This window comes from Cupressus sempervirens, chromosome 10 (assembly GCF_028749045.1).
Source record: "Cupressus sempervirens isolate cs-2001-9-10 chromosome 10, ASM2874904v1, whole genome shotgun sequence".
Taxonomy (NCBI): domain Eukaryota; kingdom Viridiplantae; phylum Streptophyta; class Pinopsida; order Cupressales; family Cupressaceae; genus Cupressus; species Cupressus sempervirens.
In genome coordinates this window covers 125,722,403-125,794,491 of record NC_143127.1, presented here as the reverse complement: position 1 = coordinate 125,794,491, position 72,089 = coordinate 125,722,403, and the positions used below count along the sequence as shown (strand labels likewise).

Here is a 72,089-nt window from a genome sequence, read left to right as displayed (position 1 = left end):
CAAATATAATGATGTCTAAGAAAGGGAGTAGGTTCTATGTTGTTCACATGAGAACTGCCTAGAAAATCTCCATATGCCTCTAACCCAATGCATGGTACTAACTTGGTACACTACCTAAGCTCCTCACACCTCCAATATTCATACATGGACATCCTTAGAGACACGGGTGTCTATTAAGTTTTATTTGATTCCACAATCACATCCAATTTGAAAGACAAAATTGCTAAGCCACTTGATAGAATGTGAAACAGAAAGGAGTGGGTTACTAGTGGAGAAAACACATGCTTATAGGGCACTCAAGGAATGATGTTCCTCATTGAGACACAACTAGCATCATTGATGCTTATGTATTTATTTTTGCTTGGTTCTCATGTATAGGTGCATTGACCATTTTAATGGTGCAAACTAAGAGAGGGAGCTATAACACTGACTTCTCTTGCTTATTGTTGGTTTGAACCATCTTCTCCATTTGTTGATATGTTATTGCTAATGCATTTCCTTATTTATTTTTTGCATGCAACTCATGGATGGTTTTGGAGAACAATTATCATATGTTGCTAGAACTTCTTATGCTCCCATGGACCCTTCCCTTAGAATTATTCTATTGCAATGTTATCTTATGTGTGCTGAATTTTATAAACATTTATTTTTTAATACATTTATATCCATCTCTCTTTTTTTCCTTTTAAAAATTTTTCTTGCACTTTATCCCACTAATTGTTTAAAATCTTCTTGTACTTGATCTCTCCACTTTATCATCATTCCTTCAAGCAATAGGTAAAAAGTAGTAGGGAAGGAACTTTGGAGATCTTCTATGCTTGATTGGGGATTTGGTTGATATTCACGATTTAGGATCTATTTATTTTCTCTTATCATCGTGTTATTATTATAAAAATATGTGTAAGTGCATAAGAATTCTATCGCCAATTGAAGCAGTGCCAATAACTAATTATAACAAATTATAAAATAAAATGTGAACTAACTACAACTATTGACTTCTATGGACCCAACTAATTCAATATATACAAATATGGAGACGTAGGTAGAGGGAGAAAGGAAGAAAGAGAGATAAAACTAAATAGAGAAGTGTAAATGAAGAGAAAGGGAGAGAGATGTAGAGATATAAAAGAAGAGATGTGTAGAGAAAGGGGGAGGTCTCTCTAGGTGGGTGTATATATATATATATATATATATATATATATATATATATATATATATATATATATATATATATATATGTATGTATGTATATATCCTAATATGTTTTATTTATTTCTCCTCTTCTCATTCCTTTCTTTTTTCTCCTCTCCTTTTTCTTTTATATATCTTCTCTCTATCCACCTACCCCTTCTCTCTTCCTCTCTCTATTCACTTTTTCTTCTTTACATATTTATATATTATAAACAATAACATTAAGTAAAAGGTACACTCAACTTTTTAAAAATTAATTCTCTTTTAAAATCAAACATAAATATAATCTAATTAATTAATTAATTTAACTCTATAAATTTCATTATGTTTCAAACAATTATATTAAAACTAAGAATGAACTGTATTAGAATTTTTAAAGTTAAATTTCCAACCTATTCATTAAAAGTCACAAGTAGAACACATTTTAGAAAGTTAAGAATAAAAATGAAACTAGTAGTGTAGACACCTAAAAATCCTTTAAAAAATAAAGTATTTTTATTTTTTGAAAAAATACCTGATGACATCATCATTAATTAATTAATTAATTAATTTTTATGCCATTAAATCCCTTTATCTTAATTAAAAATATTTAATTAAGGAATCCCTCCCAAAAATGTTTAAATCTTATTTAAACATTATTTCTTTATTTATTAATTATTTAATTAATAAATTGACCAAAAATCCTAAAATAAATAAAAAATTTATTTTTTGCCCAAAACTTGGCCAATTTCCTTATGACCAATAACCTCTTCCAAAATATTCTAATCCTTCTTTAATTTCGATTAAAAGCTAATCCCATCATTTCTTACCCCTAATCCCAACTCAAAATATTTAATTAAGATTAAATATTAATCCTCATGTTTATTAAAAAAGTTTTAATAAATATCTCCTCAACCCAAACCCTTGAAATAAATAAAACTTTATTTATTTCCTACAAATCTAATTTATCCTCATCCTAAGAAGTTCTAGATTCTTCTAGAAAGTCTTCATCCTCATTCTAGGAAATTCTAGACTATTCTAGAAAGTCTTTATCCTCATCCAAAGTCTAGACTCTTCTAGAAGATGTCTTTAAACCTAATCCTAATCCCCTCCTAACCTTGTCACATTCCCTAAACATGGGTTAAAACTTACTAACCCAAGCCAAAGTTAACAAATATCTCCTCCTTCACCCACCCTCATTAAATGCCATCCACTTGCCTATCCCTAAGCTAATCCTAAACCATCCTAATCCATCCTCTAATCATTTGCACAAGCCTAAGCAAGCTTAAAACCCTCCTAATCAAGTCCAAGTCGAAATTGCTCTCATCACCCTCAAAATATCTCAACCATAAAACTTTATGAAGTCCACTAGGTCATAAATGTTCTTACAAAACACTTATGAAGGGTCTTTATGAAGATTTTATCCCTTGAGCCTCCTTTGTTGACTCATCCTTCCCCTTTCCTCCATCCTCTCACCATGTGACATGTGTCACTCCTTGATTGGTTGTAAGGAAGCACAATCCATGTGCTCTCCTTTCATGCAATCTAAGCCCTCCATGAGCTTTTTCCCATCCTTGCATCTTAGCCCTCAATCCCTCAAGCCTCTTGCCTATAAATTGGATCCTTCCCCTTTGCAAAATAACACAATCCATGAAGTAAAGTCATAATGCCATTTTGAGAAGCCATTTTACATCAAAACCATACACTCACACCCAAATTCCAACTCCATTTGAAGCCCTTTTTGAAGCATAAGCTTGAGCATACATCCTATCTATTTAGACAAAGCTACTCAACAAGAGAGCTTCTCATTGAGAGAGCCCATTAATGGCTCATATTCTCAATTGAAAGCTCATCTTAGTCTATCTTGAAGTTTATGAATTTTTTTTAGTTTGTAGAAGCTTTATTTAAATTTGGTTTCTATTAGCATACTAACATTGCTCATATACATTTTGGCACGCCTGGTGGGACCCCACATGGGTCATCTTCATTAGCTTTTTTAATCAATTTTTGTATGTCATTTGCTGATTTTGGCTAATTTTTCTTGTTTTCGTGATTGGTAGGATTGTATAAATTGGTTTTGTAGGTCCACATGAGCATGAAGAAGACAAAGGAACGCATAGCATATATCATAGTGTTTGCAGATTTTTCAAGCTTATAGGTGGACAAAGAACTTGGAATTCTTCTTCCTCTTCTTGTCTATATTCTTCTTATTCCATCTACTTCTTCTTCTTCTTCTTGTGGGAGATCTTGGCCATTTTTTTTTAAGGAAGCAAAATCATATACACTTCTTTTTAATGCTTAAAATGAACCCCCAAATCATACTTAAATCCATTAAAAAATTAAAAATTTGCAAAAAAGGTAAAATCTTTTAACAAGTGAAACTAAACCAATCTAATCATTTGCATCCTTGCAACATCAAGGTTTTAGATGCATTCATGCAAAGTTAGGAACACTTCATTTTTGGAAATTTAAAAAGAACTTCAAGTTTCCATTTCAAAAGGTTCAAAATCAACACTAGGTGCACACTAAAATCTAAATCAAACTCAAAGCATCAATCAAGGATAAAATGAACCTCATTTGCAAATATGTTAAAGTTCTTTTAAAAGTCTCATGAAAACTAAGAGTTTTAAATGGTTGCCAAAATTTTCCTAAAAAGCTTTGTTATTTGTTTCAAACAAATGCCTTGTTGCAAAATCTTGAATGTTTCTTAGGTTTTTCATGCATCAAAACAATCTAGGAATATCATTTTTGGGCTTAAAACATGCACACTAGAACACACAATCTTGAATGAAAAGCAAAGTCCAAAGATTTATTTTCACTTTTGAGTCCAAAAACAATCTTGAATGATCTAAGGTTAAAACAAAGCACTTCAAAGTTCTTAAAAAAACACACAAAATCTCAATCTTGAATGCTCAAAGGAAAAAACTTGAATGTTTAATCACTTTTCTTTGAATGCATGTTGCTAAAATCACTCTTGAGTGCCATGGATTAAAATCAAAGTTTGTTTTTTATGAATGCATGATTAAAACAAAAAAATCCAATCTTGAATGCCATAGATCAAATAATCATCTTTTGGGGCATAAAAAGAATCCACATTTTTGAAATCTTCTAAGTTATAAAAACTAATAAAGATGCTTTGAGTAAGTTTGTAGTTGGACTCACCCTCTTTAATCACCCATCAATTTAACCATTGGTTGCAATCTCAGCGCCATCTATGGGGATGGGTCTACCTAAGAGGGTGTTAAGTGCTCCACAAAGATCAAACTCCACTCACTTGGGTCTTTAGTGGTTTTTCTAAGTTAGAAAATTCCTTGAATGCGCATTAATCTCGCTCACACTTCATTTGGGCATAAAAAATGGACAAATCTTGACGTGGAGGGCCTCTGGGCACGCACTTGGCAATCGAGTTTCACACATGTTTGTTTTGGGCTTAAAAGAAACTCACACTCAATCTTGAATGCCTAACAATCGATGAACATTGCATGGTTTGGATGCATTCTCAATGACGCTTGCATTTCTTATGTTGACGATCTCTCGACTTTCATTATGCTGACGATGCTGTCAAATTGGAATGAACATTGTATGCCATAATCACAAGTGTCTTCAATCATAGCTTACAAAATCTAAATCATCGATTGGAATAAACGTGTGTCTTTTAAAGCCCAAGATCATGTATGTGGTCTTGTTTTACACTTTTTAGGAGGCCTGCTTGGGGATTTCATCACCCCTTGGGACGACCTTAACTCCAGCATTCCGACGGAGTATAAAAATTGGGAGGTGAATCCAAAGACACCTCTCTTGGAATCAAGATTTTGTCACTCGGGCTAAGCCTCAAGGAACTTTATACCCTTGAGAAGTGAAAGAGGAGAAGTGGGTTACCGCTCCTCTCGGCTGTGTGACATCCTTTTGGTTTCATCTACGGATTTGGGCCTCACGTACCTTGCGTATATCGAGGACTCCCTAGCTATAAAAAATTTCATCCTTGTAGAAAGCTTCCTAGGATGTTGGTGTCTTTGACATGCTTGCTCCAAAATTTTGTCTGCTTGTTTGTTCATAGCTTTTGAATGAATGTTTGCCAACTTTGGTCAAAATCCCAAAAAAGCAGAAATCTCCCAGCTCAAGGCATACTTAGCATAGTCACTGCCTCATCAAAAAATCATCCAAGCTCCCCCACTGCAACCGAATCTATCTACTTCCTTGCTTTAGAACAATCTCAAATCCAAAGTCTCATCCAAATCATCCCCCTAGCCAGCTAGCAACCCAATCCAAAATCACCCAAGCCTTTAAAGAGTTGTTGTCACTTTGCTAGATTTTGCTATCCAATCAATCCTACCAATCAACCAATCTCACCAAGGTTATCCCTTTGACAGAGCATTGTCTAGGGTAATCCAGCTTTGTCACTTGTATCCCTCATCACCTTGAGCTAAAGGTTGGGATCCACAAGTGGTCAATCTTGTGTCATGCCATAGGATCACTAGTCTATCCTTAAGTTGACACAATCACCATGAATCTTGCACATAGGAAAGCAAAACTCTCACTTTTTGATAGCATACCCTTGAAGTCTTCCACCCACAAGAAAGCCAAAAATCTCCAGCCAATCCTCCTAGGTTTGTCATACAGCTTTCACTCTCCCTAGGAAATCTTTCATCAGCCAATCCAAAATCTGTGCTTAATCCAAATCCAACCATGAGCTTCCATGTTCATCCATATGGAAGACCCCATCCCCATCAAACTCATCATCAAAGCATGAAGTACCAATCCTATCATGATATGTTTGGTCGCATTGTCCTTGCTCCCGCCACCTCCTATTCCAATAATGATGAAAATCTTGTTGACTATGACGGGTATATTGAAAGCCTTAGAAACATTCCCCCAAGCATCCCCCAAAATCCAAGAGTTATTCCAAACTATCTAGTCATGCCATCTGATATTCCAGCTTCCCCTCCATCACCCCATCAACCAAGCTTCCAATCTTCCACCCCCATCACACTAGCTATTCCTGTCAATCCACCTCCACCTTCGACACACAAGTCTCCAAGGAATCTCCTAGAAGAAATACAAGAAAATTCGCCTCCAACAGTCGATAAGCCATGTCATCTAATCCAACCATGTGAAGTAGTCAGTGATGAAGCTTCCCCATCTATAATATCACCTCCATCTCCCATAGCTATCATCTCCATACCATCCATCAAATTGCTTAAAATCCTTCCACTTCTCGCAAGCATCAAAATCCCACCACCTATCAAATCCCTCCAAATCCTATCCACATCGCCTCCAAGCATTTCCCAAATCTCTCGTAATGACCCTTATGCATCCATCTTCTACTCACCCATCTCCACTACTGAATCTCCCATCTATCCATCCACTGCCTTTGAAGAATCCATCCCTTCACCTCCTATCGCACCATCCACTCCAAACCAATCCTATCAAGATCCTGCCCAAAAGCATGTTGACATCCCCCAAAGCATAAATGAAGATATCATCGTACCATGTCTTCCATCCATAGTGCAGTCACCATCCCCTCCATCTCCAAAACCTCAAGCCATATCTCCTCCACTACAAGATATCTTGTCATCCCACCAGCTACATCAAGATCCTATCCTTCCATCTGCCCCGCTCCATGCTTCCATCTTACCACCTATCAAAGCTATTCCACCATCTATAATCTACCCTCTTGGTTCACTTACATTCATCCACGGTGGCCCTCTCTCAACAGAAGAATTAAGAACAATATCTCCCCATTGCAATACACCTAATAAATCACTTCTACCATTTTCTGCAAGCAAAAAGTTTCCTCATCTTGTTCAAATGCTCAATCGATGGCATTATCAAGGTCAAGGTTTAGGACCACAAGAGCAAGGAATCAGAGAGCCTATTATTGCACAAAAAAATCTAGGATTTCATGGTCTTGGATATGTATCCAAAGGCTCACCATCTAAAGCTGTTGGTACACCACACCCCCAAACCAAGCCTATCTCCAAGCCTACCATGCCAGCCTCCCATCACTCCTTCAAGAAATCTTATGTCATCCCCCCTCCACCATCTTTGCAACCCAAAACAACCTACCATATCCCCCCTTCATCCGCTAAATCCATTTTGGGTCCCTATGTCCCAAAATCTACCATCCTCCATCCTCTTATCAGCCATCATAAAAATCCTATTCCATCCATTTCTATGCAATATCAACAAAGGCACATATCAGGGCACATCATCCATCATCATCCCCCTACATGCTCTTTCATATCCTCTCCATCAAACAAAGCTTCTCCTAACCATCTCCCCAAAGCTTACCACAACAATGTAAATGCCAACTTCAAAATGCATAAAGCTAAAAATCCACATCCTAGGCAATCATATGTCTATTCTAAAAGACATACTCCAAAAAGGCAAAATCCAATCAAAGAATGCAAAACAATGCAAAAGCCTATGAAAAGAAAATCCAAAACCATGTGGATCCCCAAGAAAAAAGTTGAAACCCAATGCATAATGGCATCCACCATTGCTAATCCCCCATCTAGTGACTCATGTCCCCCATCTCCTAACTCCATCTTGGGTGCCTATATCCCCAAGCACGCTTCCACAAATCCTCCATCACGCTCACATCTACCATCTATCCCCCATATGCTCTTTTCACACCCGTCCCAACATGTGCCAATGTTTCTCTTGCAAGCATCCCCATCTCATGCTCCTTTCCAGCATTTTCATCCCTCCATCTCCTACCATCAATCCCATCTAATCCGATCTATTGCATAAATCACACATTCGGTGTACCAACAGCTAGCAACAAAATTGAACATTCCAACAGCTAGTGAAAAATCCCAAAAAAGCCAAAATAGCTGAAGAAAGCCAAAATCATTCCAGCTAAGTCCAAAGTCAAAAAGTCAAAAAAAGAAAAGAAAAATAAAGCGTCCACTGGTGAAAACTTGGCAATTCAAGCACCTTGGACAAGTACCATGATGAAAACTTGGCAAACAAGCGTCATGCATAATCCTGCCATCCCCAGCTTAACCTATCACCCTCATGCTTTTGGTCATCTCTTGACATCCACCTCCATCTTCCAATCTATCCACCTATCCTCCATCCTCCAGCTTCCATCTCACACCATCCACTAATCTTATGCAGCTTCAGCCAATCATCTCAGCTATCATCCATCTCCCTAGCCCCTTCAGCTTTTTCCATCCTAGCTTCAATCCTATCACATCCATCATAAGACCTCCTTCTGCATGTTATCTTCTGATTGGGGGCACTATATTCCTTGGAGATCTTGTCTTGTCCATCCTCCCTTGTCATTGATATCTAGCTCTAGGCTATCCTCATGCAAACCCAATGTCATCTCCTTATATCCATCATAATCCTAGCTATCTACCATCCTATCCAGCCATCTCATCCTGCTCTTCTAGCTATCCTTGGTCACAAAATCGCTCATCATCATTGGATGCATCTTGTCAAATCCATATCTTTCATTATCACCTCATCCTTAGCTTCTGCCTCTTGCACCAAATTGAGCCATCCTGCTATCCTCTCATCCTGAGCTTTTTATCCATCTGTATCATCCCTATCATTGGTCCATTAGCTTGTACCATATCTTGATTAGCTCGCTTGTAAATATCTTGGTCAGTCAGCTTGTACATCCTCTTTAGCTTAGTACCATTGTATCTATCTAGCTTCTATGTTAGTTCCTCCTTGATCAGCATCTTGCACACATCGCACATCTTGGTTAGCTATTCCAATGCATCCTTTAGCTAGATTTCCTATCACCAAAGTGTTATCTTTCTTAGTTCAGCTTGCCAGACACATCACTCATCCAAATCCACCAGCTTAGGTGCTCTCTGATAGGTCCTTGCAGGATATAGCTTTCCTCATGTCTTATCTTGGTCCGTTAGTACCTCGTCCTACCCATCTCGTTGGCAAATGGTTCTCTTTTGGATTTTTGCTTTCTTTTGATTTGGACTCTTCCCTGTTGGCTCTTGAAATATCTTTTCCAAACAATCTCCTTGTTCCCTCCTCAGGGTTGCCACGATCTTCCATATCATGGTATACTGTGAATGGGGCAATCAGAGCGTAAGGTCTTGATCATGTCTTTTGCTTGTTTTCTTTTTTGCTTGTGGGTTACCCAGTGTCGTTTCCACACTGCTTCCTCTGGGATTCATGTGTGATACTGGGGCAATCCTTGCGTGTTTGTTTTGAGTCAGTCCGTCAGTCTTCTGGACAGTTGATGAAAAGGCCTTGATGTTCTTGGTAACCTTGACAATTAACCAACAGTCCTATAGCAAATCTAGTGCTCAACTACATGGTGGTACTTCTCTTTGAAATATCCCCCCGCTCAAAAAGCTTCAATGGTTTTCCTTCATCTCCATTATCCCCCATCCATATCTAGCATCCGTCTCTCCTACCCTAGCTTATGCATCAGTATCTCTTTGAATCACTCATCACTCTTAGATTTAGGGATCCACAATCCTAGTCTTAGGGATCCACCAATCCAAATCAATCCACCAAGCCTCATCTTTCGAGATCCACAATCCTAGTCCTAGGGATCTCCGAAACCCATCTTCCACCAATCTGACTCTTTGAAATCCTGTTGCATCAGCTTTATAATCCCCTCATCCATCTCCCTATCCTAGATTCCTTTTTATAGCGCTCTGCTCCTTCATCCTCCACCTTCCCTAAAGTCTTAAGCTTGCTTCCTCTTCTGCATATGATTCTCCTTTATCATTCTCCCATAGTGAGAGTTTGAGCTAATTCAGCCCCTTCTCTTTGCCAATCTGAGTTTCCTTGCTCATCCGAGATTCTTGTACTTTTCAAGAAGCCATCAAGCCTCACTTTCTCTCCCCGCTACCTTCTTGAGGGGGCGTCTCACAGTCCATTCTCTCCTCTTCTGCTCTAGCCTTGGGCATCTTATTTTCTTATCTTTGATGCCATGCCACTTGTGGCATCACATCAAAGAGGGGCAAAATGTAGACACCTAAAAATCCTTTAAAAAATAAAGTATTTTTATTTTTTGAAAAAATACTTGATGACATCATCATTAATTAATTAATTAATTAATTTTTATGCCATTAAATCCCTTTATCTTAATTAAAAATATTTAATTAAGGAATCCCTCCCAAAAATGTTTAAATCTTATTTAAACATTATTTCCTTATTTATTAATTATTTAATTAATAAATTGACCAAAAATCCTAAAATAAATAAAAAATTTATTTTTTGCCCAAAACTTGGCCAATTTCCTTATGACCAATAACCTCTTCCAAAATATTCTAATCCTTCTTTAATTTCGATTAAAAGCTAATCCCATCATTTCTTACCCCTAATCCCAACTCAAAATATTTATTTAAGATTAAATATTAATCCTCATGTTTATTAAAAAAGTTTTAATAAATATCTCCTCAACCCAAACCCTTGAAATAAATAAAACTTTATTTATTTCCTAAAAATTTAATTTATCCTCATCCTAAGAAGTTCTAGACTCTTTTAGAAAGTCTTCATCCTCATCCTAGGAAATTCTAGACTATTCTAGAAAGTCTTTATCCTCATCCAAAGTCTAGACTCTTCTAGAAGATGTCTTTAAACCTAATCCTAATCCCCTCCTAACCTTGTCACATTCCCTAAACATGGGTTAAAACTTACTAACCCAAGCCAAAGTTAACAAATATCTCCTCCTTCACCCACCCTCATTAAATGCCATCCACTTGCCTATCCCTAAGCTAATCCTAAACCATCCTAATCCATCCTCTAATCATTTGCACAAGCCTAAGCAAGCTTAAAACCCTCCTAATCAAGTCCAAGTCGAAATTGCTCTCATCACCCTCAAAATATCTCAACCATAAAACTTTATGAAGTGCACTAGGTCATAAATGTTCTTACAAAGCACTTATGAAGGGTCTTTATGAAGATTTTATCCCTTGAGCCTCCTTTGTTGACTCATCCTTCCCCTTTCCTCCATCCTCTCACCATGTGACATGTGTCACTCCTTGATTGGTTGTAAGGAAGCACAATCCATGTGCTCTCCTTTCATGCAATCTAAGCCCTCCATGAGCTTTTTCCCATCCTTGCATCTTAGCCCTCAATCCCTCAAGCCTCTTGCCTATAAATTGGATCCTTCCCCTTTGCAAAATAACACAATCCATGAAGTAAAGTCATAATGCCATTTTGAGAAGCCATTTTACATCAAAACCATACACTCACACCCAAATTCCAACTCCATTTGAAGCCCTTTTTGAAGCATAAGCTTGAGCATACATCCTATCTATTTAGACAAAGCTACTCAAGAAGAGAGCTTCTCATTGAGAGAGCCCATTAATGGCTCATATTCTCAATTAAGAGCTCATCTTAGTCTATCTTGAAGTTTATGAATTTTTTTTAGTTTATAGAAGCTTTATTTAAATTTGGTTTCTATTAGCATACTAACATTGCTCATATACAAGTAGATTATTATTTTTTATTTTGAATATGTTATATTTTTTAATGATTATCTAAATCTACACACACATATGGGCAATTGCCTCTTATGGGAACTTGTCATTATATATTACCATAAACTTAATTGTTATCGAGTTGTAGTAAAATGTAAAAATATGTAAAACAACTTGCAACACAAACAAAATTTGTAATTTTGACACCATGATTTTAATTTGGACCTATAAAGGAAAAAACCACCTCAGACGAACAACCCATAAATTTCACTCTTTTGAAGTGAGCTCTACTAGGAGCCAACTTTGTTAGAGGTTACATACACATTATTAATGTGACCTTGTTAGAGGATTTCACCAAAAGATCATCTAGACCATATCACTTCTTTTTCCAAAATAAAGAGTGTTATGATTTCAAGGATTTACAAACACCAAGTAATCGATGTCACCATATAGGATTTCATAGACTTGTTAGGTCCACTTGGTACTTTCAAGATATTCTACTATAATGGTTAAAATAGTAACAGTAGAAACAATCTATTAAGAATATCAACTACCTTTGCTTGTTTAGATTTTTGTTTCTTGCTCTTTTCTCTGTTTGATCTCTCTCTTGGATCTCCTTTCACTATATCCTCTAGATTGGCTAAATATGTCCTTCTCTTTCTCCTTCCACTGCTCAGTTGTCTTGGCTCAACTATCTTCTTTCGCTTTCTTCAACAGTTCACACTTTGATCTTCTCTCTTCCATTCAATCAATAATATGATCAACAACCAAATAAAAACCAACTTAACAACCTAAGACCATCTTGACTTGCTCCTTAAATAGTCATATCTAAGCTTCCTAATTCTTCCATCTTTTATTGTTTAATTACACTCATTGATCTTAGGTTAAAACTAAATTTCCAAATTTGAAACTTCATACAATGAATCTAGAAACTCAGAAAATATAACTTTCATAGAACTTTGTGCACATCCTTGTCCTTATTTAATTCCCATCATTAGATCCTTCTTAAATTTTCTCAGTCATTGATCTTGTAACACACTTTGACTCATTCCTTAGACAATCTCAAACTTTCTAAATTTTCATCAAAAGTCAACCTTAGATTCCAATTTTCCAAACTTGTCCTTCTAGTTGTTACTCAATAAACATAAAATTTACTTGGGTAATATAGAACTTGGTTAATACTAACTCACGTGGGCAATAATACAATCACTCAGTGAATACAATCTCCCTTAATTAACCTTGTCACTTGGTTAAGCTTGTGTACTCCAATACATTGCAATAATACATGATTGTAAAACAATCAAACCAATATTACATTATCATTATCCATCTCATTCAAGTATACATTGAATACCATACATATCAATTTTGTCTTCATCATACTTTCTTCAAATCCTCTTCATTAATTAAAAGATATGGTACTCTACTAAGTTAGCATAATGTCTAGCCAACTAAGAGTTTGACATCAATGACAATATATCAATTGATATATTTCTCTTACAGACATTCATAGCATTATTAGCTAACAATATCCCATTATCAATTATGTTATCAGTTGAGGATAAATGATCTCCCCCTTTGGAATTGATGACAATACATAACATATGATTTTACATTACAAAACATTACATAAGATAATCAAATGTACGCATTAACAACAATACAACTTTTCAGTTCTTTGAATTCAATTGTAGAAACTCTGTAACTTGGTGTTTATCATCAGTAGTAACAATCTTCAATATCTTCAACATATCTCCCCATTAAGATATGATCTCCATCTTCATCTTTGTAACAACTTCATCTTGTTTTTTCATTCTCTTCATTATCAGTTGATCAAACAATCATCTCCCCTTTTGGGTATATTCTCCCCCATATCAACAATCTTTCCCCCCTTTGACAACAATATAAAAGGTCATTATAAATTTCAACATGATACTTATAAAACCTTTTAGTTATCCTTGTACCTTGAATGTACTGATTACATTAGTTTCATCACAGTTATTTTCACAACTTTAAAAATGTTCCCAAAGTGTGAACACATACGCATCAACTCCTTAAAGATATTACAACTCATCCATGAATTGATGCAACATCCCTCTTCACTTAGTGAGTTTTGGATAGTGGCATGACTCCCAGTTTACCTCTTAGATACTCAAAAGTCTCCTTAGGTAATGGCTTAGTGAATATATCAACAATTTATTCCTTAGACTTAATATATTCAAGCCTCACTTGTTTCTCTTGAACTTGCTCCCTCAAGTAATATACTTTAATGATATGTGCTTTGCTTTTGCATGCATCACCATATTTTTTGAAATGTTTATGACACTAGCGTTATCATAATAAATTGTAATAGGCTCGATTACCTTTCCTTGCATTCCTTCCAATAGTTGCTTAATTCATACAATATTTGAACAATTGATTGCAGTGACAACATATTCAACTTCAATAGAAGATTGTGAAATACAACTGTGTTTCTTTATTATCCATGTTATTAATCTTTCTCCTAAAAAGAAATCTCCATCACTTGTGCTTTTTCTGTCATCAACATTACCAACCCAATCAACATCTGTGTAGACTTTAAGATTAAAGTCATCCTTTTGTTTATACCATATAGGACATAAAATTCAGTTCATTTGAGATGTTTGAATATCCTTTTCATAGGAGTCATATGTGTCTCATTTTGGATTAGATGAAAACCTTGCAACAATTCCAATATCAAGTGCAATATCTGGTTTTTCTATGTACAACATACTCTAACTTTCCAATCATAGATCTATATTATGTTTCATTTACCTCACCAATATTATCTTGCTTAGATAATTTCAGTCCAGTCACCATAGGTGTACTGAGTGGCTTAATATTCATCCATCCTAAATGGCTTCAAGATTTGTTTCTCATTCTTAATCTAAGTGACATAGATACCTTTATTTATTTGATAGACTTGCAAGCCAATGAAATTTTTTTATCTCTCCAAATATTGACACCTCAAATTTAGTATTCATCTATTCAACAAATGTCTTACTCAACATGTCATTTCCACCAAATATTATGTCATCAAAAAATATTTCAGCAATAAAAACCATTTTCTTCAGATTCAATCTTTAAGTAATAAATTATTATTTTCACTTGTTCTTGCAAATCCAACCTTAATCAAATAAGAGTGTAATCTTTCATTCCATGTTGTAGGGGCATGTTTCAATCGATACAATTCTTTGTTCAACTTATAGACCATATTATTCTTTTCAGGTTCAATGAATCCAATATAGACTTCTTCAAGTATCCCATTCAAAAATGTAGATTTTACATCCATTTGATATACTTTAAACTTCTTGTATGTAGCATAAGCCAATAGTGTTCTTACTCTTTCCAATCTTGCCATAGGTGCAAAAGTTTCACCATAAACAATTTCTTTTTCTTTTGGATAACCTTTGCAAACCAATCTTTCCTTATCTCTTACAACTTCACCATTCCCATTCTACTTGCTTCTAAATATACATTTGGTTCCAATCATATTTTTGTCAGTAGTGTCTCGGTATTGTTCTTCTCAATCTAATCAATTTCTTCATTCATAGAAAACTCAACATTCATTATCCAATACAACTTTTACTAGTCTTGGTTCAAAGTCAACTATTAAATATGTACATTCTTCTTGTTTATACTCCAACACTTCTATCTCCAATGATTTGTTGACATGAATGATTCTTCCTCACATATTTGGCCAATACAGGTTTAGTTCTTTGAACTCAACATTTCCTTCACTTGGTAGAGGTTTAGGTTCATAGACATATATAAACTTATTGTAATATTTAGGTTCTTTCTTATTTTCCACATCATTCCTCTCTACAAACTCATCAAATCTTATAATTTTACTTTCAATCATCTTGTTAGTAGCTTTGTTCAAGCACTTATAAGATTTACTCTTAGATGAATAACCAAGAAATATACCTTCACCTCCTTTAGCATCAAGTTTTCCATTCCTCATTGAAAATAATGAAGATGAAGAATTACCCAAAGAAAGTAGGAAAAATGATCATATCTAAAAAATAGGCCTCCCCCAAATCACTATGTGAATCAACATCAAATGATGGAGGGTAGCACTCTCCGGGTTAAAAATCAATTTGAAGTACTCACCACGATCTAGGATGAACAATGAATTTGCATATCATCAAAAAAGTTGAAAGGCTTCGAAACCCTAATCTGGCTTCACACAAAATGAAACACAGTCATTCATAAGAATTATAACAAAAAAATGAAAATGGATTGAAGATCATTCAAAATAGAAAGAAGCATAGAAAAGAAGGCAAAAAACAAATCACAAAACCATATAATAGGAATGAAGGTATGGACCAATGACTGAAGAATCAAGAGATCTTCTTTACTAAAACCAAATGCACCAGTGAAGAAGATCAAAATTCTTTGTCGAGGCAAAGCAAACATAAAAAGAAAATAAATCAGCCCATCCTGATCTCCAAGTCCAACAACATACCCTTAGGCCCTTCTCCATCTTGAACATGGGCTCCAGCAGAAAGAAATGAAACATATGTCTCTATGCTAAAAAACCATCCAAAAAAGCTAATTTAGAAGGGAGCTAAGACATCATCACCATCGGCATACATCCCTCTACATCAAAAGAAGCAATATTTATTAAACAAACCAAGCAAAGAAATATACCCTAATATAAGCATTTTAGCTGAAATAGACAACACTGACACTATAATCATGAGCAAAATATACAGTGAAGCAAAATGGAAAGAATGTGCTAAGAAAGGAATTTATGCATATTGAAATGGTCCAACAAAATTCAAAAACAATCTAGAACAGAATCCAGCTAAAATCTGTGGAGCAAAGGTAAGTAACATAACTCCTCATGCAAATCAATATTGGTATCTGCAATGTCAGGATATAGAATCTAGAAATGAACTATTAGAATTATAAAATTGCTTTTACAAAGGGCATCATATAAATTTCATAGCATGGTAGCTCAACTTCAATGAAAACTATAATAAATAAGAACAAGCAATCAAATGGATGGAATGTGCAAACATACCATCTGAATTAAATGATATCCACATTATCAAAAGAATAGGTCAATCTCTAGGAATTCTAATAGGCTTTGAAGTTAGTAAATCTAAAACAACCAAGATAAGATTCTTAATAAAAATAGAACAAAGCAAATGCATAGATAGGAAAATTACAACAACTAGATCAATATACAAATTAATTTTTATTGAATATACAAGAGAAATAAATAAAATTATAGGAATATACTTTAACAACATTAACATCAAGAGAAACCTAAAGAAAATACAAAGGGCAAATAGGAAAAGGATAAAAAAGTAGATGAAAATAGGAAAAAACGAACATAAGAGAAGAAAAGAAATCTAAACATAGAGAAAACAGAGATAGTCTAAGAGACTCAAAAGGATAATCTGAAAAGGGAAGAAGAGGCAGAATATGGATGGATGACAAATATAAATTATCAACATTCTTTAGAAAAATACAGAAACTATAAAGATTGCAGAATAGAGAAGGACAGAATAGAAGAGATGGAGACTAATGTTAAAAAATTAAAGATGCTTTCCCATGAGATATTGTTACTACATAATGATCTAGAAGACCAATGTATCATAGAAGAAGTCAATTATATAGAACATAAAGGCAAGAAGATCTTGAAGCTAGACTCAGAGGAGGAATAAGAAAACAAAGGGAATACACAATTCAAACCAATAGAAGAAGAGATAACAACATAACAGGAAGGGAAGAATTGTAATAATAAGATAGAAATAGGGATTTATAGAGAAATAGAATCAGAGCAAGAAGTGAATCAAGAACAAGATCAAATTTCAAAGAAGAATGAACAGAGTCCTAACATCTCACCAATGGAATCGACCCAATGGAGTAATGTCACTATCAGGAAAAAAGCAAAAAAGAAGAATTATAAATTCTAGCAGACACTGAGTAATGGAAAGGATATGTTTGATCAAGATAGAGAAGAAATAAGAAGTGAGACAAATATAGGAAAAATATCCTTAGAAATAGAACAAATTAGTAAGTAAATAAACACGCAAGAAGAAGAACAGGAAAATTAGAGAGAACATTTACTATGGGAAGATTATGGAACTATGGTGGAAACCTTCAATTGGAGGATGGAACAGAGAAAAAAAGACTAGAGGAAGAAGGGCAAGACCTAGAAGTAGAAGATTACCAAATGAATAAACAATAATTAAAGAATTTTTAGTAGAGGACAATTAGGTAATAGAAGAATAAAAAATTGTAGAAAGACTAATCAATTGAATAAATTTGGAAAATTTGGGTATATCCATGAATTAGGAAGGGTTAAAGACACCCATCTATGGAAAACTTAAAAAAAAATGAGGATGAAAATCATTAAAAGAATTAAGGGAGGCAGTAGGACATGCAAAGGAACAAACTAAGATCATATAAATTCTACAAGGAAGGAAGGGGAAGAACCTTCCCAAGGAACAATGAAAATCACTACGTGGAATGCTAGGGGCCTAAATGCCCCTAGCAAGAAACACTTATTAAAGTGTAATCTAACACTATTTGACACAAATATTCTATTAATTGAAGAAAAAAAATTAAGCAAAGAAGAAGGCTTAAAGTTAGGACAAAAATTAGGAATTTGGAAATCAGAATTTAAACCATCACAGGGAGCCTCAGGAGGATTGGGAATTATTTAGAATACTTGAAAAGTCAATATAGAAGGCATAAACTCCTATTCTAATTGGATGGAAAGCAAAGTTTCTAGCACAAAAACTAATCTCCAAATGATAGTAATAAATATCTATGGGCCTACACAAACAACAAACAAATTAGCAATTTGGAGTGAGATCAACACTTCCCTCAACACATTACAAAATGAGAACATTATTATTAGGGGAGACTTTAATGCAATATTAAATAGAGAGGAAAAATATGGTGGGATAAGGACAACATCTAGAGCTACAGAAGATTTCAGAGAATGGACAGAAAGGAATTCTCTCATAGATATTCCTACAAAAAGTGTTGTGTATACATGGAATAATAGAAGAAAATATTTTAGCTACATAGCAGAAAGATTGCATAGATTTTTCTTTAAAAGAGAGTTAAGTAACCTAGATAGAGAAATCAATGCAGAAATTCTACCAATGGTAGGATTAGATCACTATCTGGTTAAAATTGAAATCAAGGAGCAGGCTAAGCCTAGTAGGAACCCATTCAAATGTGAAAAGATGTGGTTTATGGACAAAAGCTTTATGAATAATATAATAAATTGGTGGCAACAAGAACAATTTCAGGGATCTAAAATGTTCTATTTTGTATTCAAACTAAAAAGCATAAAAGAAAAGATACTAAAATGGAATAAAGTACAATTCAAAAACATATTTAAAGAAAAGTTAGACATAGAAGAGAAACTAGAAAAATTAAACAAAGAAGTTATCAAAAAAGGAATGAATAAAGAAACCTACTAACTAGAAAAAGAATATCTACTAAAATAAGAAGAAATTTTAGCTAAAGAAGAGGTATGCTGGAAGCAAAAATCTAGAGAGAAATGATTGGCAGAAGGAGATTGCAACATGAAATTCTTTCACAACAACACCCTACATCATATAGTTCATAATAATATATCAAAAATAAAAATTACGCAAGGTGACACAACAAAAAATCTAGATAAAATAGAAAACAATTCGTGGAGTACTTTAAAGATATCCTTAATAATTATGATACTTTTAATAGAGTAGAATAAGAAGAAATGTTGAAAACAATACCTAAGGTGATTTCATTTGATGATAATAAAGTCCTCAATAAATCTTGCACATTGCAGGAAATCAAAATGACTCTCTTTAATATTAAACCAGAAAAATCACCAGGACCTAATGGATTTCAAGCATTTTTGTTCCAAAAATGTTGGGAAATAATAGGTGTAGACTTATGGAAAGCATTGGAAACATCTAGGAATGGATTAATGCTTTTAACAGAAATCAATCACACCTTCTTAACTCTTATACCCAAGAAAAACAATTGTGAAGAACTAGGAGACTTCAGACCTATTGCACTATGCAACACTATCTACAAAGTTCTTTCAAAATCCTTAGCTAACCATCTCAAAAAGCTCCTCCCTAAATTAATATCAAAAGAACAAATAGGATTTGTACCTAGGAGATCTATCCTAGATGGTATTTCTATCATTCAAGAAATGATTCATTCAACAAACAAAAATAATGAAGCACACATGTTATTAAAATTAAATATACAAAAAGCTTATGATAAAGTAGATTGGAGATTTCTATGTAAAACACTTGAAGCTTTCAATTTTATGAAACAATGGATGAACATCATTTTTCAATGCATTTCCATGCCAAAAATCTCTCCTCATCAATGGAACCCCAGAAGGATTATTTAGTATATCTAGGGGGCTCTGACAAGGTGACCCAATTTCCCCTTTTCTTTTATCATCATGGCAGAATCCTTTGGAAGAGCAATTAAGACAAAGCAACTTCAAAATAAAATTAAAGGAGTAAAGGTCACCAAAAATGTGGAAAACACCACACACCAACAATTTTTTGATGATACAATATTAGTTGGAGCAAGGAATAAGAAAGAGATAGACCACTTTAGAAGAATTTTGAACAATTATACAAAAGCCTCTGGTCAAAAAATCAATGTAGAAAAATCTAAAATCCTTTTCTTAAACACCACAGCAGATAGAGAAGACTATATATGCAACAAACTAGGATTTAAAAAGGGCACCTTTCCATTTAAATATCTAGGAATATATTTGGAAAAAGGAAATAAAAATAGCCAAGGATGGGAACAAACTTTGGGAAAAATAGACAAGCAGACATAAGCTTGGAAAGGGAAATGACTGACTAAGGCCAAGAGAGTAACAAAAATCAAAGTCGTGCTATCGGCTATACCTACTTATCAACTCTCATATTTTCAACTACATAAGAACATAAATCAAAAAATTGTAAAGAAATTAAGAGATTTCTTTTGGAATGGCCTAGAAGATAAAAAGAAGGCAACATTGATTAGATGGGAAAAAATATGTAGGCCTAAAGAAGCAGGAGGACTAGGAATTAAAAACCTAGATTGGCAGAATGAAGCATTAGAAGAAAAACAAGTATGGAGAGTGTATCAAGAAAGAGACAACAAATGGGCCATAATTCTATATAATAAATACCTTAATGCATATGACAACACTTCACTATTTAGAACTAGGAATCCTCCCATAGGTTCAGTAGAATGTTGGATGTGTCTCAAATCAAAACTAAATTGGACAACCCCTCTACTAGAAAAATGGCAAGATCACTTGATAGGATGGCCAAAAGAAGTAGACAAGAAAGTTTATTGAAAACTCTTGAGTATTACTCCAACATTTCTAGTTTGGGAGATATGGAAAGAGAGAAACAAATGAATCTTTCAAAACAAAGAACTAAATACACTATCTCTCCACAACAAAATTCAAGCTAAAATTGTGGAGGTAATAAATAATGACCTAAGGAAAAAGTCAAAAGAAGAAGGATCATTCATAGAGTGGGATACTAAAATTAAAAAATATTGGAAACATCTAATCAATCCACCCCTCACATATAAGAGGAATAACAATGCAGCCAGAAAATAATGCAAATGGGAACCACCACCAAAAGGCTGGAAGAAATTGAATTTTGATGGGGCCTTTAGAGGCAATCCTCGAAAGGTAGGAATAGGGTGCATATTCAGGGAAGAAACGGGGAATTGGCTAGCAAATAGAGCAAAGCCTTTGGGAGTAACTTTAAATAACATGGAAAAACTAGAAGTAGTAGAAGGACTAAAAATTTGCATCAATCTAAGAATTAATAAATTATAATCAAACGAGACTCACAAATAGTCCTAAGCACACTCAAGAAAGGGAAAACTCCAAATTGGATATTAAACTCCTAACTTGAAGTAACATTACAACTATCGGAAGGATTTAAAGAAGTTAGATTTTCTCATATATTTAGAGAAGGCAATATTGAAGTAGATAGTTTAGCAAACAAAGGTACAAATGGACAAAACATATAAACATTTAATTATAGCTAGTTCAAGATTATTATACTTAGTTTATATCCACTATTGTCATCCCCTTTGACACTTGGATTCATGATTCTCCATATTGGCGCAAATCTTAGCTCATGTATCTGCGAATACTTAAAATCTACTTCACAAGGATATCATGAATTAAAGTATCAGTTTAATTATGATCTTGAGAGGAGGATAATCATTCAAAAGCATGAAGATGCTGTCACCACCTATTGTTCTAGACCCTTCCCTTCTACTATTATATTAGCATGGGTCAATTTTTTATTTTCTCATATTCATCCCTTTTTCATTGAATTGGCTCTATGTTTCCCCCCACTATGGATACCAACATCTGCTTGTATAATGCCCATGAAAATAGAACCATAGCCTTCTATGGTTCTATTAAACCTAAAAGATGGAATTGAATATTTCAACCTATAGATGACATGAGTAGAGTTGTGGTTGTAGACACCTAAATTTGATTACATTGCTTTGGTAATCCTACTTAGTTATCTCTAAAGGCATCATTAATTAAATTCTTATTTAATTAATCCTTTGCCATCGCCTAGCTGATTAATTTAATTAATCATCTATAGTCCTAATTGATAAATCAAATAACCTATTATTTATCAATTAAATCCTATTCTTCTATCTAATTCCAAAATCCCCATTTATTAAATAAACCTATTTGATAAATAAAACCCTCAAATCTAATAACCCCTAACCTATCCTAAATCCCCCTTTTAGCCTAATCCACCCCATCCATCCATACTAACCAAGCTTAGCCACTAACTCACCCACCCTCATGAATGCCATCCACTTGAAAATCTCTAACATCCCTAATCTAATCCTAAACCCAAGCCTAATCCACCCCCTAATGTTGTCACATTCCCTAAACAAGCTTAAGACTTTCCTAAGCCAAGGAAAGTCAACAATCTCAACTCCCCTCAAAATATCCCAACCACTTAGCAATGAATGCTCTTACAAAAGCCATAAAGACTCTTACAAGCTCTTACAAGCCATAATGAAGGGTCTTTATGAAGATATTATCCTTTGAGCCTCCTTTGTTGACTCATCCTTCCCCTTTCCTCCATCCACTCACCTTGTGACATGTGTCACTCCCTGATTGGTGCTAAACAAGCACAAGATTGTCAACCATACCCTTATGATGCCAAATTGAGAGCTCACAAAGCTACCAATTTTCCATTTTTCATCTCCATTGAAGCTAGTTTTTGGGAACCTTGAGCATACATCCCAATCCTTAGACCCATCTACCAAGCAAGGAGCTAAATCCTATTGGGAGAGTCCATTCATTTGGCTCACATTTCCAATTGGGGTTTCCTCTTTAGTCTCTCATTTATGTTATGTCTTTTATGCTAGTTAATGCTTTTGTTTTTGAATAGATTAGTATTACTTGCTAACATATTTATCATATACAGTGCTTAGTAGGGTTTTGGGGGAAGGGGTTTTGTAAGAATTTGCCTTAGGAAAAAATCACCCAAGACCAAGGAACTCAAGCACAAGCACAACAATAGACCAAAAAGAGTATGATCAGAATGAAGATATGATATACATTTAATGTGTGAAATTACACTAGGAATGCCTATATATAAAGGCCTCTGGTATGCTTCTAGAATGCTTAGGAATCAATAACATGATAAGTCATACAACCAGGCACATGTCCATGAGGTGTGGGTTATCCTCCATTAAGCACAGGAGTAAGTGCGATGATGAGAGGATAAGCCTACAAAGGTGTAGCACACAAAATTTTGTTATAGACACCATGTGCTAAACTAGGAGTGTGAATAACTATGTTGTCTACATGAAAACTCAGTTAATTATACAAACTCCAGTGTTGTAGACAACATGTGCTGAATTAGAGTTGGTTACTCCAGTGTTGTCAACATGATAACTCTTAAGAGGACACAAAATCCTAAGTGTCTCACCTAATAAATAATAAAATAATGCATTGACCTAAGTAAACTTAAGTAAAGTTTAATAAGTAAATACTTATTTACACCAACACCCCCACTTAAATGCAACTTAGGGGAATGCACTTAAGCTTTTGAAAGCTAGGATGAAATGCAAGATGGGTCTCGACTACTAGGCCATGTTACGTACCCATGTACATAACAAAATTCAATCTCTCATAAAGCGAAGAAAGAGGGAAAACCTCATGGGAAAAACCCTCCCCCAAAAAGAGAGATGAAAAATCAAGATGCATGGATGGATGGAATAATCAAGACCCCCCCATTACAACATACATCAAGTGTATACAATAGAGAAGAATCAAAAGAACAAAATCCCAATAGAGGAAAAGGTCCCCCCCCACAAGAGAGCAGAAGAAGAGAGACAAGGTAGTCCCCCCCACCTAATGAAGAGTGTCGATCAATGATAGCCACTCCAATGTAGAAGCTGATCCATGACTACTAAATAGTGTTCCTCCCCTTTGGAAGAAATAATATCATAGGCACATATGAGAGGCTTCTCCTATGTGAAGAAAGAATCCTGATGATCAATGATGCCTCTAAAACTTGCTCAACTATCCCTGTGTCAATACTGATTGTCGTTCCTTCCAATGCTACTGAAAAGAACAATGTCAGATCTAGAAAGGATGGATGTAGAACCTGTCCCAAAGAATCTACTATCTCCTCAACTAATAAAGAGACCTCCTACAACTGTTGTACATAAGGATCCACAATCATATCAACTTGTGAAGATCAATCATGTAGAGAATGGACATAAGGGTCAGAGTGAGCCCTCACAACAATTGAAGAAGGATTTTCTCCATCAAAGAGAAGATGTATATCATCAATGATGTGTTCCAAATCTACAATTTATGACTCCACAAATAAACCTGAAATATCTGCTATGTAGTCATCCTTTGATGCTGGATCTGGAAGACTAGGTGTACCTTGTTGTGTTGGACCTATCACTATGGCAATATATGCATGTGGAATGTGCTGGTGTTGTGACCTCTCCCTCCATCTGTCAATAGGATCCCACACATCTAAATCTATTGAACCACTATCATTGGTATCACTATTAGTTTCCATAATGTATGAAGTGCTAAGAGGAATAGAGGATAAGTTGGGTGAACTTAAGTGTACATTCCTCTCCATGAAAATCTCATGTGTCTCAAGATCCATAAATCTATATGCCTTAACACCATCTTCATATCTAATAAAAGTACAAGGGCTAGATGGTGGTGCTTTGCATCCCTTGGAAGATATGTTTGCCCATGCTGGACAAGACTCTGAAGTGTTTCACAACTAGTTTTCTATCGTACCATGCCTCAAAAGGAGTCTTTCCATCTAAGACATTATGAGGAGACCTATTAAATATGTGAGTGACACTACTTATAGCTTTGAATTCAAGTGTAGGATCTAGAGACTTGGCTTGTACCATGCAACTTGCCATAGACTTAAGAGTTTGTAATCTTAGTGCTATAACATCTATTTTGTGCGAATTGAATGCCAGTGGATTCTAAAGTTTAATACCCTCAAGTTTTAAAAAGTCTTTAAGTCTTGTGTTCACATATCTACTTTCATTGTCCATCCTAAGAACTTTGATGGCTTTCCTTGATTACTAGTCAAAATTCTTCTTGAAGGTTAGAAATTTGTCCAACACTTCATTCTTGTGATGAAGAAAGTAGACCCATGTGTAGCGTGAAAAGTCATCAATGAAAGTGAGTATGCAGCGACCCTAGCTGACTAATGTCACTACAAAAGGACCTGCTAGTTGTAGGGCCCATTTGCCATTGCACCAAAAGCCATGACTATTAGTGAACATGGAACACCACATAATTAACCACCTATGGGTAGGGGAGCACGTCACATCACCCAACAATCTCCCCCTCGATGTGCATACCAGGTGCTTACACGGGTCAGGAAGGCACTGGGGAGATTTGAACCCATGACCAGGCCAAAACCAGGCTCTAATACCAATTGTAGGGCCCATTTGCCGTTGCACCAAAATCCATGACTATTAGTGAACATGGAACACCACATAATTAACCACCTGTGGGCAGGGGAGCATGTTGCATCACCCAACACTAGTACCATGTGAACCAACTAAAGAACAACTAGTTCTCTTGAAGACTTCCCTTCAGTAAACTTCTCCTCTAGATGCATATCCATTGAACATGCTGAACACTCACCTTTGGAAAAGTTGATTGTAGGTAGACCTTTGACCATATTATTTTAGCAAAGTTGTTGAAGATAGTAGAAGGCAAGATGACCATACTGCTCATGCCATAATTTGATTTGTGAATTGGATTGAGTCACCAAAGCATGTGAAGGATGTAGACACCTAAATTTGATTACACTGCTTTGGTAATCCTATTTAGCTATCTCTAAAGGCATCATTAATTAAATTCCTATCTAATTAATGCTTTTCCATCCCCTAGTTGATTGATTTAATTAATCATCTATACTCCTAATTGATAAATCAAATAACCTATTATTTATCAATTAATCCTATTCTCTTATCTAATTCCAAATCCCAAATTTATTAAAATCACTTTAATAAATAAAACCCTCAAATCTAAAAGCCCCTAACCTATCCCTAATCCTCCATTTAGCCTAATCCACCCCATCCACCCATACTAACCTAGCTTAGCCACTAACTCACCTACCCTCATGAATGCCATCCACTTGCACATCTCTAACATCCTTAATCTAATCCTAACCCAAGCCTAATCCCCCCCCTAACCTTGTCACATTTCCTAAGTGAGCTTAAGACTTTCCTAAGCCAAACCAAAGTCTCCTCCCTCAAAATATCCCAACCATAAAACTTTATCCCAACCACAAATCCTTCAATGCTCTTACATGCTCTTAAAAGCTCTTAGAAGCCATTATGAGGTCCATTTAAGGCCTTGAGCCTCCTTTGTTGACTCATCCTTGCCCTTTCCTCCACCTAATGACCCTGTGACTTGTGTCACTCCCTGATTGGTGCTAAACAAGCACAATCCATGTGCTCCCCTTTGAATACATCCTAGCCCTCCCTAAAGCTTTCATCTCTCCTTGCATCTTAAACCTCCATCCCTCAAGCCCTTGGCCTATTTAAGGAATCCTCTCCCAAGCCATTTTATCACAATCCTTGAGCTAAAGTTATAATGCTAGTTTGAGAAGCCAAATCCATATCAAAGCCATCATCCACACCAAAAATCCCAAATCCATTGAAGCTATTTTGAAACTTGAGCATATATCCCAAATCTACATAATAGACTCATCCCTAAATCAAATGACCATCCTCACTGGGAGAGCCATTCCATGGCTCATATTCTCATTTGAGGGTTTCACTTTGTCTATCTTATATGTTATGATTTTTATGCTAGTTAATGCTTTTGTTTTTTAATAGATTAGTATTACCTGCTATCATATTTTCTCATATACATTTTGGCATGCCCGGTGGGACCCCGCAAAGGTCATTTTAATCTCCATTTTGTTAGTTTCACATATTTTTTCATATTTTTACTAACCATGGGAAACTAACATTTTGTGATTTAAATTTTGTGTCTTTGTCTTGTGGTTTTTGCTTGCAAGGTACTAGTGACTGCCACAGGAACACACATACAACCCTATAAGCGGTTTTGACCCAGTCAACCTTAAGAAATAAATTTTTTTTTGCATCCTTGCGACCCCAGGAATGTGATCTCGTGATGCAGGAACACTGCTACTCTCCGACGGGAATGTGAACCCACGACCGTGAGTTCTCACTTCATCACAAATCAACCTCCGCCACGTATCTTGCACTTGGCTCTACATCCCCGCCGACTAATCCTCCAGTGAGATCGTCATTCCCGCTTGCAGGAATGTGCTTGAGAATAACAAGATTGTCATTCCCGCTTGTGGGAATGCGAATTGTATTATTTTCATCTGTAATCATTAATTTTCCTACGAAACTGTCATTCCCGCGTTGCAGGAACATTGTAAAAAACACAAACTAGTGGGATTGCTCTGTTCAAAATGAGCTCCTTGGTTTTTTATTTTAAGTTTTCACCAGTCTTTCCTGCCATTCCCACAATCCAGATTCGTGGCAGGATTTTCATTCCCGCGAACAGGAACTCCAGTGGGACCGCCTTGCCTTTTTGACAAAAACTTTACTTCACATTTGCTGCGTTCTCGCTGACAGATCTCGCATTCCCGTGACTGTGAGGACGCGTTCTTAACCCGCGGGTTCACTCTGATATCTACTTGATTCAATTTTTTAACATTTTCTAGTGCATGCTTTTATTCTAACTAGTTTTCTGCAGGTTTTCTCATCATATCTTTATGCTCACATAATCATATCTTTTAGTGGTTCCGTAGTATATAGACCATTCTAAGCATTTTTACCCATATTCAAAAGAACAAAAAAAGTTAAATTTTTTTTCCCCATAGTTAAGCTTTCATTTTGAAAGATTTTGGGTGACTAATCAAATTTCTTTTTGTCGCATTGCAGGTTGGAGCAACAAACCTAATCATGTTTTTTGCAGGTTTTTCTTAGAATGAACTTGCATGTTTAAACACATCTTTCATTGAATGAATGTCGCTCAAATCACTCTCGAATGCCATGGATTGAAATAAACTTTTCTTAGAATGCATGCTTAAAAAAACAAACACAATTCTGAATGCAAAAGGTCAATTAATCATTACAATATCTCACACTTTATCTTTTAGGGCATAAAAAGAATCCACATTTTAGAAACTTTCTAAGTTATAAAAACCAAATAAAGATGCTTTGAGTGAGTTTTTTGTTGGACTCACCTCCTTTAATCACCCATCATTCTAACCATTGGTTGCAATCTCAGTGCCATCTATGGGGATGGGTCTACCTAAGAGGGTGTTAAGTGCTCCACAAAAAATCAAACTCCACTTGTGTTTTTATTAGTTTTTCTAAGTTAGAAATTTCCTTGAATGCACCTTAGTCTCGCTAACACTTCATTTGGGCATAAAAAAATTGAAAAAATCTTGACGTGGAGGGCCTTCAAGCGCGCGCTTGAAATCAAATTTCACACATCTTTGTTTTGGGCTTAAAACAAACTCACACTCAATCTTGAATGCCTTAAAGAAAAATCAATCGATACTTGACGTGGAGGGCCTTCAGGCGTGCAAGTTTACTCTTGTTGACCCTAAATCTTCTTGGTGTATTCATTCTTCGATCGATTTTTACTTTTGTTAACACTTCAAGTTGGAATTAAACATTTGCATCCTAAACATGTGTGTTTGCAAGGTCTAGATCAGAAAACTTAAGCGTCAGTTGGAAAAGAATTCTATCTTTTAGCCCAAGATCATCCAAGTCTTCTCTCCCCTTGTCGTATTTCGAGGCCATCTTGGGTGCATAAGATTAGGATCCAAAATCTTGTTTAAATTTTAGGAGGCTTGCTTGGGGATTTCATCACCCCTTGGGATGACCTCAACTCCAGTGTTCCGACAGAGTATAAAGATCGCGAGGTGATTCCAAAGACACCTCTCTTGGAATCAAGATTTTGTCACTCGAGCTAAGCCTCAAGGAACTTTATACCCTTGAGAAGTGAAAGAGGAGAAGTGGGTTACTGATTCTCTCGACTGTGTGACATTGTTTTGGTTTCATCTACAGATTTGGGCCTCATGTACCTTGGGTATATCGAGGACTACCTAGCTAAACCAACTGTCAGCCTTGCAGACAACCATCTAGGGTGTTAATGTGTTTGAAGTGACTGATCAAAAAATTTGTAAAACATACACACTCCTTGGCGCAAGTATCAAATTCTGAGAATCAAAAACTTCTATCTAGTTGTTCCTATCTATTACTTGATTTTTTATTTATTGAATGAATGTTTGCCAAACTTGGTCAATCCTAGATTAGGGCATACTTAGCGTAGTCACTACCTATTTCAAAAAGTTGAACAAGTTGAAGTAAAACAACCAAGATCTCTCAAAGCCAAGCAAATTCAGGAATTTATGTCAGAACAACCCAAATCCAAACATAAGTTTCACAAAGCCAAACTCAAGCCATCTTAGGTATACCAAGAAATTGTAGCTAAGAAGAAGGAAGTAACACCAAGCCCTCGAATTGCCAAACTCCACAAAACAGAAGACAAAGCTGCCGACGAAGCCCTTTAAGAAGCCTGGTTAGATTGCACTATCAAATTTAGCAAACATCTAGGAGTTAACCCTGCTTATGCCTTACCAACTAGGCATGATTTCTATGACTAGACCCCCTTGTTTCTCCACATCTTCTTGCATAAGCTTCACTTTAGAGTCATCTTTGTAGGAAAGCCAGCCATCTTTAGTCCTCCCCTTAAGCATTTTAGCTCATCCATCTCATTTAGAACCAAACCATCTAGCCAGTAATCCAAAAACTTCACATCCAAGCCTTCAAAATTGTTGTCACCTTGCCAAAAGTTTGCCATTCCTACCATCTTGCCAATCCACCAATCTCACCAAGGTTATCCCTTTGATAGAGCTTTGTCTAGGGTAATCTAGCTTTTTCACTTGTTATCCCTCATCACCTTGAGCTAAAGGTTGGGATCCACAAGTGCTCAATCTCGTGTTCTTCCTAAAGGATCATCAGTCTATCCTTAAGTTGACACAATCACCACTAAGCTTGCACATAGGGAAGCAGACCTTTCATGATTTGGCAACATATCTTTGAAGTTAGAATCCCCAATCCAATCCTCCTTAGGTTTGTCATATAGCTTTGCCTCAACCTAGGAAATCAGTTGCATAGAAAAGCCTTCCCCTTTTGCATCCATTAGCATTATTGCATCTCATCGCTAAGAACATTCTGCATTTTCATGCCACCCGTCACTCACTTAGCCAAGAAGAAGAAGGGAACAATGGAGCCCTATCATTTGGATCAAACAACATTGCTCCCCTTGAGCACTCAACCATCCTTTAGCCTAGAGAACACTATACCATCACCTACTAACATTGAAGCTTTCATGAACCAACCAGGAAATGCAGTATTGGTGAACGCCATTATAGACAAGAACAAAGAAACAATCATGGCTAACTTTCGAAAGGACAACATAGGAGCCTTCGACTTTGGAAGACCTCCTCCCTTATCAGATCCATCTCACCCATTGTTTGGAGTACTCCCACCACCCATAGGCTCTTATGATTCAAATGATCATCAATATGTGCCAAAAGAAGAGCCTCAACCCAACCCATATGATCCAACAGACCCAAACATATCAGCCTCCACTCAAGTTGAAATCTCCCTTCTACAAACCAATCCAACCACCACCACTCTACCATTGGTCCATACCACTCCATCCCAAACCCCCTTCACCCAAAACACCTCATCATTCACTCCCTTCACTATTGTTGCTACTGCTCTTCAACCCATCCTTCCAAATCCACCCATCTCCCAAATTAGTGCTAGTATCTTTGGCCAACCTCAGCAATATACAACCGGGATGCTACCCATGGGGCCAAGTAATTGTTGGGCCCATTTGCCGTTGCACCAAAAGTCATGACTGTTAGTGAACATGGAACACCACATAATTAACCACCTATGGGCAGGGGAGTGCGTCACATCACCCAACAATCTCCCCCTCGACGCGCATACCAGGTGCTTACGCGGGTCGGGAAGGCACCGGGGAGATTTGAACCCATGACCAGGCCAAAACTAGGCTCTGATACCAATTGTTGGGCCCATTTGCCGTTGCACCAAAAGCCATGACTGTTAGTGAACATGGAACACCACATAATTAACCACCTGTGGGCAGGGGAGCGCGTCGCATCACCCAACAGTAATCAACCTTTCATCACACCTAGCTTGTTTACCTCAGCTTAAAGCACAATTCCATCATTTCCACTAGGTCCTTGGAGCTCAGTACCATCAACCACAAATCCACAAGCTACTACCCTCACTCCACAGAGCTATCAAACCCCACAAGCTACTACCAATGTTTTGCCAAGCTCTGAAGTGACCCAAGCTCTTGCCACGACTCTACCAAGCTTTCAAATCCAACCACCAAGCTATCAAACCCCATCAGTTTCATTTCCAAGCTTTCAATTCCCACCACCTCCAACACCAACTAATCCATTACCTCCTCTTACTAACTATTTTTCTATGCCACTTCTAGGAGGAAAGCCACCACCACCAACCACCAATTACTTGGCCTCCTTTGCCATGATACCCTCCCAAATGGGGGCACAACCCACATATATTGGTCAAACTCCTCAAATCCCAAGTCAAGTTCCACAAGCTCCCCAATCCTTTCTCCAAGCTTCACAACCATCTTATACCTTACCTCCACAAAGCAATCCATTTATCCCACAGCCAGCCTACGTCCCTCAATCCCTATCCCAAATCCCATATCAACAACAAGTCTCGCAACACATGCAACAATATGTGCCTCCTCCACCTCAGCAACCCATCATCCACCATTCAGTTGCCCAAGCCATGTACAATCCCTACCAATCCATACCTCAAATCCATCCATGTTCCATTGCCCCATCTAGCACATACCTACCTTAGGGCACTCTTACATTGGTTGCACCCTAGCCATCACCCATTAATTTAGAATGGGAAGCCATGAAGATAGCTTTGAAGAACATCCAGGAGGGAAATGACCCAAAAACCTTCAAGTTTGAGAATGTGTGTCCTTACCCATTTGATAGAGCCATTACCATGACACCATTTCCCAAACACTTTGAGATACCAAGTTTGAAAAATTCAGAGGAAAAGGGGACCCTGTCACACATATCAAAGAATTTTACATGCATTGCCAAGAAGTGGCATATGGTGACATCTTCCTCTTGCATCTCTTTCCCAAAAGCTTGGCCGGACCAGCTCTTGAATGGTTTTATAGAATCCCATATGGCACAATTAAAAACTTTGTTGAATTGTCTGAGGCCTTTGTAGCCCAATATGCCCATCTTGTTGAAACAGAGCTATTAGTAGTTGATCTTGTCCACACTAAGCAAAAAGGTGGAGAAAGCCTTCCTGGATATCTACAAAGATGGCAAACCCTTACCACCCGCATATCTTGCACCTTGCCAGAGCACCATTTGGTGAAAATGTTTATTGATAATGCCCATCCCAGCTTGGCTCACCACATGACCATGAACTTTTTGTAGACCTACAAAGATATCAAAGAAAAAGGAATGATCCTTGAGCAAGGACTCATTAAAGATGGTGTGGTCAAGGTTTACAAAGAAGCCAACCAAAATCAAACACATTCAAATGACAAGTCTAGGTATTGGAACAAAAACAATCATGTTACAACACATGGGGTTACCGATACAAGACATGTGAATATTGTTGGTCCTTCCCAAAATCAATCCAACCCACCTTATCAACCAAATAATCAACAAACTATTAACTACCAACACCAGAATCACCAAAGCTATCAAGACCACAATCCAAGACCCAACTTTCAAGGGTTTAGCAATCAAGCTAATGCCATCAATGTAGCTACAGGGCAAAAGCCCATATTCCAACCTACACCTAAAAATTATACACCCGTTGGTGAACCTTTGGATGTCTTTTTTGAGAAATTGACTAAGGAAAACCTCATCAAATTTCCTCCTACCTAGCAAAGTGACCCAAGCCAATCCAAAGCTGCATGGTACAAAGACAATGAGTACTGCAAATTTCATAGGGTAAAAGGTCACACCACCCTCAGATGCATGAAACTAAAAGATTATGTGTAGGACCTCATTGATCGGAAAGAAATCATCGTTGGTGCCCAAACCTCTCTCAATGCAGGCTTACAGATCTATCAAAATGCTTTTCCTCCTCACAACAACCAAAATCCTGGAAAAGCACCTATCCAAACCAACAACAACAACACCAACAACCGCCAGCCAAACCAACAGCATGGGAAGAACAATGACCACACTTCATCCTATATAGACTATAGTAGCCCCATAGGTTGTATATTCGAGAAAGAGCCTTTTGTCAATGTTATCAATATCCAAGGACCAAACAATGAATGTGCATTCACCACTCGAAGAGCATGATTTAACATTGCAGGCCCACCCATTTCACCAGCACCATTAGCTCCATCAAAAAGCCAATACAATATCTTGGAACACCTCGGGAACATGCCAGCCCAAATCTCCATTTTAGACCTTCTCCACACTAGTCCTGTGTACAAGAACATCCTTAATAGTGCTCTCATAGAATCCCATGTCCCTTCAAATATCAACGCTACTAATTTTCATAATCTTGTTGGACACCTTTCATCCTCATATGCCCTATCATTCAAACCCACCGACATACCCATGGTCAAGCCAGATCACACCCTTCCGCTTCGCATAGCCATCATGGTATCCAATTTTGCCATAAAAAGAGTAATGATAGATAACAGATCAGCCTTGAATATTTGTACCCTAAAATTCATAAAACAAGCTGGGTATACTGAGGTAGATATCATCAATGAGGTTATCACCATCAAAGCTTATGACAACTTGGAAAGAACCACAAAAGGAACTATTTTGCTGCCAATCAAGGTTGGGCCAGTCATCCAAGAAACACTCTGCCATGTTATTGATCCAAACCTACCATTTAGCATCCTCCTTGGTTGCCCATGGATTCGTTCCATGAAGCCATTCCATCTACTTACCATTAGTGCGTCAACTTTTCGCATCAGGGCACTGAGGTAACCATCCATGCCAATCCAGAACCCTTTGCTTACTGCAATGCAGTTGAAGCTTCATATGCAAACCATTGCCCTAGAATTGATATCGGTATAGCCCTTGCCAGCTCATCCCACTCTTGTAATGACCTAGAAACCATCCTCGTCTCCACCCTATCTACCGTGAAGATCAATAAAAGGCTATGGAGAGTATAGTCTGTCAGATGCATTTGCTGTTGGGGCACTCCCACTTGATCCACATGCCCATGGATGACCAACATATCAAAAAGCTAAGGAGATTCCACCTCCTTGATACAAACAGTTTGGCTCAACAACCTTTGTATCCTCGAAAATCCCTCTTCATGAGGAGCTCACTCCAGATATCAACAATTGGTTACATAAGGATGCACCTCCAAGAAATCAAGCACACCTTGATCACCTTAGCCAGAAGTATCCCCAAGAACATAAGCTCATCACTGAAAAATGGAACTATCAAGGTGGTGGTCTAGGGCTAGAAGAAAGAGGCATTCAGTGGCCCATCGACGCACACAAGTGGGAATCGAAGTCAAGTCTTGGCTTTGACATACCCACAACTGGGGGCACCAATACGAACGGTCACGCTTTTTCGAACATTCACCATGACCTTGTCAAAATTGAAGACATTCCTGAGGAAGTTGGAAAGAGAGCCTACGATGATATCCTAGACCAAATCTTCCTTGAAGACTCTGTTCTTCAAGAACTATCCATCCATTTCATTGACCTACCACTCGCCCATCCACAACTCATAGATTGGGACCAACTAAGTGTCATACACATTGATGAGTTCACATCAGAGGAAGCACTTCTGAGATTCATGGGAACTAAAACTCCTCACAAGCAAACAAAGCCAGATTCTGCCTATATCTATAAGCTAGATCCCAAGGGGTATTTTGGAGAAAATCCCCAACCTAGTTTCGATACACCCAAAACTGGAACTAAGGTGAATCCAGGACTAGCTCAAGCAATGAAGAGAACCCCTCAGCAAGAAAATCTAGAGTCACAAGTAGAACATGAGGATTTAGCATTGCCTCCTCAAGATAATCAACCAGAGGTGTCTTCTATTCTAATTGAGGATACTAGAGAAGTCTATTAGGAATAAGGTGTCTCAACCTTGTATAATTCCTATTCTTATTATTTGTTTTGTAAAATTTATTTCTTGCAAATAATGTTGATGTGTCAACATCTTGAATTGTGTGTAAGGAGATCATGACTAAAACGGTTATGACGAATTCCTATGACACGTAAGAGCTATGTTAGGAAGATTCAATGATAGGTGAAGACATGTGGCAACTAAGATATTTGAGTACTGTACACTCTACCCCAATAGTGGGGTTCGAGGCATTGCCCCAAAATTTTTTTGGGGTTCCTATTTTCTCGGAGAATGGTAAAACCCTAATACGGTTTACCTTTTGGGAGTAGCCCTAAAGTGAAGCGCATGTTATAAGCATTTTTAGGGTTGTGAAGAGATGCGATGCAAAAAAGGTGTATTGTTGGTACTGCGAGTAGCTACTGGAGTCTTCTGTTGTTGATGTTGAACTTGCATTGCAAGTGTATTGTAACCTTGTGTTGAAGATAATACATTGTGCAGGTTTTGAAGGGGTGGGGTTGTTTTACCAAAAGGTTTTTTCCCCACCAGCAAATCCTTGTGTTATGTGTTCCTTTCTCTGTCTATTTTCTGTATGCATGTTTGGCTGCAATATTGTTGTTTACATGATATTGAATCTATAAATGTAGAAGATTTTAATAGGATTTGCATCATACTTTCCTTATGAGATTAGTGTAGGAAGTTGTTTCCGCACCTGAGTTTCCTTACAAAGTCAACATCGGTTCTTTAGAGATCCCCAGACTTGTTCACATTGTTGCATCCCTATCACAAGATCAAGTTGACCTCCTCTTTGAGGTCTTAAGAGAGAACATCGGGCGATTTACATGGTCATATTAGGACATGCCAAGACTTGATTCAAAGCTTGTAGTTCATCATCTTTTAGTCGATCCAAAGATTAAGCCCGTTAGACAAAAGCTTAGAAAAATGCACCCCAAGGTGGCATTACTAGTCAAAGTTGAGTTAGAAAGAATGTTAGCTACTAAGGTTATCCAACCTATTGACTACTGAGACTGGATCTCCAACATGGTCCCCATCACTAAGCCTTCCGATGACATCAAAATTTGCATTGATTTCAAAGATCTTAACAAAGCCTATCCAAAAGATGATTTTCCCTTGCCCAACATAGATATGATTATAGATCTTACAACTAGACATGAAATTCTATCCCTCATGGATGAATTTCTTGGGTACAATCAAATCAAGATTGCAGAAGAGGATCAACATAAGACAACATTCACTACCCCTTGGGGAACCTTTTGCTACAACATGATGCCTTTTGGCCTAAAGAATGTTGGGGCTACCTATCAAAGAGCTATGATAGCCATTTTCCATGATCTTATCCATAGCATTTTGGAGGATTATGTGGATGATATCTTGGTTAAATCTCACAACTTCATGGATCATCTTGCTGACCTGGAGAAAGTCTTTGATAGGTTAGCCAAATATCATCTCATGTTGAATCCCAAGAAATGTGTCTTTGGGGTCACATCTGGAAAGCTTCTAGGCTTTATAGTTTCTAAATGAGGTATAGAGATTGACCCCAAGAAGGTCAAAGCTATCTTAGACATGCCTCCTCCCCAGACACTATGATAGCTTCACACTCTTTAGGTAAAGCTTCAATCTATTTGACGCATCATCTCCCAACTTGCAGATAAGTGTACGCCATTTGCACACTTACTGAAGAAGGATAAAACTTTAAGTGGGATCCTTTATGTCAACACAACTTCGATCATCTCAAGCAGTATCTCACCAATCCCCCTATCTTGGTTCCACCAGTTCCTAGTCATCCCTTGATCTTGTACATATCAGCAATGCCTACTACTCTAGGGGCACTTCTAGCATAGCTTGATGACTACGGCAGAGAAAGAGCTATCCACTACATCAGTAGAACCCTAGTTGGTTATGAACTCAATTATACTCCTATGAAAAAAGCTTGTTTGGCAGTTATTTTCTCAACTCAAAAGCTTCGTCACTACATGCTAAGTCATACCATCCAACTAGTCTCCAAGATAGACCCTCTCAAGTATATGCTCTCTAGAACAACACTTGCAGGCCGTTTGGCCAAATGGGTTATGCTCCTTAGCGAATTTGACATCCAGTATGTGGACAAAAATGCAATCAAAGGGAAAGCTATAGCAGATCACCTAGTTGATGCACCTCTAATAGATGCATATCCTCTGATCACATAATTTCTAGATGAGCATATCTGTCTAATTGAAGAACAAACCCCATGGAAACTTTATTTTGATGGCTCATACACATCTCATGGATTAGGGGCAGGAATATTGTTGGTCACACCTCAAGGAGATTACATTCCAAAAGCCTTCAAGCTACAATTCCCTAGCACCAAAAATATAGCTGAATATGAGGCTCTCATAGAAGGATTAAAGATAGCTGTAGAATGGAATATCACTGAGTTACAAATCTTTGACTATTCTTAGCTCATCATCAAGTAAACCCTAAATGAATATCAAACCAAAGATGAAAAGCTATTACCCTACAAAGAGCTAGTTGATTAGCTAACCCAGCATTTTATAAAGCTTTAGTTTACACAAGTGCCTCAAATGTAGAACAAAGTAGTAGACGCTATGGCTACTATGGCTCACTCTTGGAAATTCTCCAAGCAGCTACACAATATGAGTTTTTAGTCGAGTAGCTCCTCACACCCGCCTATGCAAATGAGGACTCAAACCGTGTTTGCATCTTGGTTGGTCCACAATCCCCTTGGTACCATGAAATTCATGCTTACCTTAATGATGGTATCATATCCCCTCACCTCACACGTACCCAACACCAGAAACTCATCCAAAAATCATCCTGCTATGTTATCATAGCCAATACCCTATATCATGGGGGTTATCACAATACTCTCTCTAGGTGTTTAGACCAAAATGAGGTTGCGATGGCATTAAAAGTACACTCTAAAATTTGCGGTGCCCACATGAGTGGTATTGTCCTAGCACGACAAATCCTTAGAGTAGGCTACTATTGGCCTACCATTGAAGAAGACTCCTATGACTTTGTCAGAACGTGTCTCCCATGTCAGCAACATGCAAATCTTGTGCACACTCCAACACAAGATCTACAGCCTATTGTACCACCTTGGCCTTTCACTTGTTGGGGCCTTGATCTAGTTGGAACTATAAAACCTCTCTCATCTGATGGACAAAAATGGATAATAACAGCTACAAACTATTTCACTAAATGGGTGGAAGTAGTCCCCCTAGTCTCAGCTATAGGAGTTCAGGTCTCCAAGTTCATCTTGTACCACATTGTTTGCCACTTTGGCATCCCATCTACCATCTTCACCAACCATGGAGGTAACTTTGAAAATCTCAACATGGAAGAACTATGCACTTCCCTCTGTATCCATCACCACTTTTCTAGCCCATATTTCCCACAAGGTAACGACCAGGCAGAGGCAACTAACAAAACCCTCCTCAAAATCCTAAAGAAAGTTGTCAATCATTTCGGCTGCGATTGGCACCTACAAATAAATTCAGCCCTATGGGCCTATCAAACTTCCTTTCATACATCCACAAGAACAACTCCATACCCCCTAGTTTATGGTGCTGAAGCAGTACTACCCATAGAGGTTGAACTTCCCTCCTTACGCATATCTTTGCAAGGGCAAATATCAGATGAAGAATACAGAGTAGCTCGGCTCACCCAGCTAGATCTCTTAGACGAAAAGCGACAACAAGCCTATGATCATCTCATAGTCTATCAAACTCATCTCAAAAGTAATTTCAATAAGAAGGTGCTTCCATGACACTTTCAGTCAGGTGACATGGTCCTCAAAGAAAATATGAAAGTCCAAGCAGATCGAGAAAAGAAAGGCAAGTTTGACCTACCTAGCTTGGTCCTTATGTTGTCACTGCATCCTTTAGCTCTGGAGCCTATCAGCTATCTACACTGGAAGGAGAACTCTTGAATGATCCTACTAACATCATCCATCTCAAGAAGTTCTATGCTTGAAGATCCTTGGTATACCCAGCTTTTGAAAAATACAAAAAAAATAGTAAAGAGAAATAAGCGTCCAATGGTGAAAACTTGGCAATTCAAGCACCTTGGATAGGTACCTTGGTGAAAACCTGGTAATTTAGGTGCCTTGTGTACTAAGACTAATCCAATATCTATCACTATCCTATCCCTCATCCATTCACCCACCATCCCATAAAACACCTGCTTGTTCCCTTGGTGTTCCAACCAAATATCCAAAATCTAATGAAGCTTGTAAATACCTCTTGTACAACTTGTAAATCTTATACCTCAGCTTGTAAATCTTGTACCCCAGCTTGTAAATCTTGTATCATCCCTTGTATCATATCTTGTATATCCAAATCTTGTCCAAAGATTGTACCATATTCTAGCTTGTATTATATACCAAAGCTTGTATCCTAGTTTGTATCTTATCACATGCACACAAAGAATCCCATTTTCACTTAAGCTTTTCACAAACCATCTACCTATCCACCTATCAACTATTACATACATCCCACCCTTCACAAACATTTCCATCTCACAAAAACCAAAACATGAACAAAACCTTATACATTTGTAACCTATCTTGGTCTGTCAGCTTGTACATCCTCTTTAGCTTAGTACCATTATATCTATCCATCTTTCATATCAGTTCCTCCTTGATCAACATCTTGCATGCATCACACAACCTTTGGTTAGCTATTCCAATGCATCTTTTAGCTAGATCTCCTGTCACCAAAGTGTTATCCTCTTAGTTTAGCTTGCCAGATGAATCACTCATCTAGATCCATCAGCTTAGGTGCTCTCCGATAGATCCTTGAAGGATATAGCTTTCCTCATGTCTGATCTTGGTCTGTTAGTACCTCATCCTACCCATCTCATCGAAAAATGGTTCTCTTGTCATGTCCCCTTTTCAAATAATTAAAAATAATAAACTTTGCTAAGGCAGGCAGGCTCCAAAAAGGTGAAGTTTCGGCAAAAGGGGCTAATATTTGGAAACCAATGGACTAATAAATAAAAATTATTATTAAATTATATTTAATTAACCCCTCTTGGACATGAGTTATGGTTATGCCCTCTTTTAAGGGGTTTGGAGGCATTTTGGGCTCATTCCAGAACTTGATTTTTGCTCATTTCTTTGTCATTCTTCAGAGGTTGCCAAACTTGTGGAGAAGGAGACCCAAGAAAGGGAGTTTGTAGGTTTCTAGGAAGGCTAAGGATGGGAGTTTAAAGCTATTCCATGTGCATGCTCATGCAGAGTTTGCCTTTGTGCTAAACAGTGCAGATTTATGGTTTTTCGGATGTGTTTTTTTGTAAGAGTTTGGTGTTTCCAGTTGAGTATTTCATATCAGTTTGGGTTGCTGCTGTATTTCAGACTTTAAGATGTTAAAATAGAGTAGAATATATGTATTGGGATGTGATTAAACTTCTAAGATAGATTATTAGTGTTTTTGTGGTGTTTTCGGGCATTTTTGTGTTAATTTCGGGAGCCAGATGAGCATAGTTTTTCTCCTACATTTGTGAAATGTTGTGTAAAGGCTATTCAGATTTAGAAATTTCATTTTGTAGGCTGTTATGCTGCTGAAATTTCTGTAAAAATGTCCATTTGCAGATTTGTGATTTTTCGAGTGTATTTTTTGTAAGAGTTTGGTGTTTCCAATTGAGTATTTCATATCAGTTTGGGTTGTTGCTATATTTCAGACTTTTAGATGTTAAAATAGAGCTGAATATATTTATTTGGTCATGATTATACTTCTGTGATAGATTATTAGTATTTTTGTGGTGTTTTCGGGCTATTCTGTGTTGTTTTCGGGAGCCCAATGAGCATTGTTTTTATCCTCCATTTGGGAGCTATTGTGTAAATGTTATACAAATATGAAAATGTCATTTTGTAGGCTATTATGCTGCTGAAATTTTTACAAAAATTTCCACTTTCAAATTTACTAATAATATGTGAAGCTATGAAATTTTTTGGCACTATTTTCGGCATACTCGATTTGGGGTTTATTGAGAAATTGGTGGATCTTTGAAAGATTGGTTGTTTGATCTTAAAGATCTGATTAGAGGCTTGAAATATCATATAAAATCAGAAAAGGGACATTTCAATGGTATCAGAGCAATGATCTTGCCAGCCTGAGGGTTTGTAGAAGTTTGCATGTTAGTTTTGACAACTATGCAGATCTTGCATGTCATAATTTATGGTTGCATGTTGCTTCTAATTAGTTGCATGTCAAAATTTATGGTCGCATGCAACTAAGTGAAAGAGAAGAAAGATATTTGCAGCGAGAAAAGAATAAAGAAATTTTGATCAAACCTCCAGTTGAAAGTAAAAGTACAAAATCCGAGGAAGGGAAAAGTATGGCTGATCCAGATGAGATGGCAAAGAAATTCTTCCAAGACATCCAAAATACTCAGAAGCAAACAGTGGATAGTTTGACAGAAACTAGAGAGGCTTTACGAATATTGACAGAAAAACTACAAGGAGTTGCATCTATTAATGAGAAAGAGAGCACTTCAAAGGAGCCAAGAAATCTGAAATCCGCACCATCTAAATCAACCAAAACTATTTTCTTACCTGCAGATGAGCCACCAGTACCAAATCCAGCCATTAATCCCATGGAAGAGGTTACAAGTAACTTGATTGCATTAAGAGCTACTTATAATGGCTTAGATGATGACTTTTTTAGTTCGGTTCCTTTTAGAAAACATGTGGATATGATGAACACTTTGATGCCCAAGAAAGAGAAAAGGAGGGAGCATGACATAAGTGGAAGAGAGCTCAAAAATAAAATAAGCAAGTTTACAGTACCTACTTTTGATGGAACAAATAAAATTTCAGCTAGAGCATGGCTACAAAAATTACAAACTTTCTTCACACTTAACCCCATGAAGGAGAGTGATGCTGTTCAATTTGCAAGTCTACACTTGGAAGATGCAGCATATGATTAGTGGTATCATGGAATGACTACTCAAGGTCATGATCAAGTAACTACATTTGATGATTTCAGTCAAAGAGTGATAGATAGATTTGACCTCAAGGATGATGAAGAGTACTTTAAAGAATTGTCAAAGTTGAAGCAAACCAAATCAGTTAATGAGTATATAGAAGAGTTTCAAAAAGAGGCTGTTATGGTACTTGATATGAGTGAAAAGAGGATTGTTTATCTTTTTCTTGATGGTTTAGAAGATTCTGTTAAGGGTTTGGTTAAGGCTTTCTCACCCTCAACCTTACAAGAAGCTATCAAAAGAAGCTTGAAACTTGAAACTTGCATGCCTATGAAATTAGTGACTAATCAAAAACTCCCAAATCTTTGGCAACATAAGGGAAATTTTTAGAAAAAGACTTTTCCAACACTACCACCAAAAGATGTGATAAATGTGGCAAAAAAGAAGGTAGATGAAGAGACTAAGAGTGAATTACGAAGGAAAAAGTTTTGTTTTACTTGTAGAGAACCATGGGTTCTAGGACACAGATGTTTGGGGAAAGGTCAAATGCACTATATTGAAGTTGCTTCAGAATCTGATTCAAATGAGCATGAGGAATTTCATGATAATAAAGAGGAGGTAGAAGAAGAGAAAGAAGAAAAAATCAGCAAGGATGGCACTTTAGCAGCATTATCAGGAGTCCCAAGATACCATCCCTTTCGAATTCGAGGGGTACTAGCAGGGCAAAGGTTGACAGTTCTTCTTGATAGTGGGGCAACTCACAATTTTATTGATGAGAGATTTGTCATGAAAAGAGGGCTTAAAGCAGAATATTTTCAGGGATTCAATGTTACTGTAGCTGATGGATTCACTATGCCTTGCACATGGGTGGTGAAACAACTCAAGATGACCTTAGGAGATTATGAGTTATGTGATGACTTCTATGTGGTTGTATTGGGGAGACAGATCTTGTATTGGGTGTTCAATGGTTGCACTCTATTGGAGGCTATTATATGAACCATCAAACTATGGAGTTTAAATTTCATTCCAATGGGAAAGAAGTCATATTGAGAGGTTTATCGAATGGAGCACCTAAGGTGGTCTCTGCAATAAGGATGGAGAGGACTTTTCGAAGAGGACAAGTAGCATGGGCAGCAGGAGTCATAATCCATCCAACAAGCTCTCCAAAGAATCAAGATAATTTCCATTTTGAAATTCAAAATATTCTTGATAAGCATAGTATAGTTTTCAATGACTTGCCTCCAAGATTACCACCAGATAGAGGTTTTGAGCATATTATAGAGTTAGAACAGGGTGCCAAACTAGTTATAACAACCCCATATTGCCATCCAAGAGGTTATAAGGAAGAAATTTGAAAAACTATTAAAGAACTCCTAGACATGGGATTCATAAGGCCTAGCTCTAGTCCATTTGCATCATCTATGGTACTTGTCAAGAAAAAGGATGGTACAATGAGAATGTGTATAGACTATAGGGCTCTAAACAAGAAGACCATAAAAAATAGGTATCCCATACCATGCATAGATGAACTCATTGATGAGTTACATGGTGTTGTATACTTCTCAAAAATTGACTTAAGATCAGGGTACCATCAAATCCGAATGAGGAGTGAAGATGTGGAAAAGACTGCTTTCAGATATCACTATGGGCACTTTGAATTTCTTGTTATGCCATTTGGCCTCACTAATGCACCTACAACATTCCAATCTTGTATGAATAAGGTATTCAACCACCATCTTCAAAAATTTGTTTTAGTATTTTTTGATGATATCTTGATTTACAGTAAAACATGGGAAGAGCATCTAAAGCACATAGACATTGTTTTGGGAATCTTGGAGCAGCAATCCTTCTATGCTAAGCTATCTAAATGTGAGTTTGGTTTGATAGAGATCCTATATTTGGGACATATTATAAGTTCTAAAGCAGTACAGGTTGATCAACAAAAAATCCAAGCAATTTTGGATTGGCCTCCATCCACTAATCTTACACAGTTGAGAGGTTTCTTCGGGTTGTGTAGCTACTATAGGAGATTTTCCAAGGGATTTTCTCAGCTTGCTGCCCCCTTGATTGATTTGACAAAGAAAGGAGCTTTTTTTTGGATAGAAGAGGCACAAAAAACATTTGATAAGCTTAATGAGGTAATGAGTTCATGCCCTGTGCTTGCAATTCTAGATTTCTCTTTACCTTTTGTTGTTGAATGTGATGCTTCTGGAGAAGGTATAGGGGCTGTCCTAACTCAAAGGGGACATCCATTAGCATTTGAGAGTAGAAAATTAAATCAATCAGAGAAAGGTTACCCCATCTATGATAAGGAAATGTTGGCAATCATGCATGCAGTTCATAAGTTTAGACAATATTTGGTATATGGGAGATTCATTGTAAAGACACACCATAATAGCCTCAGGTTCTTCTTGAACCAAAGGGATTTGAATGATCATCAACAAAAATGGGTAAGCAAATTGCAAGCTTATGATTTTGATATTGAATACATGAAAGGAAAGAATAATGTGGTTGCTGATGCTCTCTCAAGAAAGCGCACTTTGTGTTCCTTATCATCTATCTCTGCTGATTGGAAAGTCTTCATAATTTTAGAGTATGCTAAAGATTCCTTTGCCACCAATATTTTGGATAAGTTAGTGGATGATAATAGGTACAAGGTTGTTGATGAATTGATTTATTACAAGAAAAGGATCTTCTTAGTGCCAGGATCAAAAACTAAGGAGAGGATATTGAGGGCCTTTCATGACACACCTTTGGCTGGTCATCAGGGATACTTCAAGACATACAGGAAAATTTGAAAGTGGTTTTCATGGAAGGGTATGAAGGAGGATTTCCTTAAACACATTAAGGAATGTATGATATGCCAACAAAACAAGAGTGAGCAAAATTTTTCTGCAGGGTTGTTGCAGCCACTTCCTATTCCTAAACAAAAATGGGAAAGCATTTCCATGGACTTCATCACTGGGTTGCCCAAGGTTCAAGGTAAGGATTGCATATATGTGGTGATAGATAGACTAACTAAGTATGCACATTTCTTTCCTATCACATCTGATTTCAAGGCATCACAAGTGGCCAAATTGTTCTTCAAGGAAATTTTTAGATTACATGGCTTGCCTAGAAACATTGTTAGTGATTGGGATAGTAGATTCCTCAGCTCTTTTTGGAAGGAGCTCTTTCATTTGGTAGAAATTGAACCCACTCCCAATACTAGCTATCACCCTCAAATAGATGAACAAATAGAGATAGTTAATAAATGGATAGAGGGATATTTGAGAAACTATGTTTCAAATCAACAACATGCTTGGGTGAAATAGTTACACCTAGGGGAGTATTGTTACAATACATCTCATCACATGTCTATTGGTATGCCTCCTTTTTGTGCTCTTTATGGTTATGATGCCCTTTCCTTTGTTGATCTAATACTTTTTGAGAGCAGAGTAACTACAGCAAGTGATTTCGTCAAGCAAAGCCAAGACATAATAAGGTCCCTCAAGGATAATCTACAACATGCACAGAACCAACAAAAGTTATATTCGTATAGGAAAAGGATTGAAAGATCTTTTGAGGTGGGAGATTTGGTATTTTTTAGGTTGCAGCCATATAAGCAAAGCACCTTGAAGAGGAGTGGGGCAGAGAAACTCAAGCCAAGGTTCTATGGGCCTTATAAGATCATCAAGAAGGTAGGAGAGGTAGCTTATGAGTTGGAGCTCCCACCAAATAGAAAAATACATAATATTTTCCATGTATCTTGCCTAAAGAAGGTTATAGGCCAGAAAAACATAGTATCTACAGAATTACCACCTCTTGATGATGAAGGGAAATTAGTTTTGATACTAGAAAAGATTTTGGATACAAGAGAGAAAAGATTGAGAAACAGAAGCGTCATAGAGCATTTGGTCAAATGGAAAGGATTACCACTAGAGGATGCAACTTGGGAAGGAGCACATATTCTTGAGAATTTCAACCTTCATTGCTTGAGGAAAAGCAATATTTGGGAGGGGAGAACTTGTCATGTCCCCTTTTCAAATAATTAAAAATAATAAACTTTGCTAAGGCAGGCAGGCTCCAAAAAGGTGAAGTTTCGGCAAAAGGGGCTAATCTTTGGAAACCAATGGACTAATAAATAAAAATTATTATTAAATTATATTTCATTAACCCCTCTTGGATTTGAGTTAGGGTTATGCCCTCTTTTAAGGGGTTTGGAGGCATTTTGGGCTCATTCCAGAACTTGATTTTTGCTCATTTCTTTGTTATTCTTCAGAGGCTGCCAAACCTGTGGAGAAGGAGACCCAAGAATGGGAGTTTGTAGGTTTCTAGGAAGAATAAGGATGGGATTTTAAAGCCATTCCATGTGCATGCTCATGCAGAGTTTTCCTTTGTGCTGAACAGTGCAGATTTGTGATTTTTCGAGTGTATTTTTTGTAAGAGTTTGGTGTTTCCAGTTGAGTATTTCATATCAGTTTGGGTTGCTGCTGTATTTCAGACTTTTAGATATTAAAACAGATCTGAATATATGTATTTGGTCATGATTATACTTCTGAGATAGATTATTAGTATTTTTGTGGTGTTTTCGAGCTATTCTGTGTTATTTTCGACAGCCCGATGAGCATTGTTTTTATCCTCCATTTGGGAGCTGTTGTGTAAATGTTATACAGATCTGAAAATTTCATTTTGTAAGCTTTTATGCTTCTAAAATTTCTATAAAAATGTCCACTTTCAGATTTACTAATAATATGTGAAGTTGTGAAGTTTTTGGCACTATTTTCGGCATACCCGATTTGGAGTTTATTGAGAAATTGGTGGATCTTTGAAAGATTGGTTGTTTGATCTTAAAGATCTCATTAGAGGCTTGAAATATCATATAAAATCAGAAAAAGGACATTTCATCTCTTTTGGATTTTCACTTTCTTTTGATTTGGAATCTTCCCTTTTGGATCTTGAAGTATCTTTTCCAAGCAATCTTTTTGTTCCCTCCTCAAGGTTGCCACGATCTTCCATATCATGGTATGCTGTGAATGGGGCACTCTGAGCGTAAGGTCTTGATCAAGTCTTTTATTTTTTTTTCTTTTCTACTTGTGGGTTACCCAGTGTCTATTCCACTCTAATTCTTTTGATATTCATGTGTGATGCTAGGGCAATCCTTGCATGTTTGTTTTGAGTCAGTTTGTCAGTCCTCTAGACAGTTGGTGAAAAGGCCTTGATGTTCTTGGTAACCTTGGTAATTAACCAATAGTCCTATAGAAAATCTAGTGCTCAACTACATGGTGGTACTTCTCTTTGAAGTATCCCCCTGCTCAAAAAGCTTCAATGGATTCCCTTCATCTCCATTATCCCCCATCCATATCCAACATCTGTCTCTCCTATCCTAGCTTTTGCATCAGTATCTCTTTGAATCAATCTTCACATTTAGCTTTAGGGATCCACAATCCTAGTCTTAAGGATCCATCAATCCAATCAATCACCAAGCCTCATCTATCGAGATCCACAATCCTAGTCCTAGGGATCTCCGAAACCCATCTTCTGCCAATCTGACTCTTTGAAATCCTATTGCATCAGCTTTATAATCCCATCATCCCTCTCCCTATACTGGATTCCTTTTTATAGTGCTCCGCTCCTTCATCCTCTGCAATCCCTGCGATCTTAAGCTTGCTTCCTCTTGTGCCTCTAATTCTCCCTTTATCATTCTCCTGTAGTGAGAGTTTGAGCTAACTAAACCTCTTCTCTTAAGCCTATCTGAGTCTCCTCATTCATCCCAATTTTTTTTGCTTTTCAAGAAGCTGTCAAGCCTCATCTTCTCTCCTCTTCACCTTCTTGAGGGGGCATCTCTAAGTCTAGTCTCTCCTCTTCTTATCTGAGACTGGGGCAACCTTGTTGCTAAAACATCTTCCTCGTGTCGTCTCTGTTCGAACTTCTTTGAAATAGTGTTGTCTCAACACTATGTCAAAGAGGGGCAAAATGTAGACACCTAAATTTGATTACACCGCTTTGGTAATCCTATTTAGCTATCTCTAAAGGCATCATTAATTAAATTCCTATCTAATTAATCCTACGCCACCCCCTAGCTAATTAATTTAATTAATTATCTATAGTCCTAATTGATAAATCAAATAACCTATTATTTATCAATTAATCCTATTCTCCTATCTAATTCCAAATCCCAAATTTATTAAAATCACTTTAATAAATAAAATCCTTAAATCTAAAAGCCCCTAACCTATCCCTAATCCTCCATTTAGCCTAATCCACCCCATCCACCCATACTAACCTAGCTTAGCCACTAACTCACCCACTCTCATGAATGCCATCCACTTGCACATCTCTAACATCCTTAATCTAATCCTAACCCAAGCCTAATCCCCCCCTAACCTTGTCACATTTCCTAAGTGAGCTTAAGACTTTCCTAAGCCAAACCAAAGTCTCCTCCCTCAAAATATCCCAACCATAAAACTTTATACCAACCACAAAGCCTTCAATGCTCTTACATGCTCTTAAAAGCTCTTACAAGCCATTACGAGGGCCATTTAAGGCCTTGAGACTCCTTTGTTGACTCATCCTTGCCCTTTCCTCCACCCAATGACCCTATGACATGTGTCACTCCCTGATTGGTGCTAAACAAGCACAATCCATGTTCTCCCCTTTGAATACATCCTAGCCCTCCCTAAAGCTTTCATCTCTCCTTGCATCTTAACCCTCCATCCCTCAAGCCCTTGGCCTATTTAAGGAATCCTCTCCCAAGTCACTTTATCACAATCCTTGAGCTAAAGTTATAACGCTAGTTTGAGAAGCCAAATCCATATCAAAGCCATCATCCACACCAAAAATCCAAAATCCATTGAAGCTATTTTGAAACTTGAGCATATATCCCAAATCTACATAATAGACTTATCCCTAAATCAAGTGACCATCCTCATTGGGAGAGCCATTCCATGTCTCATATTCTCATTTGAGGGTTTCACTTTGTCTATCTTATATGTTATGATTTTTATGCTAATTAATGCTTTTGTTTTTTAATAGATTAGTATTACTTGCTATCATATTTTCTCATATACAAAGGAGACTTAGGCACAAAGTGGGAGGAAGAATACAACCTTGTGTCATGATTAACTTTCCCCACCGCAACCAATGAATCATCTTTGAGAGTGCATACCATTACTAAATCTGCAAGGAATTCAACTTTATTTCCATCTCCAAAGTGAGTGATTTGGTAAATTGGGAGGAGATTAGAGCTTAGGTTAGGAACATAGAGAACGTCTTTGAACTCTCCATTTTCCATCCCCACATGTCCTTTCCCTTCAACTTCCATTTTTGTATTATCTCCTACAAAGATGTGTGGTACCTTAGATTGCTTCAATAAAGAAAAATCCCCTTTTAAGGAACCCATATGATATGAGGCACCTGAGACAAGAATCCATTCTGCTGAAGAACTTGAGTTTGCCATAAGTACTTTCCCTTTGCCCTTTGAATCTGAAGATGAGGATCCTTTCTCCTTATAAGCATTAGGTAGTGGAACATTGTGTTTCTTAATGATGTTTGTTAACTCATCAATCTTTTTATGATAACACTCATGTTCATCATGACCCAACTTCTTGCAATAAACACACTTTTCCTTCTCCTTATTAGTGTCCCCCTTCTTGTTTGAATTTGAGGAAGACTTTCCTTATTGATTTGATGATGGTGTTGTCTTTTTTGTATCCTCTTGTGTGTTATTTTTCCACTTCTTCTTCTTGCCCTTTCCTTTATTTGAAGTTTGAGAACCCTCATTATTGGCCACAAAAGCCTTAGACTTGGTCAAATGGAGAATCCACATTGATTGTAACTTCTTTTCTTCTTCATCCAACAGTTCAACATAATGATCAAAAGTAAGTTTCTGATAGGCAGTCCCTAATGTAGTCTTTGTGGTGTTGTAGGAAGAAACAAATATGGAGTACTCAAATGATAGCTTATTATGAATGAGATGGATTAACCTGTCATCTTTAATAGGACTCCCACAATCATCAAGTTTTGTTCTTAATTCATTCACCTTTATGATGAAGTCCTGTATGGAATCAAATGTCTTAGGACCTAGGGAGACAAGATCATCCTCAATTTTGTAAATATCCTCCCTCGACACTTTACCATATAGGTTTTTGAGGGTATCCCAAGCTTCTTTGGATGTATTAGACTTATGGATCTGATAGATGATCTTGTCTTCAACCCCCAAACAAATATTACCTAGGGCTTTCCTATCTGTAGATTCCCAAGCAAAGATTTCACTTCTAGATACTTGATCACCTGTTGGTTTGGGAAGGGTACCATCTACATATTGAGAAACTTCATTATGCATTAAGTGACACCACATTTTAGTAGGCCATGTAGCATAGTTATGTGGTGTTAATTTTGGAAACTTGAAATTTCTCATGATGCAAGAAATGAAAGAAAACAATAGGAAAAGAGGAACACAACACCAAGAAACACCCCACCTTTTCACTCAATCAAGAACCCACCACCCCCCCCCCCCCCAAAAAAAAAAAAAAAAGATGCTTTTGGCACTTTATATGTAGTACATTTACAATGGCCACTTGCCAATTTTGGCCTTAGTGGACTTCTGATTTTGCCTCTTACAACCTCCTTTTGGAATTCAAAACTAAAACATTACAATGTATCTCAGATATACAAAATTTTTGAAGTTATATCAAAGCATTACAATGTAGAAAAGGACCTAATTCTAAAAGTGAGATTTTTTCCACACAACCTTATAATTTGATTACAGATTTGGAAAGTAGACAAAAAATAACACACTTTCAAAAAAATAGAACCTGATTTCAAGTCCAGATGAGCCCATACAGAGTAATTGAAGTTGCAAAATGTAAGATTAGATAGGCACAGTCATCAAAAAATGCAATTTTTGAAAAATCTATGCATCAAAACTAAAAAAGAACTACACCACTAAAAAGTTTAGGAAATTCTCACTAGTGCATTTCACCCTAAATCGTGACCAAGTTTTTAAAATGGGTTGGTTGGTCTCATTATAAAGCAAATTTTTTATTTTTTTTAATAACATGCCCGTGTTGGTCGTAATTGTGACAAGTTAATTTTGTCAGAATTGTGACACACACGACAGCATAAAAAAAAAAAAAGGGGCAAAAATGTAATTCACATTTCATTTGGCAAAGTTGCGAGTCCAGTCTCCATAAACATTGGTGCGAGGGAAGCAAAAAAGTTTGGTCTCCATCAACATTGGCGCAAGGGAAGCAAAAAAGTCTAGTCTCCATCGAAAATGGCACAAGGGCACGTCTGTTACAGATCATTGACGGGTGCGTTTGATTATAGAACATTGTAATAAAACTTTGTTGTGGCTTATTGCTATGATTGTGGACTTCCATTTGTGCTTTCTTGAATGTCATCACGCTTTTGTTTTAGCTCTTGTTCTTGCAACCTCCTTCATGCTCCGATCACATGGTATTTTAAAGTTTTTTTGGGGGTTTTTCTTCCACTTTTTATGATATGCAGTGTATCATCTCATTAGACTCTTCACTCATACTATGCGACTTTCCACGAACCGCCTATTTGGATTATGTTCATGATCTCAACTATTAGGGGAAACTCTGCACACTCTGTCTTCTCTCGACTATGTAGGATTCTAGAATTTTGAACGCTTTTGATCTCCTTAGGGCTTGAAGAGCCTTATCTTTATCAGGTCTTCTTCCTTTGAAATGGATTTTGTCTAAATTGACACTGAGTTTCTTATCAAATGTAATTGGCTACTTTGCATAATCAAAATGAATAGAAACAACAACACCAACTACTTGTTACTTTGCAAGGAAAAAGTAAGCATCTTCTGCACCCCTTTCACAACTTTCATGCAATCTTTTGTGTCTATTACAAAGTGCACTCCACATTTAATGATTCGTCTTGATAGAAGTCCTCTCCTTAGAAAATAACAAGCTTTTTCATTCTTGAATAGGGCTTGACTACTATTCTATTTATCCCAGGAATGCCATGTAAAACTCTTTGCCATATACTGACATATTTAGGCTGTATTGTGTTTTTTAATGGACACTTTTAATGGATTTCTACCAAGCCACTACTTTAAGAATATGCTCTCTTTCATCAAGATTACTTTCTAGGATAGTTACTAAACTTTTTATGTCAATACTTTAGTTAGAAATATGATTTCTTGTTCAGCAACACAAAATCTGCCTTGTCTTCATAATTTTGTAAAGTTCTATGATGCTCATCTTGCAAAATCAACCTTGACATTTTTAAAAATTCATTGAAACATAGTGCATATTCCTTGTTTCTTGTATCATATTTCATTATTCCACAAAGTTTTTCTCATGATCAAATCATACAATTACATAGCCTGACAGTTCCTTACATCAAATTAGCATACATATAGAAAAAATGCACGGAGATGGCAGGTTGTGAAAGCAATCATATAGGGCTGCAAAGTGGGCGGCCTGTATTAATCCTTGAAACTTTCCATGTGTATGAGGGCTTGGCACTACTGACAGTTGGCTAAACACACAGAGCACATTCTTTAATTCAAACACTGATTGACGAACCTCATCAACAATACATTTTTGCTTTTGAAGTGTTGAAGTTGAAAACTTTTGCATGGCAACACCAACATCAAAGCGTAACATGTAATTTGAGGGTGCCAAATGTACCGCTCTTAATAATGTTCTTTTACAATCTTTCCACTATTCTGCTTCATAATGTGATCGAGCTAAATATAATAAAATTTGGGTGTCAGTGCCAAAATAGAATTTCCTCAAACAATTTTGATACATTTTCACTGCAAGCCCAAACTGTCGTTGTGCAAAGTAAACATGTGCTTGATTTACCCACACATCAGGCATCTGAACAAAGATGTTTCCTGCTGCAGCTTCTTGAACTTGTGTGAAAATTTCCTTTGCAATATCAAAATGACCCCTTTCGGCTAGCACAATGCCTGCCCCATTTGCAGAATAGACATTTCCAGGTCTCTGAGCCAACACTTTACAATACAGTTCCCTAGCCTTATCAAGATGTATTCCCTTCGCATCTAGATCCTTCTTCTCATTGCATGAAGCTGAAAAATAATTCCAGTTCCCAAGAGAAATGTCAGCATAAGCATCCTTACCATCTGATACATTTTGTGCAGTTTTAATTATTTCTTTTGCTTTAAGCCAGTCATCTGTTTTCAGTTCCAGGTTGCCAAGCATGGTAATCGCATTTACTAAGGTTTTATCCACCTTAAGTGCATCTCCAATCAATTCTAGGCTTAGTTGGATCTCATTTCGAGCCTGGGCTATAGCTGCAAGTTGTAGATATGCATCCACATAATTAGGAAACTTGAACAATATTAGCCTGTACAAAAGATTTTCTTTTTCAGTGTCATGTAGTTGTTCAAACAACCTGGCAAGATTAAATAGTATGGTATATGAAATATTTTACATATTCAACAATGGATGATCTATATTCCAAGAGATCTTTTGTAGTCAAAATAGAAGTTTGAAAATTGTTGAAAACCTAGTATAAGTTTATGTTGAAAATGGTTCTAATCTTTTAAATTGAATTCACCAAATAAAGTTATTTGAGAAGATGTTTTGTAGTCAATATAGAAGTTTGAAACATAGAAAATTTTATTTATTTTTTATTTGTTTCACAGAAAGATTTTGAAGTCAACAAAAGGAAAATCAAGTGATGAAATTTTGTTCCTCTTATGTTCAATGATATAGTTCTATTATCATTTTTTTTTTAATTGAATATATATCTTAAAATTATTTTAAATAAATCTTAGCTTCAAATTTATTAAATATTTGATTTATTTTTCAAAAATAAGAAATTGTAACCCACTTAAAGATTTTTGTGACATATGACTTCTAAATGATCCATGAGAATTTAACTTATATCTTGGAAATATTCCAGATTGATTTGATTTACATTATGTAGTGCACACATTTAGATATGTGTAGTTACTTTTAAACATGTTAATCTAGTGTAACTTATAAAATGTCTAATATAAGTCTAGGTTGAAAAAGGTTATAATTTTTTAATGGAATTTGTCAAATAAAGTTATTTCAGCAGATGTTTTTTAGTCAACATAGAAGTTTGAAACATAGAAAATGTTAGTTATTATTTTATTTGCTTCATAGAAAGATCACGAAGTCAACAAAAGGAAAATTATGTGATAAAATTTTGTTCTTGGGTAGGGCCACAATAATGGTTCCCACTTTCCATAATGAAGAAATCAGATGGAAAGTGGGGAAGCTAAATTTTAGGGGCTTCAAATGAAGCCAAATCTTTGAATGAAGGTCCCAGGGGGCTTCACTCGAAGCCTCCATGCCGATATTGGTGTGGGGGCTTTGAATGAATCTTAGGGCTTCATTCGAATCTGACATGCAAACCTCGTTCATACTCCTAATAACCGATCGAAAAAGCGTTTAAATCCAACATTTTTTCATTTTTGTCCCATGGTTTCATGTATGAGTTGGTGGACTAGGGCACTAAGAGGGAAGTCAGTAACATCATACCTTGCATCAGCATCTCCATCTATGATGCAGGAGCACCTATTCATTGGATTTCTCATGGATAAATTCATATTTTAAATTATATTTAAATAGTATTTAAAAAGCAACTCAATTTAAATAGTGTTGTGACTTTATTCCACGACAACTCAAGTGAAACACTTTTTTCTTCTAGTCGATGGAAGAATTCCATATCCTTTAAACACACAGGAAAAACTTCAGAATTGATACTGGGGCTTTTATTGATGAATTCAACCCAAACGCCATTTCCTAATGCCTCCATGAAAGTTTGCTGAGCCAACTCTAGTTCATCACATTCAAAATGAAGAACCCCAATGTTGTTTAACAATTCAATGGGTACATCTTCTCTCCTCTTCTTCAGAAGAGACTTTGTTGTGTTAAGAGAATCTAAGGCTGCACTGGGGTTTGATGATATCAATAACTCACCCATCTTAATAAAGGAATGAGCATCACGTGGATCTATGTGAGTTGCCTTCCTTAGAATTTCCAAAGCCTTCTCTCACTGCCCTTGTTGAGCATATATATGGCCTACAGCTTTCAAGCTCTCACAGTTCTCAAGGTGAACCTCCAGAACCTTTTCAAAATTTGAGAGAGAACTCTTAAGATCTCCCAATTTTATTTAACCTGTCCCAACCCAAAGTATGGCAACACAAAATCCTGTGGCTTCTGGCTTTCCTTGACTGATGCCACGTAGTAGCGGCCAGCAATTTCATAATCACCTTTGCTATGATAAGATCGTACAAGATTATAATATGAATGAGATTTCATGAGAGGGTGGCCTGTCGAAACAAGAGCTATCTCAGTCAACTGTTCATTTGGATCTCCACATTGCTAATCACTTGGATCAATGCTTTTCTCTTTCTTCACAAAATAGGTTTGATCTGAGAGTTCAGAAAGTCAAGTAAGTGAACCATTTAGATTAGTGTCTCCCCTCCCAAATGATTTCCTCAAAATCAATATAGATTGGTTTTCAAGGAGTAATCCACGCCCAACAAGAATGGGTGGTACTAGTAGTGGAACTTTAAGCCCTGTTTATTTTTTCTTTTCTACTTCCTTAAGTACTCATTCTAAAAATTAGATGGAAGCTTGGGCTATTCTCTATACTCTTGAGAAAGCTTGTGTATTGGTCTGGAAAATGATTTTTGCAAAATGGACTATGATTCTTGTCACCCTTCTGAATAGTGGAAATTTTCTAGATTGCTCTTGGAGGCTAGCCCTGGTGGCTATGCTGATGTACAATTTAATATGTTTGAGAATGAATATGAACCTTTTTGTTAATATGATTCTAGATGTTAGGTAGTTAGCTATAGATGCACCCTTATGTGTGATCTTTTTTCTTAAATCAATATAAAAAGGTGTGGCCCCTCAGGCCACAATTTACGTGGAAATGAAAAAATGTAAAATAAACATAGATATGAGATAAGAAAAATAATAAACAATGGAATAATAAAAAAAGCAATAGCCAATGCTAAAGTCTACCCTTCTCATACTTTGTCACTTGCATAAGCTCAAAAGAAGAGATGCTATAAGCCCTAGAAAAGACATGGCTGTTGAACCTAGGAATTCTCATAAAACTTTTCAATGTGGAAATCGTTTATCATCATGCATCTAAAAAATAAGTCTCGCCATAGATTTTTCTTAAAATAACAGTCAATGAATTTAAGGCTATAAGAACAAACATGCCTACCAAATATGACACTTTGGGTTTCAGCGTTGAAACTAAAAAGCATCAACCTACATTGGACAAAACAATTTAAACAAATTGAAATGGAGTACCCAAATCGAGAATTGCTAAATGTCCTAATCAACTAGTTTTTATGCTCTGCAGTAACGACCTAGTATTTATACCAATTATGCTAATTTTTGTGGAATATATATCATAAATATTGCCTCAAATCCTTAGCCTACCCTATGGGCCCAGAACCTGTCCAGTTTGCAAGTACTAACTAGAATTCAAAACTGATATCTTGATGTATTTGATATATCATTGTCAATTGTCTGATTTCTCTTTATTATTGTTTCTTGAAGGATTGATGGGTGGATGCTTAACCAATTGATGTCTTAATTATAAATATTTAAATGATTGGATGCTAGAATGGTTGATACTCAAATAGTCGATATTTTCCTGTATAAGTGACTGATTGTTTGCTTGCTGGTCTGATTGTTTGGTTATTTTGATATTTGATTCCCAATTGATGATAGGTGGACAATTGAATGGTTTACTTTGATGGATTCAAGATTGATGATTTAACAAATGTTGATAGTGATGATTGAATGAATGCTGATTTGATATATTGGTGTGTAATGATTTCATAAATTGATTCTTGAATGGATCTCTAATTTTGTATCTAGTTGAATGAAATGACATTTGATGGTGAATTTCTATTGATCTTCCCTTGATATTTTATTTATAAAAGAATTGCCACCCTTCAAAAGGAATTGAGTTGCCACCCTTCATTGCTACCTCACGGAATAATAATTTATTTCCAAATGATTGTTTGCTTCCTTCATGTTCTCTTCTCATAGAATGGTCTCTCCTTTATATCTTAATCCTTCAATACTCATAACTCTTTATTGCATTTATTTTGATCATTCACTAAACTTAATTAAATTATAATTATATTACATGTTATTTTAATTTTTTATATTTTTACTTTTTATTTTTATTATTGAATGTCATGTCAAAAAGGGGACATTATAGTGAGATGCATTACAATATAGCAAAATAACAAGAACATTATTGAAACAAACTGATACAACATTGAGATTATAAAATTAGACTACTGCAACAACACAAATTAACCTAACAAAAAGTATAGAATACCATTCCCACAATGATTGAACATTTACCCACTGAACTACACCTCTTCTAAATAATGTAAGATGTTGATAACACGTTGATACTACCATCACACATGTCAAATTAGACTGATACACACTAAAAGCCACCCCAATCAATTGTAGCTAACATTTGGATGCACACTTATAATTGATGTCAATCAGAATACTGAAGGTCTGGAATAGGGCATAGTGGCTACTGATATAGCAGGTAAAAACTCGTAGAGAGCTCACCAAATTTTCCAAAGTCTACATAACTAAGACTTAGCATCAAAGGTTCTCCCTAGGCACCTCGAAACCACCAAATATTGGCCCCAAAATAGGAGCCCTTCATCTTCAAGCTCTCACATACTTGCTCCACTTGGTACAACACCCCATAAAGGTCATCTATTCACTTTCAACTTGGATAGCCTACAATATGGTCTTTGTATACAATTCATTTTTTGTCGTTTCATTATATGGTTTGAACAAATGTGGAAAAAAATCAAATTTTTATTATGAATTTTCTGTTCACCAATCTATGTTAAACTAATTAGCAAGGTCACTTTCCTAATACTTTATGAACTGGATGCTATTCGCAAGGTCAGTTTCCTAATACTCACTATAGTACTTGCTATTCAATTGAGATAGACATGGCTCATTAGTTAGTTTGTATTCTCTTTGGATTTTGTTAAAGAAGACAACTGAATGCTATATGATGAACTAAAATTTCTGTGGTGTCAACAGGCTTGTACATCTCTTGAGCCAAATTACCAGCCCCAATGACATTTTTTGTTGTTTAAAAGCGGCACCATACTAGACTATTTGTAAACAACCATGCAGATAGGCATTCTATAGATAGACTTGGGAACATCTTGCCAAGTCTTCAGTACATAATAAAGCAACTAAATTTCATTAATTATTTTTTTGATAGTTGATTTGTTTAAATATTTCCCATCAAAAATTACTTAGTACATCTCATCTTTTTTCTGTACAGAAGCTTGCAGTTCTGAAGAATCTGATAGCAAAGAATTTGAAGAAATATTGTAGCAAAGGTATATTTGGTGTTCTTTTTAAAGTGAAAATGTGATTGGAAATTTTGTATATTGTCATATTTCACTTGCAGAAAGGTCAAATTGTAAATAGAGGTGAAGTTGTATGGATTTAAGTTTCTTCTTCATTATTTATAATGCTCTCGATTCCTCCTTTGTAGCTGTAAAAATACTTGTTTATTTTCACCTTTCTAGATACCCTTTACCAGGTTCTTCAAGATTCCAAAATATCTTGGGCTAACCCTACTCTAGCATGTCCTAACTCCTACTTGGTTTAGAGACCTAACTCCTTTTTATAGGTGTCTTCCTCTTACTACTCCATCTGCAGGTTGCAAACAAATCATCCTTCTTCCACCAATGAGTCATTCCATTCAAGAAAGACCATGTTTGATGATATCAACGCACAAAAAAATAGGGAGATAATTGCTAGGCTGTGGTCTAACTTAAAAAGAAAAGGTGATGGAAAATGTTATTGTCCTTGTAAAATGTGTAAGGGCTTAAAGACTCGAAGATATCTAATCACAATAGCTAAGCAACATTGTAGGCAACATGGTCACATTGAAGGGGGAAACGAGTATCGCCCATTGGTATGTATTTTAATAGTTTATAAATTACATAAGACATGATTTGATGATGACATCATGGTCATGGTTAATATAAGGTCATCATTTTCATATAGGTCAACATCCTTGAGTTTCATGTTATGGACCATGACAATTCGGAGAATGCAGATTTCCAAACGAGGGAACATGCAGGTGTGAATATTGAAGTAGAAGGTAATGATACCATGGAAGAAGATCAGGATGATGAAGATCACGATGATCAAGATGATAATGATGATGATGATGATGGTGATGATGATGCAGAGTTTGATGTACCTTTACTTGAGAAGGCACACCAGTCCCTATATGAAGGCTCCAAAACAACTCTTCTTGCCCTTGTATTGCTATTGGTGAACTTGAAGGTTATGAATGGTTTATCCAATGTAGCAACGACACGTATGTTAAGGTATGCCATCTTCTTTCATTATTTTACTCGTAGTTCCCTTACAATTAACATTGGGTTCGTGTAATAATTAATATTCTTTAAATTAAGAAATTATATTTTTTGGTCGTAGGTTGATAGGTGAGTGTTTATTACCACCATCAAACATTCTACCTCACTCGTATCGAGAATTATCTGCCATCATGAAAGATATTGGAATGGAGTATCAAACAATAGATGCATGTCCGAACGATCATATTATATATCATAAACAACATGAATTTGCAACACAATGCCCTACTTGTCATATTAGTAGATATCAATCAGATCGATTAACAAAAAAGGTGCCTCGCAAGGTTCTTCGGCATATTCCCATTATTCCACTTCTGCAATGATTATTCAAGTGCAATAGCTTGGCACAATTTATGGATTACCATGCACGCAATAGAAGTCAAGATGACATTATGCGAATGCCTGCAGATGGTTCGGCATTTAAGGAAATAGAGGAAAAATGGCCACACTTTAAAGAAGAACCTCGCAATCTCAAGCTTTCATTGTCAGCAGATGATGTATAAAGTATAAAGTATACAGGAAGGCCGATAAAGTATAATGTTATGGAAGAAGAAGATATTAAAGATGATGAAGAAGCAGATGATGACGATCAAGATGATGGTGATGATGATGATGGTGATGGTGATGATGATGATGATGGTGATGATGATGATGATGGCGATGGTGATAATGGCGATGATGATGGCGATGATGATGGTGATGATGGCGATGATGATGATGAAGAAGAAGAAGAAGAAGATAATCAATGACTACAAATGTCATCACCCCTTCTATTGACGATCATGCATTCCATATATAAGGTAAATTTGTTCATGTTTATGATGTTGCATATTGTTCATGTTGTCTTCTAAGTTATTTGTAGCATACACATATCATGTAATTTTTAGCGAACTTAAGATAAATGATTAACATATGCAAGAAATTTGATTACATATTTATTGTGTTCATTTCTAATGATTACAACATATGTTATTTATAGTTACCAATGTTTATGTTGTGTCTGATTATGACCCTTGTTGCAAATAGTCAATTGAATATAGGTACATCGTCACCCCTTCTGTTGACGATCTTGCATTCCATATATAAGGGAAATTTGTTCATGTTTACAATGTTGCCTATTGTTCATGTTGTCTTGTAAGTTATTTGTAGCAAATGTGTATCATGTAATTTTTAGCTAACTTAAGGTAAATGATTAACATATTCAAGAAATTTGATTACATATTTATTGTGTTCATTTCTAATGATTACAACATATGTTATTTATAATTACCAATGTTTATATTGTGTCTGATTGTCACCCTTTTTGCAAACAGTAAATTGACTACATGAGATTTGACCCGTTTAACGTGGATTGTGCACAGTGACATGGATTAGCAGGTATAAGTCAATAAATAGACATAATTTTCTTATATTCTTCTTGTTTATCATTGAGCATGTATGTTATAAATAGACATATTATATAATCATATAATGTATATATAGACAAAGAAGGTCCGTATACAAATATAATTATAGAAATATAATTGTATAATCACTTTCAACTTACTACATTTTATATATGTCACTTTCACTTTCCATTTGATGGATTGCAAGACCCACCAAATAGGTACTTGTCAGATCTATCTACATCAAATGAGGGAAATGAGGAAATGGTAGATGAAAGCTCTACATGTAGTACGGCTAAAAGAGGGAGATCAACTAGAGGTTAAAAGAATAGAAAAAAATTGATAAAAACATGCAATTTTTCCTTGCTAAGGGGGGTCATGTTCTTATGATGATGAGACCAAAGGCGACATCAAGGTGCCCTTTCGGTACTCACACATTGAGAAAGAATGGATACCCAATGAGCTACCTCCAATTAACACAGATTTTTTTGTTAATGAGAGGATATATCGCATTGCTCCATCCTCATTACATGGTTTGGGCCTATTTTCCATGGATGGAATAAAGATATGTTACAACAAAGTTGTCGAATTGTTCAAGTATGTCAGTCCATGTTACAATTATAATGATTGGATGCGAATTGTTCGATATAAAAAAGGTATGCGTAGGTATGGGGTATCAGCTAATTATATACAATGGAAAGAAAATGATAAAAGTAAAAGATTTGCTATGTACATTGATGGGAGACCAAAAGAAATAGGTAATATTGCAGGTTTTATAAATAGTACGCGACCTTCTTCAACTAGTAAGCAACCCAATTGCATATTTGAGGCGCATGAGGGGAATGAAGTTTTTGTTTGTGCAATAAAATCAATAAGTGCAAGGGAAGAACTGCTAATTGATTACCATTTAAATTGCATAGATACAAACAAAATTACTATCATGAGGGCTGTAAGTACTATTTACCATTTTCTTAATAAGTTTTTTTTTGCTGTCTATTGCTTTTAGTTAGCTAAATTTTTTATGTTTAATCTTTGTGACAGGACGATATGGATCCGACAGATGATAGAGGTCACCAGGATGCTACTCCCACCCCTTCTTCAGTGAGGGTAAACCTTTTTGAAATTGTACAAATTAGATAGTTGAAAAATGTTATATTATTATGTTATTTTATTTATGGTTTTTGAGTTTTTATGATAGTTTTACTGATATTCCTCTCACAATTTGATGTTCAAGATAAGGGTAAAGCAACAACAGTAAGCACCGAGTCACTAGCTATGCATTCTGATGAGGATATTGTTGATACTCCCAATTTCATAAAAATGTTGAAGAAAAAAATTAGAAAAATTAATATAGAAGCAATGAAAATTTTGGATGAGGCAAATATGGAACCCGGGGAGATGATGAAGAAGCTATCAGATTTGAAAGCGCAAGCTCAGCGTTATGAAGTAAGCTCCAATGAATATTTAGTTATAACAAAAGTTCAATAAAGATTTATATTTTATAATCTTTTATGTTGTGAAGTAAAATATGTAATATGTGCAAAAATACTTTATTGATGCAATTTTTTTAAAGAGTTGTGAGAAAATTTAACTACTAAATTCTTGTTATACAGGAATTTTTGGCAATTGATCCACAACCTGGTCAAGGACAACACGGTGAGGCCGGTAGTAGCAGAGCTCTGGCTGCCACTGGTAAAATAATCTTTTAGTTGACAAGTTAGAAGGAATTTTTTATTTTGAACATTCAAAACTTCTTAACTCTTACTTTTATTATTTCAGAATGTCTTTGCTAACAATGTATTGTTCAAGTCATCTAGTGCAGGAGACTCCTACGAGGTTGACAGATGCTCGTACGAGATTGCCAACTGCAATGTCGGCAACAAGGGGACATCTTGCTGGTAAATCCTTGTTTTTCTATATTTGATTTTTTGTTAATTATGAGTTGATAATATGTACTTTAATCTTGGGATGCATCATATAGTGTATTATTTTTTTTGTGATAATTCACCGTCATTTCCTGGAGCTACCCGTGTTTCTAGCACGGGATCTATGGAGACATTTTTGTTGATTGAAGATAATGAATTAATGCCTTTGAAATGTCCTAAGATTCTAGGTACTTTAAATAATTATTTCTTATATTGTAATAAGGATTTTCTTGCAAGATGTAAACATGATAGGAAGTGGTGAATGCAAGGGCTTTTGATGTGGAGTGATGCCTCATGACCTTCTTTAGTGTGTCGTATTGTGCAAGTTGTTTAATTATTCTAGAATTCATTTTTATTAGGGGTTTGGTAGGATCATCTGAATTATCAATGACCTTTTGTCTATACTAGTAATTCCCTAGTTTAATAATTTGGTACATTGCAATTTCATGCTTTCAGTAGAAGATACTAACCAATTTTTCTACAGAGGACCAAAAGTGGGAGTCTTCTTTCATATGATTCATTTTAATGGTTTTTACTATTAATTATCCCATGAATTTTTTTTTAGGAAATGATACATTTTATAGGAGGCTTTATGACCTCACACTGTAAAGATTCAAGTCCACCATACGTACTAGGTTGCTGTACATCATAACTGAACTAATTTTATCCCACTATTTTTTTTCATATCATTAATTGGTGCAACATTTTGCCTTTCATTCGGGTCTTTTCTTATACTAGTTATATCTAACAATTTTGTGTTTTTTCTTAAAAGGTGGAACTACCAATCTCAAAAATGAAAAGATGAGCTCATCAAAGATATAGAGCATGAGTTTGGTAGTAATATTTTTTATCGTAAGAAATTGTTACAAAAAGCTGCCAGACATTTTAAGGTTGTGAGGGACACATATAGAAAGAGCCTCATCCTAAACCTCAAGTACGAGCGTCCTCCCTTTGTTTCAATGAGGGACTGGAATTAGTTCATTTTGGATGCAAAGGAGAAAGGGCAGCGTCCAAAAGAAAGTACACTAGCAAATCCAAAAAAGTATGCAATAGTATTAACTACTAGTACATTAATGAGAAAATTTAGGGTTCAACTTTAGTATCAACAATTTCAACTAGCTTAATTTAATCTATCTATTGATGAAAGGTATGCAATTCATATGCTGACACAATTGCTTATAAATCTCAATCTCAATCTGGGCATAAATCCTACATAAGATATATTGACAAAATGAAGCCCTTTATTCATATTTAGTGACAAATTTTAGAGCCTATGTCTCCTATGGGTTCTTTTCTCAAATTTTATCTTCGCTGAACTCAAACTCGAATTCAACTAAGAAAATCCTACTCAAAGTTGTGACAACCGAATCTTGTGATATGATGTACCATGTTAGATTTTGAGTCATAAAAATAGGCAACGCCTTGACCACTATACTTTTTGACTTTCTCTTTCTTTTACAATAATTGCTTGCTATCTTGAGTTTCCTATCCCCTGTTTTCTTTTGGGTCATGTGTGCATCAAATCTGCACTTAATCTGCATGTAAATCTTGATGAAATCCATCATTGAAGATATCAAATCCCATATTTTGTATTATTCTATTAACTATGATAATAGTATATAATGTTGTCGTTAGTGATTGTTATTTTATACTGTCATCAATTCCATTTTGTGCTTTGTTGCATATCAAAAAGGAAGTGCATATACACTATACATTAGATTTAAGTGTGAAGCATCACAAAATCTAATCTCTATCTTCACATAACAATGTAGTATGAGAATCCTAAAGAATTTAAAGCTGAGCGTTTCCACCACATCTAAAATCCATTCTTCTTTTTTAGTATTTTTCGTTGTTGCTGAAGCTTTGATCACATGGATTATGTGTCTATACCCAACCAATAGATTATCCTTTTTAGGGAATCCCTGCTTTTTCTCCTGTGGAAACTCTAAAGATGGAAACTCATTAAGAGATTTTTCTTGATATCACCCTACTTCCAATCTTTCTCTTCCATTCCTTAGCTCCTTGCAAGCTCACAAAAGGTGTATCAGCTTTGGTAACATGTTAATTATTTGTGTGTAGACTAATTCAAACACATATATTAGTGAAGTAAAGAGACAAAGTACCAAGCCTAACACATCTACCTTCGGGGAGCACTCTTAAAATAAAACATAATGTACAAAAAAATTCACAGTGTGTACAAATGACTTTTCATGTGATTTGAACCTTCACCTGCACCTCTTGTTCCTTCACATTCTCATCCTTTTGAATTCAATATTTCTCGCTATGTTGTTTTGTCAAAATCCCTAAAATAGGAGTTATTTCTCCAACATACTACCACGCATAATCCTCAATTTCTCTATTTAAATTTTGTTATTGTAAATATGAAAGGTATGTAATTCATATGCTGACACAATTGCTTATAAATCTCAATCTCAATCTGGACATAAATCCTACATAAGATATATTGAAAAATGAAGATATATTGACAAATGAAGCTTCTAATATGTTCTCTCTATAACCAAAGGCACTCACCCTTATAAAAGCTTCACCTGTAGGTCCAAACCCACTTCCTGGAGTTGTAACTATATGTGCTTTCTCAAGGATCTTAGTAAAAATATCCCATGAATTTTGACTAGGAAATCAAACCCATACACATGGCGCATTTTTTCCTCCAAAGACATCAAAACCAAGTGAATTAAATGTTTCCACAATGATTCTAGTATTCTCTTTATAAAATTCAACAACTCCATGCATGGCCTGCAACAAAATTGAGCATCCCACATTAATAATCATCATATGAAAGATTTTAGCACTAATGCAAGTTAAAGTGAATGATCATTATTTTAGTCTCAAATAAACTTCCCTACAGCTTTGCAGATCTCTGTGACCAAAACCATGCTTTCTTATAATAAGAAATCTCAATCCAACAGAGGAAAGGTCAAAAAAAATTTGACAATAGCTACCTTATCAATGACTCTTTTTTGACATATTGTTTTTTCTTTTCATATCAGCAAGAACAAGTATGATTCATACGAATTAGGTAAGTTAATTAATCATTGATAAAGAATAGATAAGGTAAATTATCAATGAGTGCTTTATTTTCCTTTTGCTACCTTATCAATGTCTCTTATCAAAAAACATAACTTGAAAATGATAAAATATGACACAAAAAAAACTTGGATATTACATATCTGTCAAAACAACCATTTTGAAGAGCACTTCTTACCTTCAACCCTTCTGGAGAAAGGCAAGCTAATCCACCAACTTGTGCAATATTAGATGCACCATTGAAACAAGTACACATGATATGATTGAAATCATTTACAATAGGGAATCCATCATAGAATCAAAGCTCATCAAGAACAACTGTCCATCGAAGACGGACACCTGTAAAGCCAACATATTTGGAGAATGATGCAGTCTCAATTGCAATCTACATCACAATATACAACATTAGTAACCAAATGAGAATACCTTCAAAAGTATAGAAAATAAATGCATTAAAACTTAAAACAACTTCAATAAATGGCAATGCAAAGCAGAACATGTCTAGACTCTAATATGATAAATAGCATGAACTCCATGGATAAATAGCATGATTACACATGTCAATTAAAGGTATGATGCTATACTTTCTTCCCCTTTTTCATATTTTTGGTGGAACATGTTACTTTATGCTAAAACCTTCATACCAATATATAATAATCCACTATTTAGTAATGATCTTTATATCTATATGATCTAACATATTTCAAACTTTTCATAGGTTGCAGGACACATCAAAGGCAACAAAGGCGAGGCTGGAAAAGGTTGGGCAACACAGATTTGGCTCTGGGGGATATTCAAAAATCAAAGCATGTGTTGTAAGTAGCAATAAATGAATTGCAAAGAAAAATTATTTATAAAATGCAAATAATTTTGTTAATTAATAAAAAAATGCAGGGCACTGATTTTAATTTGGAGGCCATAGAAGAACACAAAAAAATGCCTTCAAGCAAGGCTATGCAGCAGTGGCTGAATGCCTACGGCAAGCTTCCATTGCTCCAACCGAGTAGTCTCCTGCATCATGTGCATAGGTAAATATGCCAAAAAATATATTAGAAATTGAATACTTGAGCAACAATTTATTTGATAATAATGTGCATGACATTGCAATGCAACCTGTTAATCCTGACACAGATCATACACAACATCATGAAGCCCCTGATGTGAATTGTACTATCGATGGAGGTGCTCATTTGTTATTTAAAAATAATTATGTAATTATTAATACAATTTAACATCTTTAATTGAACTTGGTGTAATCTTTTTGTGTTGAGGATATAGAATCATGTCGTGCCGAACGAGTGCCGGAGGATGTTCAAACTGATCAGTAGGTAGATCATGTGGCACATTCGGGTAAAGAAAATCTATGTTTTGTTCTTTTAAATTAATTTTTTGATTTATAGTTCTTTTACTTAAATTAAAACTCGTAATTTGCTAATATAAAATGGTGGGAATTTAACCTCATGAAGTACTTGTTATTACAGCAGACCCCCCTTTGGTGTAGCGGCTTCATGATGTTCCTAAACGGATGAGGAGGAGACATGTGTTAGAACCAGTAGAGGAGGGGGATCCTGACGAGGACATTGATATTCCTCTTAGAAATTATATGAAAAAAAGAAATGGAAAGAAAGAAAAAAAGACATGATTATTCATGAATGACTTACTCTTGAATATTGTTAATGAATATTGTGTTAATGAATTATTCATGAATGACTTACTCTTGAATGTTGCGTGTTAATGAATTTTGTGTTAATGAATTATTCGTGAATGTTGTGTGTTTATGAATTTTATGTGTTAATGAATGTTATCACGTGATTATAATGATTGAATATTATATTTCAAAAATGGATGAATTGAATGTTATTAAATGTTAATGGGGATGACGAGGACATTGATATTCCTCTTAGAAATTTTATGAAAAAAAGAAACGGCAAGAAAGCAAAAAAGATATGATTATTCATGAATGACTTACTCTTGAATATTGTTAATGAATATTGTGTTAATGAATATTATTCATTAATGTTGGGTGTTAATGAATATTGTGCTAATGAATTATTCATGAATGTTATATGTTTATGAATTTTATGTGTTAATGAATGTTATCATGTGATTATAATGATTGAATGTTCTATTTCAAAAATGGATGAATTGAATGTTATTAAATGTTAATGGGGAATTTAGAGTGATGTTGGGGGAGGGGAGGGGCCAAATGAGCTTCCACCTTCACGTGGTTGGCCCTGTTAAGTAGAGAATATTTAACTATTCTCGAAACCAAGTGAAGCTCAAACTTTAAAGATAAGCTTATAGTTAATAGTGACAACCAATTAGCAAGTCAAAATGAAGTTCTTCGTTATAGGTACCTTTTTAGTTTTTAAAGCAAGATATCATGTTTTAATATTGTATAGTTTTTTTCTCTTAAGTTAGAGTATTCTTTTACTATAACAACATAATTTATGACCATTTTAGTAACTATTCTAACATCGCTTTATAACAAATCCTATTTTGGCAAAGATGGCGATAAGTGGTGCTATCTATTCCTTGGGAGATTGGATTGCACAGGTCTGTATCTCAACATCAACATGGAAAATGGTGTGAAATTGCACTTTCCTTAGTCAAATTCAATAGTTTAAGAATAGTCAAATTCAAAAATAAGAAATGATAGTCCCTCCTCATATAATTTAATTTTAATAGGAATGTTGAGAAAACAATAAAAATGTTGCACTGTGAACAAAGTTGTTGTCTTGCAGGATGTGAAAATCAATAAGGGGTGTACATATTAAAAAACATGACAATTACTGTAGCAGGTCAGACAAACTCTTTGTGCATTCACAACATTCTTTCTGGATTTGTTCTTGAAACCCAAGGTGTTTTTTTTCCCCTGTTTTTACTTCCTTTCTTTAATCTTTACATTATATTGCAAAGACCCTTCTTGGAGATGAAACCAACATTCATATTGACAAGCTGGCTGTTGAAGACACTCTTAATGACTTGGTTTTGGATGGGAGTTTTGTGACACCAGAAAGCAACACATTCAACCATGCTTTCAGGTGATATATTTTTTTGCAATTTCCATGGCTACTTCATTTTGGATTAATCATAAATATCAAAAACATTATTCATATTGCACTATAATCTTTGATCCTTACAAAGATTATGAAAAGGAAAGCGAGAGGAAAAAAAGTGTTGAAGAGTTTTACAGAATTCAACACATTAACTAGACTTATGATTTTGTACGTTTTATAACTTTCATAAAAACATTTTTTCTCAAACAGATGTTTTGAAAGATTAGAACTATACACTCAATATTGGAAAAAGATTTTGAGATCTCTTGTTTGTCATAAAAAAGAACGAAAAATTGGGTTTGTTTTACTAACTTATCCAATGCCTTAGGGCATTCAGTTAGAAACTTCAAAATTAGATTTTTAGAGACAACTCTTGAATTCAAATAGTAAAGCTTATATGATCAACATATTGAAAAGTATGAGATATTAAAATTTTTTCGTCCTAAAATATCTTATTACTCACTGCTAATATTTGGTAGCATCTTCTTATCTTCTTCATTTGTACAAATTGTTTCATTACACTTTGTTTTATTATAAATGATTATCTATGCCAGGATGATTTGGGTTATAGAGTTTTTAAAAATGTGGTGTTTTTAGCAGGTTTGGCAAGATTTTTGCATCACATGTGTTTGGACAGCCCACAATTGTATCTTGTGATTTTGATTTCATTTTGTATGTTCTGCAAAATGAGGATCGGTTGTTTCAGAGCAGCTATCCCAAGTCAGTAAATAGTATTCTTGGCAAGTTTTCTGTGCTCATCACTGTGGGTGATGCACACAAGAGAATGTGATCTCTAGCAATTAATATGATCAATACTGCTAAGAAAAGTGCCAGTTTTTTAGAAGATATTGAGTGGCATGCACTCTATGTCTTTGATCAATGGAACCATCAACAGGACATACTTTTCTCTAAGGAGGCTAAAAAGGTATGTTTTTCAAACTTCCAATTTGTGCTTTCCTTTAGAGGGGTCTTTTAGAGGATGAGTTACCAAAGAATACTCACCCCAGATCTTTTTGTTTCCATGGTAAGCAAGATCCTACTAGGTTTTCTAGCTTATCAATACTGATATAAGCTTTCTCATGTTAATCATAGTTTATGCATATATTTGTTGTACTGTTGTTAGGCTGGAAGTAGTAATACTCTAATACATTTATATTTTTACTATATTATAATCTTTTTCTCTACTACAATCGGTTATGGTAATTGCAAGGATGTCTAGAGAGGGAGAGGGAGAGGGAGAGGGAGTGTAGTAATGGTAGGTTTGAACTGCAAAGTTTGCTAACTGGTAAAATTACTTCCTCTCATTAATTGCTTTGAATTGAACTACATTGTATTATGTATATTATTTTAATTGCTTTGAATTGAACTACATTGTATTATGTATATTATTATTATTACATGGGGGAATCCCTTTGAAAGCCCACGATGGTTGGTAAAGTCAAGGATTCTTGAAGGATAGCTTGTACCAAAAGTTAAATTGTGCAACCATAATTTTAGTAAGAGAATTTTTCATTGAAACAGATGCAAAGTCTTTGACCTAGTTCTCATACAGAAGGAGGAGGATTATAAAATAGATGCATCTTTAACTTAGTTCTCATGAAAGAGTTGGATTGTAACATAAAGTGGTAGTAGAAAGTTTAAGCCTAATGTTCTAATAGGTGAACTCTATTGAAATCAAGAATATCATAACTTCTTATGCCATACAAGGAATAATATGCTCTTCGCTATCTGCAGTATAGTATGACATGAACTAGCTCTCTTCGTCCTCTCGAAAAGCTCTGGTTAATCTCTAAAATAACCAATCAAAATGTTATTAAGCCATTTATTAAAACATTTAAGTTCAAAATAGTTCTCTAAGATCTAATGTCTTTTAACATTAAAAAAATTGTTTTGAAAGTTCATCTCCTATTTCTAGCAGGGTCGCCATGATCATTATCTACCATGTCTCCTTTGTTTGTGAAACTATATTTAAGAACCCAATCTCACCGCAGGTAATGGATGGATAAGTCTTTAAAAAAATAAATAGAATATTCAGCTTGTAATGATCACTGATAAAATAATTTCTATGAAATATATATATAGAGAGAGAGAGACAAATTAAAGCACTGCATCTTATTTGGATATTCATTTTGTGGTTGGGAAGGCTTGTGGAAAGCAAAATTTTATGTTTGTTTTACATGAAACAAAGTGGGTTGTCTTAATTATCAATTATTTAGGGTAATAGGGTAAAATGTGCATCAAGTCTTGTCAAAGAGGCATCGCCGACATAAGATATTTTGGTGTGAAGATAAGGGGAAGTCAGCTATCTCCACATCACACAAAAGGATTATATTGAAATTTGTAACAGGCCACTACCAAAACAAACTCTGCACATCTTGGCAAGAGATTTCATGGAAATTTAGAAGTTTAGAATTAAAATTTGAAAACTAAATATTTAATGGAAGGATTCACATGACTAATAAGATGATAAAAAGAGAGCTTTTCTGGAAAGTTTATAGATATACTAGAATTGCACATAATGGTCTATAACTACAATGGAGTCTTACGATTAATGCAGACTCATAGAGTAAATATTGTACAATCTTGTACAATGGAGCCTGGCATTAAAATCAGTCCAAGAAGAAAAGAATAGGGAGCTATAGAAGTGCAGCTCTTGGGATTGACAGTAACCTTCACAACAATGCTATCAATAAAGAGCCAGGATAATCCAAGTTTATCATAGGAATCATTTGCAACATTTCAACTCTTAGAAACTATCGAAAAGACATATAAGCAAAATGGATTGTTCACACAAAATGGTGGCATAAGATGTATGCTGAATTGTGTACTTAAAATAAAACTAATATTATGCTCAAATTTACAAAATTTATTTTTATATAGTGGTCTATGAAAATACCACCTTCAAACCAATATTAGGGCTTTAATCAAAATAAAATTACAACTGCTCATAGACTATTCATTGATAGATGCTAGATAGAT

General features: G+C 35.8%; 1 pseudogene; it reads right to left on the bottom strand.

Annotated features, from left to right (window-relative positions):
* Positions 1–27,350: 27,350 nt before the first annotated feature.
* Positions 27,351–66,307, bottom strand: LOC149532934 (protein CTR9 homolog; annotated as a pseudogene).
* Positions 66,308–72,089: the final 5,782 nt, after the last annotated feature.